General features: G+C 39.4%; 2 protein-coding genes across 8 annotated transcripts in view; one reads left to right on the top strand and one right to left on the bottom strand.

Annotated features, from left to right (window-relative positions):
• TECTB (tectorin beta) overlaps window positions 1–12,290 on the bottom strand; it is a 27,072-nt gene extending 14,782 nt beyond the window's left edge. Inside the window, exon 1 of the mRNA XM_021526024.3 lies at window positions 1–12,290. This exon is cut by the window's left edge and continues 8,164 nt beyond it. The gene's annotated coding sequence lies outside the window, so the exon portion shown is untranslated.
• An 11,306-nt stretch (window positions 12,291–23,596) lies between these two features.
• Window positions 23,597–54,053, top strand: GPAM (glycerol-3-phosphate acyltransferase, mitochondrial). 7 transcript variants are annotated; one of them, XM_021525998.4, is made up of 22 exons: window positions 23,597–23,817; window positions 24,504–24,650; window positions 26,046–26,176; window positions 28,121–28,243; window positions 31,143–31,216; window positions 34,091–34,204; window positions 35,427–35,576; window positions 36,261–36,357; window positions 37,365–37,501; window positions 38,764–38,863; window positions 39,570–39,782; window positions 40,151–40,264; window positions 42,187–42,272; window positions 43,165–43,280; window positions 44,039–44,109; window positions 45,268–45,532; window positions 46,042–46,184; window positions 47,493–47,570; window positions 48,338–48,478; window positions 49,220–49,409; window positions 49,519–49,577; window positions 50,750–54,053. In XM_021525998.4, the coding sequence occupies exons 3-22, from the start codon at window positions 26,075–26,077 to the stop codon at window positions 50,864–50,866; spliced, it is 2,490 nt and encodes an 829-aa protein (XP_021381673.1). In that variant the 5' UTR covers window positions 23,597–23,817; window positions 24,504–24,650; window positions 26,046–26,074; the 3' UTR covers window positions 50,867–54,053. The 7 variants fall into 7 exon arrangements, with proteins under 7 accessions (XP_021381673.1, XP_085439820.1, XP_021381672.1 ...); XM_085583694.1 differs by having other exon boundaries at window positions 24,501–24,650; window positions 26,046–26,153; XM_021525997.4 differs by having other exon boundaries at window positions 24,501–24,650.
• Window positions 54,054–72,089: the final 18,036 nt, after the last annotated feature.

Raw genomic sequence — 72,089 nt, 5'->3', positions numbered from 1 at the left:
CCTCCAAAAAGTCTCTTTCTGAGACTTCCCACCTATAAGAGACCAATTTTCAGATCAGTTAAAGGGTATTGTTTTCTTCAAATTGCACCAACATACTATTGATGGTAGTTCTTTCCATTCACCCGCTTCATAGTAGCAGAGAAATGTAACAGCCTCATGCAGTGGAATGGAGAAGAGCAATTATCTAAAGGTTTCAGGCATTCAGTTGGGTTTTAATTTCCTTGCTGCATTATGACTCAACCAATATCAAATAAAATGCAGATCTTACTTGTTTAATTGGCTGGATAATTAATTTTAATTATTGTTAAAAATTATATTATCTTTAATTTTAATTATTTATTGTAGAATTCACTTAAACACCAAATGCAAGAGGTGGCTGTGGTACTGCCCACATACAACTCTTCAGAGATTTTCATGGGCTCCCTGTGATAGTCAGGCTTGAGAAAGCTGACACCTTTGTGTTTTCTTCTGCTGAGCTGTAGCTGGTGTTGTATTGATCACTCAAAATCAATTAAACCATCCTGGGCAAAAGTACTATTTGCTAGCTTTTAAAATGACAGTTTCTCTCTTCTGATGTAGATTGTAATTGGAGGAAATAGTCTGCAGCAAACCATCATTTTGATCTAAGCTGGCTGAACAGAGCATTGTGGCCATCTAAAAAATGTTTGCAATTATGTTACCAATGGCATTCATGTAGTATTTCCTACAAGCTATTCCAGAAAGTATGACACTGTAGTTCCCTTTATGAAAATCCCTCAGGAATACAATAATGTGATTACCTTCCAAGGGATTCATAGAGTTGTTCTCCTCAGTAACCCACTACAGCTCCAAGTACTCAATCCTCCAGGACAGACTGTGCTCAAGACTCCAGACTGATTGTGCTGTTAATGATGCAGGAAGCTCTGCTGTTGTTTGTTTATTCTGAGAGTAGCTAAAATTAGAAGTTGACCTTATGTTCCTGAATTAATTTAAATATAAAAATTCAAGTTACTGATTCAAATTATTTCTTTTCTGGAAATATGATCTTGAAAGCCAAAGCCCCTTGAGCTGTGAATCAGTTCTTAAGTGATTTTGAAATGAAAGGTGTCTGGCTCAATTGATATATAGGAGCAATAAACCCTGAGTAATCTCCAAGGTAATGCCTTTACATGTATACTGGGCATCTACACGTGTGTAAGATTTTCAAAGATCAAGAAGATGTCAAATCCGTGTTTTAAATGCTTGAAAACAGCTGGATAAATTCAGTAAATAGACAGATCTTGAACTGCTGACTGCTTGGATATACCAAAAGCACATGAAGTTAGAGTTACTCTTTGCCTCTCTGTATGGTCTTGATATTAAAAAAAAAAAAAAAAAAAAACAGGGAATACTGAATCTTTTACAGCAATAGGTTGGTAAAATACATTACTGATGTTTCAGAAAGTGTGTATTAGGCTTAAAGTGCTGAACTTGAAATACTGGGAAAGGGTCTGTTTTCACAGCCTTTTTCTTAATATCAGTTTTGTTTTTTCTCAGTGGGATTCAAAAGAAAGTGTACCTAAATCAACAGTCAGTTATGAAAATGTAAACTGATTTGAGAGTATTCTGATACATCTTCCTGGAAACCCTTTTAGAAAAAAGAATGTAGTTGGAATGCTCACTCTCTAAATCTAATTCTGGGGGTGGGTATGGTATTATTTTGGCAAAGGTGAAATCAGTGGATATGAATGTAGAGAAGATATGGCAACAATGGTATTTTCTGTGTTTGAAATATCATTAATTTCAGGCCCTCTGAGACCTTCATAAAGATTTGAGTCCAGACACCAACTGGCCAGGAGATGGGGTTAGTGATGTACTATAAAGAGACACGTGGCACAGAAAGGCAAAGTGACTCATGAAATCTGGTAAAGACATCTCACCCTCCTCCAAATGGTGCTCCATCTTTTGGACCCTTCCTTGGCCTGCTCTGATTATTTTCATTGTCTATAATAATTATTATTTAGTGTTACTGTTTCAATATGGCAAGCAAGCAATGATATGAAGGCAAACATAATTTTCTTGTATCTTTGACAATGCATTCTTTAACTAATAATGTAGAATATTTGTTAACAGGTAAGTAAAAATAGAATAGATCAAAGCCTACATCACTCAGGACTAGCAGATGTGAATGAAATAGGTTCAGTCATTGAGACATTTTTAACTTCTCATGCAAGCCTTAATCTTGTGGCTAGTAACAAGTAGTTTGGAAAGCTATTCCTCTCTAGGATACCAAATGCTGTATATTTCTTTCCTTCTGCACCTCCTGTCAGGGACCAACTCAGCTGAGATCCCCAGCTGCAGGGTGACCTCAAGCCTTTCAGTCATCTTTGTGAATTCCTGTACCAGTTGATTTCTCCACTTTCCAGTCTTCATTTTCCTCATGTGGTTCCAGCCCTTTTGGTCTGTCCAATATGCCACTAAACCCACAATGTCTGAAGGTGTTACTATGAAATGTCACCTTCTGGTATTCTCAGCTTCCCACCTCCTTCCATGTTTCCTGTCCCACCACCTTCCCTGGGCACTTACCCCTTCCACTGAGCTCAGCAAACGCTGCTGCTCCATCACTCTCCTTCGTTTCATGACTTTGCCTATGCTACTTAAATATGCTTGTGTGTGAAATTTTCATTTTACATCTTTCCTTCCAACAGTCCTTTGCTTTGTGCAGGGTTTCCATGGTGGTTTCCTGCTGACTTTTCACCTCTGCTTCTCTCACCAGCAGTATGACACGGGCCAGAAATGGCTCTGCAGGGAGGAACTGGTGTTGGGCAGAGAGTGGTGGTCAGCTAACAGGATTCCTTGGCAGCAGGCTGTTGCTGTGATCTCAGGTTATACATGCATGGGTTTGCACTTTTTAAAGCTATTTTAATCATGACTATCCAAAGTCTTGGATATTAAGGAAATAAAGGCACTTGTGCTCCCTGTGTTACTGCACAGTCACAGCCAGCCTGGACCCTTTAGTCTCAGTCTAACCAGGCTCTCTTGAAGTGAATGAGGAGGCCAGGTACAGCCTGGCCCCAGGAGCTCAAAGCATGAAGAAGAAAACTGTACTTTGATATATCATGAAATTTCATTTCATAAAATTTCATTTTATGAAGCTCACTGTGCAAAGGGAACCTGCCCCTGCTTTCCCTGAGGTGTTTGTTGACTGCCCTTTCCTCTCATTTTGCACACAGAAGGGGCAGTCCCTCTGGTTCTCTTATCTCTTATTTGCCTGTCCATGCCAAAGTAGGGGGCATCATGACTAGTGGGCAGAGTAGCTCAGGTGAAGGGACAAGCCCTGGTATTTGTATCTAAATGCTGTATATAGCCATCTTATCTACAATGGCTATTATCTTTTTGATGTAACAAACTGGACAGAGTGTCCTGGATGGCTTGGAAAAAGAGCTACTGGGATTAAAGGTCACTGAGATCAATCATGCTGATGATTTATTTAAGTGCTTGACTATTGAGAATTTTCTGCTTGGCCAGTATGCTTTTTTTTTTTTTAATTGTGGGATATTCCCTGCAAAAGTTCCTGTTTATAAGCAAACATCTTAAGTCTAGGGGCCTTGTCAGTTAAATAGCTTTTAAAAATTGATCTGAGAGATTTAGATGCCTAACTCATATTTTTTAAAAGAAATTAGGACTCTAAATCTAGTTATTTTCAGGATTGCAAAACTGGTGGACTTTTCTCCACTATTATTAGCACTGGAAAAGCTTCTTCCTCTATATTTGCCAAATTCATCTATTGAATTTTGAGTTTCATGCACAAAAGCCTTTTAAAAATTAACTCCTATTTGTCACCAAGTACCTTTTCCAATGACACTACTTTGTCTGCAGTGACACTATTTTACCACGAGGCTGCTGAGCCCACCATGTGTTCTTCAGATTGGTCTTTATCCTGCAGGTACAGGAGCCTCCAGCACTACTGAGGGCAGCTTAGAGTTATTGTCCTAAGAATATTGGCAGATATTTGGAAAAGCAGTATTCACTCTGAAAAGTGAGTTCACTCTGTTGCCCTTAAGTTACTTAAAAATGAGAACTGGTAAGAAGATCCCATCAGGAAAGTGTCATTTTTGTGTCAATTTTTCAACCAACTTCTATAGAGAATGAATGTGGAAATGCTGCAGTGCTCTTCAGGTTTGAAAGTCTGGTATTAGATCAGTTGTGCTTACAAATCTGAAAGCACTTCTTGTTTGGGAAAGTTTGCTCTGTCACATAATTCTCTGAAGCAGAAGCCTTTTCTCCCAAGAGTAATATAGACTGAAATTTTTACTTAGGAAAAACACACTTATTGTGCTTCTTTTAAAGGATTGCTCTTTAAAAAATTGAAAATGCCTGAGTGTGTGCATAAAATTGTGTTTGAATTCAAAGGACTGGTTAATACAAAGTGAATACAAAACTGGAAATTTATGAGAATTTATTTGTGTATGAGAATGTAAAGAAGCAGAAAATAGGCAAATGTGGTCAGGGTACACACATATATGGAATCCTAAGGAAAACAGCAATAGAATTCAGGAAATATTTAATCAGTGGTTTGACCATACCTTTGGCTCAAGCTTGGTAAATATGTGACTACTCAAGGTAAGGATGCCAGAACAAGAACATTTTTAACAGGTCACTGACTGTTATTTTAAATGGACTCCTAGCTTGATGGGTCTCTTAGAAATAATGTCAAGAAATTCCTTGTGTGGAATGGCATCCTGTTCTGTTGAAATATTTTATTATTTTTACCAGGCTGACAAATATTTTGATTGCAATTTAATTTAATATAATTTAATTGCTACTAGTAGGGTACCCTTCAGGAGCTTCCTATCCTCACTCTTGCTGGAATTTCTGTTGCTGTAGTGATGATGTTTTCCAAACATTGTTTTGGAAAAAGAAATCTAGGGTTATCATTAATATGTAATTATGATAATGTATTATGATAGCTTAAGTTTGCCTTCCTGTAACATTGTGTGCATAGCTACAATAAGATAAGAGCCTTTAGGTAACATTTACATTAATTATATTAATTAGAGAGTTGTTAGGGTAGTATTACTACTTTATGGCCCTTGTACTGACTATTTTGATAGTCCATGTGCAAGGACACTTCCTCCTCTAATTTTGGCGAATAAGGACTGTCACAGTTACCCAGGAAGAGGACTGTGAGTGCACCTGTGGCTGTGCAGCAGAGGACCCCATGTCCAGTCATCCAAAACAACCAATTTCAGGGCATGGCAGCCTTTATTTCCTTCTGCAGACATGATCAATGTGAAATGCATTTCTGAGAAACTGGAAGAAATTCAATAAATAAAAAATAATTTGCATGTATTGGCCAGAGACATTAAACTGCATGATACCCAAAGTAAGACTGTGCTTGTGCTTTGCAATTGTAACTTTTCTCATTTTTCTTTTTCCAGTTTATCTTTTAGTGCTCATACTTACTGAACTTGAGAGTAACTGCATCCATTTAGACAGAAATTAAAGTGAAGAGTTATCTTCTTTTTCTATTATATTGGTAAGTTCTTTTTGTCACTGTGATAGAGGGTACATATCTACATGCAGGATACATTATAATTTTGGAAGATGGAATTAGTCAATTCTTTATTTATTCCCCTCTTAGTGATAGTGTTAAAAAGACTGCAGGATTAGGACCAACATTACAGTTGATTGAATGGCCTTGGTGGGACTTCAGTCACAGTTAAAACAGATTCTGTTGCATGAAAGGCCAAGGAAAGGAAATTACAGAGCCTGGTTTAGTGAAGGACTTAAGAGTGATACACATATGCATGAAGAACTAGGGTGCCAAAGCAAGCTGGAGAATTCTGGAGTAGTCTGGTAATCTCCAAGACAGAACTGAATTCAACAGTTGTGTGCAGATCCTGATAGCTCAAAAAATACCATTTTAATAATTATACATAAGAAGTGTGGTTTCCTTTAATCATTATAGAAGGCTCTGAGAGGCAGAGGTAAAGAAGAAAGGGGCAGACTGATCAGTTCAGGCATTAATTAGGGCCAAGGTCTCTTTTGGAAGTTAATGAGTTTCTAAATAGTTAACAAGCAGCTGATAGGGATCAGAAGAATACTCAGCCCCCGCATCCTGCTTTTATTTCTGCCCTAAAATGAGAGATACCTTCAGGAGATACAGACAGCATTTTGTGGTCAAAAGTCTTCTATAGAAATATCTGCTTCTCAGGTTAAAATCCTTTTCTTACACAATGCAAGGGAAAATTTAAATACATTTTTAGTCTCCTGAGATTCGGAATTATTTACATGAGTATTTCTTGAGCCTTACTGCAGTGCTCAGGATAGGATTTGAGTGATTTTCATTTTTCTGGTCTCTCTGACCCTGCCTTTGGCTATGCTTCTGAAAGTGTCTGACATAACTGCTCTTGTTTGCACTTCTCCCTCATCCTTGTATGCCACATAGCTTTTGCCATCTTCCTACTCTGCTGGGCAGATATTGCACTAACACAGCCTTTGCATAGCATTCATCTGATTTTGAAAAACATCAAAAGGCAAAAGAAATGCAACCAGAGAAGTGAATGAGCAAAAAGAAATAAGATGGGAAGCCAAGTGAGCACGAAGCAGGGGGGATCTGCTCTTAGGGCAGACCAAGAGGGGGTCCAGGCTCTTCTTCAGTGTGTGCCTGGCTGTGCAGACATGTCCTGAGCAGAGCCAGAGGGGCAGCCTGGTGTGTGTGTGTTGAACTGAGAGTGATACACCCTTCGCTAAGCCCCACCTGGGATACAGGATACAGGGATACAGGACTCAGCCATGCAGACACTGGGGATTTACCCACTCCAGTTCCCAGCTTAGAAGGGTCTGGTCTTTCTGAACCACTTACATGGCAGATCTGAATTCAGCAATTTTTCCCCACCACATGATTCTCTCCTACTCATGTCTTAATAGGTATTTAATAACATACATGTGTTAAATAGAATATTCTTTTATCTGCTCTAAGATTCCCTTTTATTTTCACCACCTTACCACTTGGTGGATCTGCATCAGGAAAGACCAGTGCGTTTCTTTGCAGTTTGAAGTACTTGTCATTCTTGTGGAGGCTCTTTTCTGAGTCACAGCTTTTCTAACCAATATAGAAGTAACATTATTATAGCAACAAGTAATTAAAAAATCCTGGAATCTGTTTGGCTCACGCTACAATTGAGTATAATTCCACAGCTGTAATTAACTAGGCAGTGTCTGGAAGTGTGTTCCATCCACCAGCTGCCTCTCCTGTGCTAAATTTCTACTCCCTGTGTTGTTCTTACAAAGAGTAATGAAAAGCAAAGCTTGGAATGGAGACATTTCTTGATTGAATGCCATGGAGGCCAGGAATCCTCCTGTGATGTGTTGGAATGTCTTGTGCTGTTCTTGAAACAACCCACGGATGTAGCTTAAGTCTTAGGTTCTTAACTCTGAGGGTATTCAGCCTTTCCAAAACAAATTGCCTGCTACCTTCTTTTTGGAAAAAATTAATTTTCTCCCACCTGTAAAACAGGTAGCTGCTAATTCACCTAAAGGTTATAGTCTACTTTTATATGATGACTGTTTTCCTTAGATGTAACGGCCTAAAGAAATGGTTTTACTTAAGCCATGCTCATCCTTCTCTGCTAACTGCTTTGGGTCCATAATCTTTGGCTCAGGACTCTGGTTAGTAGACAATACACATCACAGTAAACACCTGTATAAACTGGTTATCTGAACAAGATGTAGATGTCTGTATGGGCAGAATGTGAACTTCTATATAATTCCCTTTAAATTGGCATATGAAAGGGAATTGCCAATGAGTCACGTGCTATTTGCAGATTAGTACTATCCAGAACCTGGTGCCAAGGAAACTGACTTATTCTCTGTTATTACTTTGCTATTCATTACATTGTGCAATACATCAATTGCAAACATAAATACATTCTGTAGTCCATGGATAGGAATAAATCTTGTTATGTTCAAGTACGTAGATGCTAGGTGCTAGCCCTGCACAGGGAATCACATGCACTGTGCAGTTTCCTCGGATTTTTCATAATCTATTAGTAGTACTTTGATGTTTTAGGCTTTTTCGTTCTTTCTTTCTTTTTTTTTTTTTTGGTTTTTTTTTGTTTGTTTGTTTTTGTTTTTGTTTGTTTTTCATTTGTCTGCTTCAGTTTTGATCCAAACTTTGAAGAAGAAATGACTTGAACAAAATATTTTGGACTTTTTTCTGAAACTCACAGTGCTCACTGAGGGTCTTATGTATTTTTAGCCTCTGGGTATCTTTGACAATTCCAGAAACTTTTGGGAGGACGTAATTTCCCCACAACTTTCTCACCAAGGTTCTTCAGCTAAGGTATGTTTGTTTGTATTGTTTTTTTGTATTGGCTTTGTTAGGTGTGGAAGACAGAAAGACTTTGTCATATTATGTAGAACTTACTACTGTTTTTTACATCTCCTTGTGTTCAGACTGCAAGAACTTGGGGAACTTTGGGGTAGTACACAGCCCCTTTCCAGATCTGTGTGTCCAGTTCAGGAAGGACTGGTGCTTTCCCTTGGATATCCCCTAAGGCTCACTCCTGATTTGTGCAATGGTTTTTGTAAAACAGCTTTCTGATTCAACTTGAGACTGCTCCAAGTCCACTCCCACTGCTGGTTCCATCAGTCCTCGGTTGTTGCTGGTGGGATCAGTCATTTAGCAGCAGATTCTGCCAGCTGTGCCCTTGCACTGATGGTGAACTTTGGCTTCATGTTAACTTAGGACAGTGAAGGACATCATTCCATGCAACCCTTTTTTTCCCTACAACCTCTAGAGGCCCTGGGCACAGGCCAGTTGTGTGACCACAGACATGGAATAACACCTTGTGCCTTTGGCTGCCCTTCAGCCACTGCCTTATATTTTTAGCTTTCTCTCTTACCAGGAGAATTGTCTCTTCTTACAATATTTGTAGCACACTGGGTGGATTAGCAGTTTTGCTCACTCCTCCTCTGGTCTGTAGTAAAAAGCAAATATTGAAAAATTATTCTTTAATTTTGATTAAGAAAGAATTGTATTTCCTAACACTGCATGACAAAGCATCCTTGTTTAAAGGACTTTGTTTGAACTGGCATCTAAACTTGGATGTCTCTGTCACACAGCAGGTGCTTCGAATCACTAATCTCCTGCAGTACAAGCTGGTATTTATTCCTGTCCATCCCCAGATCCTTTTACTTGGCATAGCAAAGCATACCATGCAACCCACAAATTGTGCCGGTGTGCATATTTAGTTGTACATCAGCAGATTGCCTATAATTAGCTCCATCACAGTGAGATCCTTGGAGATCCTCATTGCAAGGATAAATGCCTTCTCCAAGGACAGAAGCAACCCTGCAGGGAAGATGGAGCTGCAAGGTTCTGCTGGCAGAGATTTGAGAGGGTTAAAGCCTTTGATGATTGATCTGAAGTTGTTTATATTTCAAAGTCCAGGCTTTGACTTCCTTGAGGTGTAGCACTGGGTAACTACAAATATCTCAGGGGTTTCTATCAGTCCTGTGCATCTAGATAAACTCTTCATTGATTTGCTTTAATACCAGACTGTCAAGGTTGTCAGCTGGGCTGGGGTTTGGCATGACTCGAAGTCAATGGTTTGTTTATGTTTGGAATAGTCAACATAAATTGTATATTCAGTGCAAAGAAACTGGGTCCTTCGAAGCCTATTATGAGTGATGCATCTGGATGCTTGAGGCATCTGGAATCAGAAGGCCTGTGCCCTAGAAATGAATGTTTCTTCCTAGTGTGAAAGACAGATATAAATATCTAGGCTTAGCTGGGTGAAGCTCACCCAGTGTGTTGGTCCTTCAGTCCAGTTCAGCTTTGCCTCTCAGTAATCCCTCAGTATTAGCAGGACTCAACAGGACTCAGGACAATTTTTCTAGGTTGTAGGAGGCACAGACAAAGCAGATGAAAGAGCAAGGTGTGGCAATTCTTTTATATAATTGAGACCTGTAAGTCCACTCCAGTTTTGTGCTAATAATGCTTTTTAAAAAAAAACCCTCCAAATTATCACTGTACTAGAGTACCACCTGCTACCTTGCAGAACTTGTAGGTCTCACAGATGCCCAGGGAGGCAGAATCACAGCTCCTCTCAGGCTAGAGCTGGGGCTACAATTGTGGTCACAACATATGCAATACTGCCCCAGATGGTTAACTCTTCTAGATGAAGAACCCACAGTGGTTTTCTGTGTTGCTATTTCAGACTTTCCCACCTGATTAGCACCGTCTCTGTTTTCACTCATCTGAGTAGCTACTAGATATATCAGCAACTGGTATAGTCCTAGGTAATAGTATATAATAATACCATTTTTTATAGGCATAGATTTAAGAAGAACAAATAATGAATCTTCTGAAGTGAGCTATGCCTATCCTTCTATCTTGTCTTTTATTGCCATTGCATTTTCAATTTAATTCTTTCCAAAATGAATATCCAAGGGCTGAAATGGAAATTTTGAAGATGTGTTATGAACACTAAGGCATGCTGATGTAAAAATGTGAGAACTCCTCATAGCTTTCATTCTGCCTTGTTTCCTCTCCATGGAAAGTGCTGGTTTGAAGTATGGCACAGCAGCAGCCACCAGCTCATCCCAGTTGATGTAGAGAGGTGTCTGCTGCAGTACATTGCTGTGACACTGGTGCTGAATGGCTGTAGGTTTTTGTACCCCCACTGCAGGATAGCTAAAATGTGTATATCTGTGTGAGCCTGCCATTAGGACAGCTGAAACCACACATGCATAATGAGCTGGAAGTGGATTTCCAGCCTCGCACTGTGGCTCCTGTGACTAATGCATATGTCACAGTCCTCTTCAGCATCACTGAAATTCCTCTCCTGACAGGGAACCATTCAGCTCAACAAGTGTTTGATGGTCAGGACTTTAATTTGTATTAATATAATAATCTATTAGTGCTTTTCTGCCTCAAACAGCCCTGCATATCCAAACTTAGTGGAAATATTGCTCTGTGTGTGTGCAATGGTGTCCATGTAAACAGAACAGAGAAGAGTTTGTCTGTGATCACAGACTCGTCCACGAATTTCAAACAGAGAAAACTGAAAAGCTTTTCTATGCAGGGACCTGGGCAGATGCATTTAGGTGCATGGACTCCTATCTCAGACAAAATCTCTCAAGGTGCATTATACCAGGGCAGATGTTGCAGAACATATTACCTTGACAAGGGTCCTGGCATAGAGAGGAGAATGAAGGCAGGATGCTGCCTTTGAACTGCATCTCTCCTGAAACACAATGATATTGTTGATATCAAGCTATCACTATTAAACTGTGAGCTCATCCTCTTTCTTCATAAGTGTTGCAGTATTTCTAAGCTGACATCTTCATTTTTCAGCCAGTGATTGGGACAAAATTGCTCTTATTTTTAGATTAAATGAGAGATGATTAACAACAAAAATTCCCCATAAAGATTAGCTTTATGTAATAATTCCATCCATTCTTTCATGCAAAAAATATCCAACCAACTCTACTGCAAGACACTACTAAAACCTGCTAAAAACATTTTTGATTTGCCTGCTACACTTCTGATTGTCTCCTATATCTGACTGCACTATATTAAGGTTAATGCATTAAATTAGTCTTAAAGCTCATATTGGTTACAGCTGAAATAGCCAAGATATTTCAGCATGAAGATATGAAAGGCTTTCCAAAGTCACCTGAACAGGTGCATTATGTGAAACTCTCCAGCATTGTTGAAATCAGTTTCAGTCCAACCCCTCTGATGTTCATTAACCTTGAACTGTCACCAGTAAAATTTAAAATCTATTAAATACATGCTGAAAACATCCTTCACTACATTGCTGCAATGTTGCTGCTGCAGAATGTGTCTTTGGAACATTTGGTGCTCTGGAACTTCATAACATTTGGTTTTTTATGCTTTTTCCTTGACTGCACGTCTTCTGTCATGAGGATTTTGTCTAGGTAGCTACAACATATCCTTGTGGCTTAAGAATCAAGAATTAAAAAAAAAAAATTGTAAGTTGTCTTAGTGAAATTATTTTATAAACGTTATCATGAGGTCTGAAGCAAATTAATGCTGCGTAAGCTTAGTGAGCATGAATTTGAATTAGCATCAGAGAATACTTCAGGTGGGAAGGGACCTTTAAAGGTCATCTAGTCCAGCTTCCAAAAGATGGGCAATATAGTAATCCATTGTGTTAGAAACATAGTACTGGATGAAAAATGTTTGGATGGGACTGTAAAATTAGGTGTTTTAATGGAAAATATGTTAACATATGGGATACATGACTTTTCATTGACAGGTGTCATCCAAACCTATTATAATTATTGCTCAATTATTATTAATTGAGCAATCCAGCCTTGCTTGTTTCTTGCTGTAAAGACTAGAGAGGTGATGACATAGGTGTGTGTTAATCAAGTGTCAGTGGATCACATAGTTCTCTCTCTTGCAGGATTTAACATTTATCAGTCTAAGAGCATCTCCAAATAACAATTATCCTACCCAACATCCTACCAGCTTGCTAAATATTCTGCCATTTTAAAGATAATTATAAAAATACTAAAAATTTCTGACTGGGAATCATAAACAATTGCATAAAGAGCATTATTCCATCACTTGTGGTAAAGCCCCTGTACAGAATTTATGGACTACTGTGTTACTCAGCCCAGCAGCAATGGGTACCTCTACAGGAGAAACTACCAGGTGACATCCAGTCATCAAACCCAATTTACATCACTCAGAGTAGATGGCAACATGCCAGTGTCCCATGCAGAAATGTCACTGCTACCTTCAGTAAATTAACAAGGCCTTATTATATTTGTAGTTTGGGGATGACTTCATGCATGTAAACAGGGATGTTTTGCTTCCAAATCAGTTTCAGATATAATGTTGCCTTAAAGCATAATCTAATAATCAAACTGTGAAAACCTAGAGGCATGAGTAGCTCAACAACATCTTCATCTAATTAGAAATTAGAATTTTATGATCACATGGACAATGGGGGAAATACAGTCTTACTCAGCACTCTGTGATAAAAATGATTGACTGAAATAGACATTTAGAAGCCTTGTTATGGAATATATTTATCTTGACAACCATAGCAGATGAGCAGTTGTTGTGCATTGAAAGAAATTGCTACAAGTCAATTCAGCCATTGGTTCATATCCAGTAACACTTTCAAGATGGGACTTCCTGACTATTTTAGCATGAATGCTTGAGAAACAATTGGATGCTTTGGGAATGAGGTTAGATGATGATTTATATAGGAATGGTCAATAAACACCTTCTACCCATCAAGAGCATGTGAAGCTTGTGCAATGATCTTCAAACTTCTGCCCCGGGATAACCCATGCTATCTGTCCATGTCATTTGAGTGTTGTAAGAGCAGCTGTATGTCCTTATATATTCTGGTGTCACAGTAATGGGAGCTGTAACTGCCTCAGCAAGATGATAAAATAGCAGGGGACAGAGATCATCCCTGGCACCTCTCCTGAGTACCTCCTCTCCATGGATGAATCATTCTTTATCCAGGTAGATTTTATTTATGTCCTTTCTCATGACCACATATGTGGCTGGATTGGCAGGCCATGGTTATGCACTGGTTATTTTGCTATATTTTTTCCATAAAAGAAAATACAATTAAAGGTTCCATAAAGTGTTCAGGAAACTTGCAGGCTGGAAAATAAATGTTTCTCAGGTATCATAGAATGGAGCAATATGTGAACAACAGCAACCTAATTTCTTTCTGAATCACTACCTGTTTCACAGTTATCTTTTCATGTGTTCCTTCTTTGCTATTTTTTAATTAAGCACAAGAAATCCCTGATTAAAAATAAGTCTGTGGAATGATGTTTGTATGTACCTGTTAGTTAAAACAAAACAATTAGGATGTTGTAGATGACAGTTCTGGAATAACCAGTACAAAGAAACACTTTAAAATTAAGATATGAAGGTCAGAAGATGATACATAAGTACTTCATCACATTTCCCAGATTCTTTCTGTACTCATAGATCCTTTAGTTTGTAAGTATATGTTTAACTGAGCATATAGACATAAAATGACAGTTTGCCATTAGTAAGCAAGGAAAGAAGCTATCCTATATGGCAGCACGCTGGTTTCCAAACTGTATGTGGTAGAAACCACTTTGGAAACCTATTTCATTACAGAAAGAAAGATGTTCCTGTCAAACACAATTACAATGTTCTCAAGCAAGCTGAATTGGATGTACCTCGTAGCAATACTTCAGGAAAACACCTCGATCAAGAAAAGAATGCTTTGGTGATTAATCTCATTGACATTACTGTGGCCTAAAGGGCTCTGACAAAGGCAATGTAGTTTTAATTGGTGAATTAATACAAATGTATTCTGGTAAATGGGATTGTTTAAAAAAACCTGATTTTATTTATTTTTTTTTTAAACTGGGAATTTAAATGAGAGAAATGAGGGTGGATCTTTATCAGGCTGTGAAAAAGGTAAACCCCAAACTTATATCAGCACTCCAATCCCCCTTAATGTAGTCCAACCCTCTGCCTTAGTTATTCAGTAGTATTATTTTATTGCTCTTTAAATATATTTGATTCAGAAACATCTCCTCTTTATCCACTATGAACACATCTGTCAAGGAAGCAAGCAATGCCATAGATAAAAAACATCACCTGTGTCTTATCTGAGGCCTGATGGTGTTTTAAATACTTGAGTGTTTTCTAAAGATGTCACCTAGTTAAACTGTGATAAAATACTCATCTTTCCAGTAGAATTTCTGACCACATAGTTATGTCTTGCCATCTCTGTTCCTCTTTGCTGAGGAAAAAAATCTGCTTTGTTATACTAGTAGAAATCTGGAGCCATCCCAATCAATCTCTATTGATGAAAAAGGGACAAGAGTCTGTCCCATATAATACTGTGTTACAGCACTTCAACTTCTGCACTATGAAGTATCTAAAGTGGGGCTTGGAATGATCCTTTCATTAAAAATGAAACATATTTATCAATCAATTGCATCAACTTTAGAAAATATTCTGAAGGAAGTGCAAAGATAACAGATACCACTTCTTCGGTTTAGAACAGAGTTGTGAGTAGCCATAACTGCCTGAATTTAGGCCTGTAACCTAAATTAACCTCTGAGATTAAACTATTATCTGAATTAACAATTTTAATTGACGAACACTAATAAACTTTGTACACTAAAAAATGGCATATATTCTACCCCTGTACTGAATTTGAGAAAGTTGCAGTGCCCTGGCATCATGAAGACATACTCAGACATCAAACTCTAAGTGTCGGAACAGTGAGTGAAAAATGGGATGATAGGAGGAGAGGGGCCCAAGTAACCTCAGTGCACAAAAGTATCTGTTTGCTAATGAACTGTTTGTTTTAGACCAAAAGTTTATTATTGCAGTCAGTAAAGATATGGGTTGAATTGCACACACATTCTCTGGCAGCATTGGTCAAAGTTTGTATTAACAGGTTTTGAAGGATAAAAACTTGACAATGAAAATCCACTTTGTGGCAGACTATTAAGGCTACCAAGAGAACTATAGGCAAGAGAACTATAGAGCATAGAGCATCCCAGGAAATGGATTTAACATAAAAAACTGTGTTCTGCATGTTGGATTTAATTTCTGGCACTGCTTTGATGATTACTCAAGATCCTGTGTGTGCCATGGATTTTCATCTACCGGTGGTGTTTGCATTAAGTTGTGTAATCACTTCTTAATGCCTGTTACGTAAGGATGCATAGATTGCAGCTCTGCGAGGTGTCCTGCACAAAGCACAGCTGATAGTAGGAGTGTGCTTTCAAAGGTTACTCTCAGATGAATTAACTTTACATTAATTAAGTGCTCCCTGCCTAAGTTATGTCCTTGGTTAAATACAGAAGTGTGGAGTCTAAGTTCAAGTAGAGCTCAGAAAGTGCCTGTGGTTGTTCTATAATAGAGTATATAAGTTTTGTGATATTTGTACCATACACCACTGTGATGCAGCTTTCCTGGTCTGGGGGAGATTTACTATTGGCTTTTGCCATGCTATGATTTTACCCCACAGTGCTCAGGCTATGCGAGCTGAAATACAAATAACATGTAGATAGATATCACAACACATACAACATTCATAAAACACTCAAAAGAGGGAGTTTTAAATTTGTATTACACTAAGTTCACTGTTTTAGCCCTTTTTCTTGTATTTAATTTTAATTAGGCTAAGTGAGGATCTGTACTGAGGAAAAAGACTAAAGATATCTTGGACACTGCACTAAATACAGAACATAGTGTAAAATAGAAGAAATTTAAGAGAATGAAGATGAGAAAAGGAGTCTCAGTTTAGCAAAAATGAAAGTTTAAATCAGAAGGATTGTAGACACAGTTGAAATTTAAAATGTTTTAGTTATAACATTATCTCCTTTCCTTCTCTATCCTTAATTTAACACCTTTCTATATTATTAATTTGAATTCCCATAGCAAACACAAGTTACATTTAAGGCACTTCTTCACTGGAGAGCTCCACCACAGTGTATTTTCTAGTGTGTTCCTCTGAAAATGCAAACCTTACTTTGTATGCAGCCTCTTAAAATCCTGAATATTAACTGACCACAGGGATATCACATATATCTATGGTCAAGAAACATCTACATAGAGTCCCCAGAGGAATAGAAAAAGTAGAGAAGCAAAGACACAGTGGATCATGCTACTGACCACAAAGTTGCAAAATGGCACACAGACTCTTTTAATTGTGCATTGTTCTGCTTCCAAATATTCTAAGTACAGACATGGATGAATTTTCTCCACATCTGCCTTTTTACAAGATTGAAAAATGCCTAGATTAGAAAATGAATAATATTTCAAAATATATTGGTTGATATTTTGAGGGCTGATCAGAAGCAGATATGATATCTATGCCAGTCCTTGAAATATTAGTTAAAATATAGTAACCAAGTTATTTTTAGTAACAGGTATTGCTTGGGTAAACAAGCTATGAAATTTTGCTTCATGTTTCATCATACTGGGTGGGATTACTGATGGTACCTCCTGGTCCATACTAATGATCTACCAGAAGAGCTAAAACTGAATGAAGAATGGTCAAAAATATCAGATGATGCCATAATGTAGGTTGGACCTGGGGCTGATATTTGCAAAATACTTCTTTTGAAAGACTCTTCCAGAAATAACTTGTTAAGTGCACAGGAGCCTTCTCCAGTTTCCGATCTGGCTGGTGCTTCCCAAGTATTTTTTATGCATTAGCTTATTTAGCACGTTCTAAGCACATGTCATGTAAGAAATACTAAACACTAACTATTCACAAAAATGTATCTGAGCCATGTCACAGGTGAAAATGCACAGAAAGTTCTTTTATGAAAAAAGCTGGTGGGGAAGCACAACTGAGCTTTACTGGGGAAGCTCAGTTTAATATCAGAGACACTGCAGTAGCTCAGGATGAGAAGAAAAGTTTTTGCAAGGAAGAGCCATAGGCAAATGCATGCCCAGTATATTTTGACCACTAATGCAGATTTCTGAATGCACATTCAAAGTGCACTGGTCTGCTCATTACTTTTTGTATTTCATAATATAAATATAACATTTTTCACTTATTATTATTGTTATTATCATCATTGTCATATTTACAAACTGAAACTTAGAGGAAACTTTGGCTAGATATTAGGAAAAAGTTCTTCACTGGGAGGGTGGTGGGATACTGGAACAGGATGCTAAGGGATGTTTTGGATGCCCCAATCCTGGAAGTGTTCAAGGCCAGGTTCAATAAGGCCTTGAGCAATTTAGTCTACTGGGACATGTCCCTGCCCATGGTAGGGGGGCTTGGGACTAGATAACCTTTAAGGTTCCTTCCTAACCCTTAAGATTCTATGATTCTATTATACCAGTATAGTCAATCCATAACATTAATTAAAAAGTTCAGTCACAAAATGCAGAGGTGGTTATCTGCAGTTTGCTAATGTTTGTCCTCAGAAGAAATAAGACACTGTGGCTTCAGGAGGCTTCTCTTCTTGTCTTTCAGCCTGAGTTTTATTGCCTGTTAACACCAATTCTAGTTTACCTGAACTACTGTGAGGCTTTCAGTAAATTATGCTGATAAACAGGTGCTCAAATTTGCTCAATTTTTTTACGCTGGATTAAATGTTTTTTTCTTTGTAACTTCGTGTCTCTGAAAAACAGGGCTTTTCAAGCCAAAATCTGATACAATCTTCGCTTGTACCTCAGGTTAAGTTGGTGACATTAAGCTGATGACAAAGGCACCAGTCACTTCTTCCCTCAAAAGACCTGGCTCAAAACATCCCTGTCCTACAGCCTGGGGTACTTTGCTTCTGGAAATATTTAGTCTGTCTTTGTTGGCAAAGGTAAAATAAACCAGAACCCTCCAGAAACCACTCTTGCTTTATTCATCCTGTGGAAGTAATGAAAGTAGTAAGAAAGTCGGCATGTATGACACTTCATTATCCCAAATCTGAAAGAGCTGTGGGGTGACTGAGCCCACAAGCAGCTTTATGCATCCAGCCTGTCATGCTGTGACCCATGTAATTTTCCTGAAGCATTGGCTGGTCATGTGTGCAATACCAAATTAGCAATATGTTATGTTGTTTTATAAAGGGGAAATATAGGACCGATGAAAACATCATCTTCTAGAAAGAGTTTATACCCTTTTCAAGTCCTTTGCCACTTCAGGTGAATATCCTGCAATAACTAGGCAATTTAAGAGTTTAGGGTATACAAATAAAAAGATTTCTGTTCTCATGAGGGCATAAGGCAATTAGGAAAGTATTAGATTATGCTTCAAACAGTGAAAAAAAAAAAACCTGTGTAAGATTTTATCATTATATGAGTTGAATATCTGTAATTTAGTAACTGAAAAAGTATACTTTTACTGGGTCAGTTGGTATAATTTTGGTCAAATGATCACCCACAGTTTTTGAAATTTATCATTGTAATACAAGTTCAATGGTTGGCTGGATTTTAGGACTTAAGGACATTTTTCTGCGGTTCCCAGATGCAAGAGACACATAAGTGGGAGTGGGAAAAATGCATTTGTTTGGGAAACATACTGTGGGAAAATTGCTCAACATGATTTGAGTGTCAGAATTGGAATGTAACAACTGGTGTAGGCAGATTAGTGCAGAGAGAGGGCCAAAAGCAAAAAACTGATTTTTGTCAGGGTTCTCAGTTAATTTTGTTGCACTGAGACAACATTTATAGTTTACTTTTTGTTGATTGTGTTCATAGATAGAATATCAGTTACATAAAATTAGTTATGTATATCTATGGTAAACTAAAGCCTGGAGACCTATGTTTTAGTGAGACTGACTTACACAAAGGAAGTATATCTAGACATATATGGGGATTTTTTAGTTCCTTTGTGCTTTTTGCAAAGCCAAAACCAGCAAATCTACTTTGTTTGCTTGGATAAACTCGGGAGCAGGGAGTGACACCCTTTGTAGGTGTCTCTCTGTTCATCTATATGAGATAATCACATAAGGGATTGGGAGTGTAAAGCTTTCATTGGAATATATGGCAGACTGCATCAGGACCATTGCATCAGAGCAGAATTGATGTCCAGACACTTTCATAACTCTCCCAACTTGTTTCAGATGTCTCCAAAATTCTGTGGAAACTTCCCATCAGGTCTTATGTCTTTCACTGCAAAGGTATTAAGACTCTTCCAGTGTCCCCCCAGCAGTACCTTGATTATGGTCCCAAATACCTGAAAATGAGGGGAGGGGTGGGATATCATGTGATTCAACACCTGGGTCACACAATCTGTTGCAAAGCCTCCTGTGCACTGTTGCTGAAAGAGCTGTGATCCCAACTTCCAATATCTACAGTACTTTACAAGATGTGACAAGTCCTTCTAAAGCCAACAGCTGCACAATAGAGCAAACCTGAGCAGTGAAAAGTGCTTCCTTTTGAGATACTGATGAAACACTTGCCTAGAACCTCATGTTAATTAGGGGTTGTGCTATTCTAGAAAAATGTACAGTTCTTGATAAGATCGTGATTTTGTGATTTTTCTATGAGATGCCATTTTTTTTCAAAATGGCCCATACTGCCCTTAGCTATTAGATTTCTCTATTTTTTATTATATTCCTTGTTTTCTTTTTTGGAAGGGTAGAAAACAGTTTTGGATTCCTGGAGAGGGAACTAGATGTCTTTGCTTTTTGCAGAGAAATTGACAACAAGTACAAGTTTATTTGGCTTAACAATAAAGTTATTAGTGAAACTTGAAGTACCTGCAAATGCAATATATCCTTTAAACACCAGAGTCCCCCACACATAGCAATTTTTAATGATTTACAAGTGGATAATAATTTGGAATATCCAACAGTATTTAGGGCCTATATGCAGTAAATTAGTTGCTTCATCTGTTGTTTTTTACATAAAATCAGGCCTTTAAAATGTCAGCTTTGCAAATACCCTCAAGAAACAAAAGTGGAATAGTGTAACCACCGTTATAACACATCCCTCTTGCTCACAGCAGGCAGGGGGAAGCATGCATTGTTATGGCAGATAATTGCTCAAGGCACAAGTATGGGAGAATCTTGTTCCAAATGCTGCCATTCCACATTGCTACATTTAAAATGCTGGCAAATCCCTTTGGATAGTTAGGATTTTCTGATTTGTACAAAATGCAAGTATGTGTGTAATTTCTTGATAGAAAAATGGTGCTATGTTTGGAAGTGTAAAATTTAGTTATACTGGTTTTAACCCAGTTAGTTATATTGGATCTTTCTGTTAGAACAAAAGCCTTTTTTGTAATGCGAGTAACAAGTTCAAGGGAAAAGCTAGGAGCAGCTTGGGCTAAAATGCCCTTATCTTTTCAAAATTACAGAAACACAATATATTTCATAGGAGAGAGTCACTGTACTTCTAATGAATTTTGTATTTGTTCTCAAGATAAGGGAGATGAAATAAAAAAGAAAAAAAATTGTCTTGAAAGGAGATATAAAGTATACTCAAACGATTTTTACATACAATCTTATCAGCTTATTTTATGGCCACTTGCCACTCTCAGATGCTCTTAACATATTGTATACCAAAGGCAATACTGCTGACACTGAGTTCTGCCACTGCCAAACTGCATATTCATTATTGTTCATAGTCATGTGAGGTCAAGTTCGGTCACTGCAAACAAAGAACCTTTGTCTGGATCTTTACTCCCTCCTCACACAGTTTTTAGTTTCCTAACTTTTGTAATGCTCCCCAAGTTGAAAGTTTCTTTTTAAAGAGGATGCTGTGTACTCCTTTGTAAACATGTCTCCATTACTAAAAGTGACATCATGGGAATCGCTGGAAATGAGCTCAGAGAACAGACCCAGGGTAGAGCCGATGTAAAATAAGTCCCCTTGTCCCTGCTCCCTCCTCCTCTGCACAGAATTGTCCAGTAAACAGGTACTTTGTTGAACTCTGCTGGAAGCTTCATGAGGAATTTAAACATAGGAAGGACTAATCATTATTTTAGAAAAAAAAGAGTCCTGCCAGCTCTTTCTCCTCTGCAGGCTGCTATGCACGAATGTGGTCAGCAGCTTATTCACACAAAGCCAGGGTTCTGCTCATTTGCCATCATATGCAAATCACCTCCCTGGACTTATTGGCACGGCAAACACTTTAGTTTAAGGACTTTAAAAAGATGGATTGCAAAACTCAGGCATGCTCCCGCTCCTACTGAGATCAGTGGCAAGCCTCCCAGTGGCTTCAATGGAAGCAGGATAGAATCTCCCTTTTCTGGAAGAGAAAACCCATCAGTATTTGGGCTTTTTGGAGCACATGCAGCTCTCAAAGTCTGTTCCTTCGGGACATTCCAAAATTTTTCCCATTTGCTTGATTCCATGGCAACACAACATCACCATCAAGCTTTCAATACTGAAATGAGATTTTACTACTAAGCCTGAGGATTTATACAAGTGTAAAAAGATCTTGCTAAGCTACAATTCCCATTAGACTAATTCAGGATCCTTTTCAAATGAGTGATGAAATTATCTCTGGATTTATTTTACAATAAGCCAATAATTTTTTTAAGGTTAGAAAAATGGGAAAATTGCTCTACAATCAAAGAAGCATTCTTTCATTTTTACACAGAATCACTATGTTTAAGTAAAACACCATATCTATTTACTACCCTTTTCAAATGTCTAAAGAATAGCCTAAACAGTTTTCTCAAAAATGATACTAAAATCATACTCTAGAGACTGCACAAAATTACGACAAAGCCATTGAGGCTTTTGATTTTTGTGTTACTTATATCACAGAAATAACTCTTTTGCAACTAAAAAAAAATATATCAGTGTAAAAGTGTACAATGAAAAAAACATGCCAAAAGCTCCATGTTACGTTTTAAATGTACTATAGTTCTTCTTTTATAGAGGGAAGCAAAGCAGACATTCTGGCTTTACACTCAGTGGTTGAGAGTTTGCTCTGAGTTACACCATAGCACAATGAAAACAAGTCCCGTCTTTGATCCCCTATTTTTATGAGTAGAAGAGGAAAAGAATCAGTGTGCTCCCACAGCTAGAGAAGGTTGTGTGTAAGCAGTATTGAGGGTCTTTTATGAAGTACCTACTAAGAAGCTGCCAAATAACAACACAAATGCAGTGAAACAATTAAATTATTCAACATTAGTAAGAATTTTAAGGGCTTTATGTTTCCTGCATTTTCTTAGACGCAATACATGTATTCATTGCCATCTCTGTTATATTCAGTTTTCATGTAATCCTGAATAATTTCCTCCAGTGCAATTTCTAAGATGATTCAAACTCTGACTCCCCTCATTGCACATAGACTGATGCTGGAAACAATGATTAGAATGTGGGCTGCAGCATTTTATTGGGACTTTGCTTCTGTGATCTGGTCCTTATACAAAGAAAAACACAGGATGTAACACTGGATTTCACTTTTCTGAGTGCAGTTCAGAGCTTCCCATTTCGATGCTTCCAACACCCCTGGGTCAAACACCATGCAACCCTGAATGTGGGATGAGGCACTGCTGCTGGTCACCAGATCAAAGACACAAATACTGGATGGCTTATTGCCCAGAAATACAAACTTTATATGAGTTGTACATTTCATAATTGTACATTTCATAGTTATACATTTCTAGCTCATATCTTACTGTATTGTTTAATTTGAAAAGTAGGTGTCTTTTACTCCAACATCCACATTGCAACAAAAAAAAAAAAAGTATTTTTCCCTGCTAAAGCAGGAAAATTCCAGCTCAAAATCCTTTCTGACCCACAAACTGCAGAAAGATATTCGTAAACTATCAGCTCTAATACTCCAGTGGTATTCCCTGGAGGCACTCAGCTGTGGGAACTAGGGCAGTTCTCCTGTGCATGCAGCAGTTAGGTTTCTGTCTCACATCTTAAGCATTTTCTTTTACATGTGAAAGGCAGTTTGAATTCTTACAATTCTCATTTGTAATAATTTCAAAACAACAACTTAAGGAGAAAACTAACACCCTGTACTACTTAAATCTCTAAGCGGAGTATCTGCATTAGTATAAACTGTATCTTTTGACACTTCATTCCCGTATTGTACTGCTGCTATTTGGACATTCAGAGAAGAAATGCAGGCACGAGCCTTCCTGCTGGGCTGTAACTCAAGCCACAGAAAAACTCTCTTTAAATAGCCCAGGAATGCCAAAGCCAAAAAATACTCTCGCCCTTGTCTGGTTACATGCAGCAATCTCAATCAACATTTACTTTTGCGCTCAGTAAAAGGCAAACTGGCACTGCTGCAAGGCCGGGCAGGCAGATCGATACCAGTCCCGAAATTTCCACGGCAACTCTGAATCGCTGCAAACCCATTTAAACACCACTTCACTTTTCCAGCGTTTTGCTGCTCAGCAGCTCAGATTTGAGAGCCAAACAGCCGTGAGTCGCCGCTGTCTCTGGGCTCGGGGAGAGGGGCGGAGGAAGCGGCTGCTGAGCCGCGCAGCAGGGCCGTGCCGCGGGGCTGTGAGGGCGGCAGGGCAGCGGCAGCGCCCGGGGCCGGGCAGGGCCGCGCTGCGGGCCGGGCGCTCAGGAAGTCGCGTCAGGCGCGGCGCCGGCGGCAGGGCTGGGGCAGCCGCGGAGCCGGCGGGGAGCGCGGGCCCGGGGCCGGCGGAGCGGTGCGGTGCGGGGCGGTGCGGTGCGGTGCGGTGCGGGGCGGTGCGGGGCGGAGCGGAGCGGGGCGGTGCGGTGCGGAGCGGGGCGGAGCGGTGCGGGCGGCGCGCAGGGGCCAGGCGCAGCCGGAGGCGGCGCCGCGCGGGCGGTGCTGCCCCCGGCGGCGGGGCGGGGCAGCGCAGCGGCTGCCGCGTGGCGGGAGGGGCGGCGCGGAGCGGCGGAGCGGAGCGGCGGTGCGGGCCGGGGGTGCGGGCCGGCTGAGGGGCGGCGGGCGCGGGGCCAGGTGGGCGAGGGGAGCCTGGCCGACCCCGCGGGGCTCCGCGGCCGGCGGCTGCCCGCGGCCGGCGCCCGCCCCTCGCGGCGGCCGGGAGGCGCGGGGCGGCCCCTTGGCAGCGGCGCTGGCCGGGGCGCTGCGCACCCTTGCGCGCTCAGCGCCGCGGTTTTATTTATAGCAGTGTGGTGAGCGGCGGGGCTGGAGCAGGAGCGCTGCTGAGGGAGCCCTGGTGAGCCCGGAGCGCTGCGGGACCCGCGGGGATGGCGGTGGCCGGCAGGTGAACAGCGCCAGCGCCGCAGCGGGCGCTCGGGGCTGGCTTGGCTCACAGGTAGGTATGCGGCGGCTGCTGCTCCAACGTGCTTTTCACTGCGCATTTTTAAAAGTTCATCTTTTGTACATGCCGCTGCAGCCAAGGTCACCTTGAGCGGGATGCATTTCGGTTCCAGCATTTTTTTTTTTTTTTTTTGTATTTATTGGGAGGGTTAGATAGTAATTTTCCTGAGGATTGATTTAAATAAAAGGCGGATTGACTATAACAGCCGGCAAAGATAAAGGGATGACTTCGGTACTTAGGCTGTGCAAGGATATGCATGGTCTGCATGGTTGTGCTGGCTGGGACTCCCAGGTTGTAGTGGGAGCTCTGTGCGCACGTATTGTGAGGTGGGTTTGTGGCAACTTGGGGAGGCCACTAGGGAAGGCAAAAAGGTCGGGCTGAAGTTTTAGATCTTGCTGTTGCAGGTGTTAGTTTAGCAATCTGGGTGGGAACAATCTTATTCGTGGTGGCCCACAGCTTGGCCATGGTATGTTTCTTTGCTGTGACACATGGAAGAGGAGCTATTGCCTCTTGACAGTTTCTGTTGGTGAAAATGCTAGGATTCCTATTTCAGTGGCTCTCAATAACAAAGCAGTTTAATTTGTAGTTTTTTTCAAAATACACTGTACAACGCTAAGTTATTTCAGTATGTTTGCCTTTCCTTTTTTTTTTTTTGGCCAAGGCAGAATTATTTACTGTGCTCATTATTTGAGCTAGAAAACTTCGTTTTCAAAATAATTATTCAGGTTGAGATTTCTTTACTGCTTTTTAATCCCACAAGACTGAAATGTCTCTGGTCAGCAGTGTGTTTACATTTAGAAGTGTGCTTTTTTGTAGAGCACTCCTTCTTCCCAAGGAATTTGCAAACTGGTTTGACTACAGCTAGACCAGACACATAAAATATATTGTGAGATAGGATTAGGTGAGAACATTAATGACAGTTTTGGTAGATCACAAGTGTCCTTGAGAAGCAAATTATGAAAGAGCAAGGTCAGAGTGCAAGAGAATAGTAAACTTATGAAAGTGTCTGACATGCGTATCCGTATGGCTGCAGGGTTTCAGCCATGCAGTAAAGAACTGGAAAATTACAAGGGGACTATAGTGACCTGTTATGGGAAAAGAGCAGGGAGAGAAAAGCATGCAGGAAGCTGGTTGGTGTGCCGTGTTTTTGCAAGTCCGATGTGCTGGGGTTTTTAGCATATTAAAATAATGCCAATTTCTAGCTGGTCTTTGGAACTGAACTTTTCCTGAAGGGTGAAAAAATACCAGTTTGCTAATGTATTGCTAGATGCCCATCACTGAAATTTAGGTGTGTGTTTCTGTGCATGCATATAAATATATGAATATACAGATAAAAAGAATATATATATGCACATATTATATATATATGCACATGTTATTATTTTGTAGTTTGTGATCTTCAGTTCAATTCCTGTGTCATGGATGAAACTGCTTTGTCCCTTGGAACAATAGATGTTTCCTATTTGTCCACCTCAGCAGACTGCAGCATCAGTAGATGTAAGCATTCCACTGAAGAGTGGGTAAGTAAAAATTGGAAATGTTAAAAATTGCAAATACCCTATTTATCTTACTATTTCTTCAAGTTGAAGGTGGGCTTTTTATTGTTATGAGGAGTGAAGTTAAAGAATTATATCTGTCATGCGTGATACAGTTTGGTTTTAATTTAACTTGAAACGTGAGGAGTAACCAACAGTTAAATTCTGTGCCAAATAATAATGTTGCTAAAAAAGAAAATTCCTGGCAAAGTCTATTGATAGTCTTACAGTCGTCTGGTGTGATGTTGCTAATCAATTTATATAGCAGTAAATGTACAGAATCCCATTCTGGAGTGGCCAAAATCAAATAGGAAGCTTGTTGCTCTTCTGGGTTATGTAGCTTGAAGTGTACAGGTGAAAAGGAACTTGATGCTGAAGTTGCAGTCATACAGGCATTGAAGCTGGAGCAGGAGTGCAGTCCAGGAGGCAGAAAAAAAAGGTGGATATAAATAAGGAGCCTATTAAAAGCCTGTGTCCTCCATTGAGTGAGTCTTGGGATTTGGAGGGGACAAAGGAGGCGGTGAGCAGAGTGGTCTGGGTGGAGCTGAAAGAGCCACATGGGGACTTGGGTGGTGGTAAATAGTTTAGCAGTATAGGTCAGGAGGACCTGTGGAGAGGAGGAGCTTGAACTTGATACTGAAGAAGAATTGGAAACATGGTCAGAGTTGAGGGAAAGGGCAGATGTCTTGGCAGCTGGGATTTCTATCTAGCTAGATCTAAGTTCCATGGAACAACAAGCTGCAGTAACCAAGAGATTTGTGAGAAAGTGGAATAAGGGCAGGCAAGTCAGAAGATATAGAAAGGAGGTTTTGTAAGAAAATGCTGGAGAGGTGTGTCAGGGGTTGGAGGCAAGCAGAAGGAAGATGGCTTACAAAGTTTGTTTGTTTGCTTTGGAGGTAGCATTAAAGGAGGTGGTAGAGGAGGGATTATGGCAGGCTTAGCATCTTGATACTTGTTTATTTCAGATGGAAGAGTTAGCCTTGGAATATTTGCCAGTTTGTGCTACTTGCTAAATGTGATACATGCACTATTTAGTTTTAAGCATCTTCAGCATGGCTTTTGACTTTCTGGGAGTTTCTCACTGGGCTGAGTATGTGATGATCTGTATTTGTGTCTTCCAGTCTTGGTTCTACCTGCTGCTCTGCCACTTAAAAGTTCTATTTTAAACAACATTTTGGGTTTGATTTGTTTCTGTAACTTCTCTTTTAATACTGGAAGTAAGTCTCTTCTCAATAAAATATGTGGTTTAAAAATGGCAACCCAGTTCTCATTCTCAGGCAAGCAATAATTCAGGAGACTTTAATGAAAATAATAAACTTAAGTACTTAATTGTAGTTAAGTTATACTTAACTACAATTTTTGCATTATATCCTAAGATGGAGAATGAGTTCTGTGAATGCAGTCACTCTGGATTTTTTTGTTCTGTAATCTTCAGATAGACAGTGTAACTTTGGAGAAGGCACAGGGGTTCTTTTTTCATATCACTCTGCATGAAACTGCTGAAAGTGCCTACAGAGTTCCTGGAGTTAATATTTTGGATACATTGAGTCTTCTTGCAGTTTTACAGGGTGATATTCAGTTGAACTTTAAAATACATTGTTCATATTGCAAGCACCTTTACCTTGTTGAGAATGTAGTGTACTGTTAATCTCTTTCAGTTTTCTCAGCAGGCAGTTTCTTTGGTGTTTTTCTAATTACAGTTATCATTCCTTTTAAAATTTTGTGTGTCCCATGCAGCAGTGCGTACATAAGTACAACACTGAGATTTTGCTTTTATTTCTTTGAAATTTAGAAAAATATTGTGGAAAAATTGTGCTTTAATTGAGAAGTAATTTTTTGTGTGTATCTGGCAGCTTCTCTTCCTCCAAGCTTTCCCATACACAGAACACATATTTCTGCATATTTACACAGTGGTGTTTTGTTCTGCAGGGAGAGTGTAACTCTCGTCCCACTCTATTCCGATCTGCCACTTTAAGATGGAAGGAGGCTCTGCTGAGCAGGAAAAGGCCGTTTGTGGGACGATGTTGCTATGTATGCACTCCCCAGAGCCGGGTAAGAAGATTATGGAATGGATTATGTTTGACAATAATGCATAGTTGCAGCATAATGGAGTTGCAGTAGTTTCCTTACTTTCAGAATTAAGGCCACAATGTTTTTTATTTCATGAAGTGCTATAGTTTTTCACTGTTGTTTGTGCTTGCATTTAATTTGTCATGGAATTTGATGTTTTGATGCTTAGTGTCCCACCTCTCAGGGCAGACTTCTTGCACAAAACTCTCCAGCTCCTCAGAATTACTACTATAAAATGGGATAGCAAAATTATCTGGTGTGTTAGGTTAATAATGGGAATTTGGAGCATATAAAAGTGTGAAAGTTTGCTTTTAGGACACTTTAATTCTCTATCCACAGAATAACACAGTTTGGAGGCTAAGCAATATGCTTCCTTTCCAACTTGCTTAGTCCTGTACTTGGAAGAGCAAGTTAATTTTCTACACCTGCCGATTCCTTGCCTCTCTGCCCAGCCTGGATACAAGGACTGCCAGTTGTGATAGTGGGGATATTTGTCTGCTGGGAACAGTGTCAGGCTCTGGTTGTGCAAGCTGATTTAAAATGTGAACTTTATTGAACGGCATTGGGCACGCTTTCTGTAAGCTCAGCATGCAAAATGCTGATAAATGGCACAATACAGTGTGCAACCAATTCATAGTTTAATTTGGCTGTGTGTACACCCTGGGCTTTAGCTTGCACTCACTCACACCTTCATTAGCTGGGCTAGAGGGATTTTCTTCCCTCTTTGACCAGAGAGAAGTTATTTCACTCTGTTTCTCTGCCAGAACAGAAAACTGCAACAATGACATACAAATGTGGTATAGAAATCCAAACGTACTGTGAAGGCTGTGTATGATATGGGCAACAAGACAAACAATTAGATAAACTGAGACTACTTCAAACAGACAAGTCAAGTGTTTTGACTTTGAAAAAGGTGTGTGTGAATCCTCAGCTTAGGGCTTTATACATTTAGTAATTAATCTGTTAGTAATTAGACTGTTAGTAATTAGACTGTTCCTCTCAAACTGGGAATTATGCTTTAAAAATGAAAATCTTGTATTTTGTCCATTTAATAAGAGACTCATTAACTAACCTGAGATCCCACTTAAGAAAGGAGCGTGACCTTTTAAGCCCTTTGTTACCTTCTATAAGGAAATATATCTAGACATATTTCAGACAGTAACAAAGATAATAATCTCATTAGATTCCAAATACTTTTTTGGAGCTTTTTTCTTATTAGTTTTCTTAAGAAAAATAAATGAATGAGGTAAATTTCCTTAAGTGTGCTGACCATACTAGCAACTTGCCAATGCTGAGTGGAAAGTCTTGCTTCTCCCTCTTGTTTTCCTTCCTGCTCTCCTGAGGGTTGCTCAAGTTCACTAACCAAGCAGAAAACTACCTGCTTTATTCATTTAGTCTATCTTAGTTTTTTGTCTTGTCTGCATGAAGTTGGGACATTAAAGGGTGTAATGAATGCTAGAGGTGCTCTAAGTTAAGAGGTGAAGTGTAGAGATGAGTAGGAAAAGCCAGGATGTGGTGGTGGAAGCTGGGCTTCTTCTGTGTGCCAGCAGGGAGATCCTTTATTGGCTCAGGTGGTTTCACTGAACCACATGCTCTGCCTGACACAGGATTGGAGAGGAGTTAAATAAAGAAAAGGTAAAGTATGACAGTACTGCTGGAGGATGAGTTTCGTAGTGAGGTTTAACCTGACACTTAGAGCACTGGTATAGGCAGGTACAGACTGGCATTCAGTGGTACTTAACTTTGTTGCTGATTGCTCGGGAGACCAAGTAAAAGTCATTTTGCTTCTCTTTATCAGAACATGTCATCAGCTTATAAGATCCACAAAAAATCACCAGTGTATACTCAAAGATATTAGCATAACATTGAAATTTTCTCTTAAGGCCTTAGAGCAACAATTGGTTGATTGTACAGCACAGTTGGGCTTTAGCAGGGAGCAGAGGACTCTGCTCTCACTGTAGTATGTAATTTCTACCTGATTTGCATATAATACAGGACAGTCAAATATTTTAATTTTGTGGCAAATGGCGTGTCCTAAACAAAACACAAACAAATTGCTGGTGAGGTTATTTTGGAGTTTTGCTGTTGCTGGTGACCATCTTTCTCCTTTGCTGTCCTTTATTTATCTTCTTTGACATGTGCAGTTCCAGTAGTTGTAGCTGTAATTCACTGCTGGCAAGGTACCAGTTTTATAATTATATATAATTTGGAATAAAGAAATCAGCCTCTTGGTCAAGGTATTCAGTTGGATTATGGAAGAGTAAAATTTAGGTCTTCCTGCTAAGAAATATTTGTTGTAGAACTGCTCCTAAACTCATCCCAGTTAATACCTTGGCATGTGGTAACAGGGCTCTACAAGGCTGGACTGAGTTTGTTGTTCAGGCAGAGCAGGAATGTGGAGATTTGCCACCTAACCATGGATGGATATCCTGACCCTTGGGCTGTTGTTACATGATGCTTATTCTGCTGGCAAATTGGATGCTACAGACTGAGCATCAAATGCTCGTGGTTACACTAATGCCCAGTGTGGCTTAATAAAGTTCTTTCTCAAAGATGAGTTCTGAATTATGACGAGTTCTGGTTTATATTACATGAGAATCTGCTGAAATGCTGTGCTTGAAGAGCATAACCAGTGCAACCACACAGTAAAGCCTAGAGAATGCTTTGAAAGTATTTGACTTGGGAATAGTGATTAGAATTTGTGTTTTCATTTTAAAAGTTTCTGTACTGTATAGGCAGGCTCAGTACTTCTCTGGTTTTGGCTTTGATTATAGTACAAATGAAAAGCATTGCATTATCTTTAATAGTATGATGAATGTTACAGACAAAACTATTTTTATGTAATTAAATAGTTCATCAATTTTTTTTGGTTGTTTTACAGGATAACTTCTTCAATTCTAGTATTCCTTCTCTGGGTCTACGTAATGTCATATATATCAATGAAACACATACCAGGTATTGTAGCAAGTGTTTCTTTTGCTTTTAAAATGAAACATGCTCTGACTTTATGACAGAGAAATCTTTATTATGATCTACTGAGTTGGTATATATTGTGGTCCTAAAATGCAGAGATTTGGTGCCGACTTCAGTAACATGCTTGTTAAATCTGGCTGTGTGTATTTGGGAACTGGGCAAAGTCCTTTGGGGTTATAGGCAAGGAGTTTAGGGGTCAAACCTGTTTCACAAAAAACCTGGCATTTTTTCCCAAAATAATTTCTTTCTCTTTTCATGCAAATGGCAGTGACTGCAGCATAATATTGAGGGCACCCGATTTATTCCCTTACGCAGAATGACTTCAGGCTGGCCTTTAATTTACTGAGCAGATCTGGCTCACAATTTAGGTGTTGACTATTACCACTTGGGACAATTAACCTGAATATGTCTTATGAATCTGTCTCTTCTCTGCCTCAGTGGCAGAGTGCAGCTTCTGAAAAGTGTGGTATAAATGAAAAAAAAAAAATGTAAAAAATGAAGATGCGTCTTTGCATTATCAGAATCATATCTTGTGTTCAGGATGAAGATACTGGGATTGCATAAATATATTCTGTTCTTTGGAAAGTTAATAATGCTTGCTAAGTTTTTATTACAGTAATCATTAGCATAAGTAGGTCCCGCAGTGTTTGTTGTAGAGTCAGAGCAAACAAAGAGAGGCCAGCAGCCTGAAAGAAATGAGCCAAAGTGTCTGAGTGAAAGAAAGGCAGCATTGTGTGTGCTTGAGAGGGAGAAAGCCAATGTTAGAAGCTGTTCTTTATTAAATTTGTATTAATTATGGGTTTTTTAAGAGTTGAGCTTGTAGTTTGGAATACAGAAAAATAACAGAAATACTGTTTTAACTTTTTAAAAATCAGTTTCGAAAGTCTAATGCTTGAATTATTTTGAATGGTCAAAGTTACTTGCATTGGAAATAGGAGGAGAAAAAAAATATGGGTTAATGAGTTATTCTGAAATAAACACAGCTCAGAACAGTGAGAAATACAGTGTCATTATAGTGTGAAAATGGACAATTTTAATGAAGTTCTGATGTTTCATGGGGCTACATAGTCATAGTTTCCTGGCTTTGGAAAGCAAGAGGGGTTCTCTTTAACTGCCAGTATGGTGTAACTGTATTGACAGCCTTTATCTGAGGCACAACTGCCAGTTTTAAATGTTTCTTGACTGGTCCATTCTGTATAATTTTTGTCTTCTCTTATTTCTTCATGATCAGAAAAAAGGTTTTTCCAATTAAACTACATTGTCTTAGATGTAAAATGAATGTAGATGCCTTCATACCTTGACAGATCTCTGCAATAGCTGTGTGCTGTTCTGATATGTTCATAGTTACCAAAAAATATTGATGTCACAAAGCATATCCTTGTTTTTGCTTTCTAGAAAAATCAGTAAGGCTCTCAAATTCCAAAGAGAAGGGAGATAAAGGAAAAAAGCAATTAAAACAGCATCACCAGTCTTCTCTGACAGCATGAATAGCTGATGTGAAAATTGGTGTGATCATTCCATGCTACTCTGTGCCCATGGCTCATGCATGTGCACCCATCTTAATTACAGTGCACTCTAGGGCTTTGGCCTTTTGCAGTATAAAAGTTCTGTCTCATCTTTCCTCGCTGTTTTTAACACATGCATAAATCTACTGAAGTGTGGTAGGGAGGTATGACAGCCAAGATCAGTAACTCGAGTGATGACAACGGGTGAGACGTTGGCGAGACTCCAGCATGGAAACCACCATGAGCTTTGTCACCCACAGTTCAGTTTGGGACACTCACTGGAGCAGCAGCCAGCCATTGCACCAGCAGAACTCGAGACAGGGGTTTTGCATAATACTTACTGCTCTGGGCTTAGAAATTGCCAGAATTTAATTTTTCATCCAGTTGTTAATTCTGCCCCATCACATCAGCTCTGCTGTTTGGGGGTCCCAGGTTTTTGGTTTGTATAAGTGGTGGCTTGTTCACTCTGACCCGGTAAATGAGGGAGGTGAGGAGAGGAATAATGATGAATATCCACTGTGGGGGATGGAGTGCAAGCCATTTCTGTGTCACAGGCATCTTCTGTGATGTTTGATATTCCAAATAACATTTTCTCAAGTGATTTCTGTTTGTATGACTGAGAGAGTAGAAGACAGGGTTAGTTAAAAAAGAAGATAGTGTCTTCATAAGTTGCACTAAACACTTGAATCTGTAGTGAGATTTACTGATTATTTTGTGGTTATACTCTTGCTAAAACTTTGCTAGGAGAAGGTATGGAGAAGACACATAGGACTGGGTGTTTGAAAACACTGTAAAGAAAGAGAAGCTAACTAAAAAAGTGAGTTTAGTTTTGATGGCTAATGCAAACATATTTTCAGAAGTGTTTGTGAGAGTTTACCCTGCGCTTACGTGAGCAGCTTTTCCAAGAGGGCTTGGTGTTCCTTGAAGAAGTTGGCAAACCTCTTAGCTGGGCATTTACTTTCCTTGGTGGAAAGGGGCACCAAATTGGAAATCAACACTATCACTTCTTTTGGCCTCACCGAGCTGGCGAGTTGGTCCCAGGGGACAGACAAAATGTATATGCTGGTTTGTTTGCTATGTTCCTGTGATTCTGTGCGTGTTTTAAGGCCAGTGTCACACTGAGTTGAAGGGGTGCAGATGTTGGCTCAGATGTTTTGTGCTATGCATCAGTTGTTTCATCTAGAATGTGAAGATATCGGCAATTTACTAGAAGATATAGAAGCTTTTAGACAGCCATTTATAAAATCTTAATTTTGCTTCTTAATTGTGTTTTTACTTGTATTTAAAGGTACTGTTTTTGGAAGCAAAACATTTTGAGGATCACACTGAAATGCCCTTCATATTTTTGTAGGTACAGAGGGTGGCTTGCGAGACGCTTTTGCTACATCCTTTTTGTGCAAGAGAGGGATGTTCATAAGGGTATGTTTGCCAAGAATCTGACAGAAAATGTGCTGAATAGCAGCAGGTAAGATGACACAAAATAAACTATTTTAAAAATTTCTAGTACATTAAAATATGCCTTAATTTAGAAACTGCAAATTTTGAAAATCAGACTGTTTAAGATACTAGAAGATGCATTATCTTTAGCACAGCCTTTCAGGAATGTAGTTTGCAATTTCTGTTGGAATAGTAAAAGAGGGGATTTAAGGATTACAAGTCTCTGAATGAATGGTGTGTAGTGGGAGAACGGCAGACAGTACACAGAAAAATAAATAGCTACATGAGAGCTCTTCAAACTTCTGTTTATCTAATTCATGTAAGTCATTACCACTGAAGTCATAATGCAGTCATCAGAAATTGTCAGTATTTCAGAAATAATAGGAAAGCAGCATTTTGGAGTACCCTGAGTGTACACTTGGAGATGGCAGCAAAAAATGGAAAAAGACTGTAGTATGGAGTACCCAGCCTTAACTTTGTGGAGCTTGTTTTCTGTTTCATATGCTTCATTTTAAATGGCATCTTGAGCTCCTGATCAGCTGCTCAGGTATCAGTTTTCCTTGGACACAAAGAAATTCAACCGCATGCTCACTCCTTGAGGCTACTTTTGTCAGAGGGCACACATTGCCTACATTAACATTCCTAATTCTCCTGAATTTTTAAAGCTTGAGTCACATCTGAAGATGATAGTGCTGCTTTTGAAAAGTAAAGCAGACTGCGTTGTGTTACAGTCAGGGTGTGTTAAAGCCACTTGCTGTGTCTTGGATATGTTTTGAAAATAGCCCTTATAAAATTTTGTTAGACTTGGTAAAACTGAGAATTCAAGGACAAAAATAATCTAGAAGTTCAAAATAGCGACTGCATAAATCTGTCTAATGAGGTATGTGAAATTGCTGTGGCAGGAAAAAGAAGACATTAACAAAAATGAGACTGCATCTGTTCCCTCTGAATTTTTAACTTTACTGACCATTTCAGAAAATTGGCAATCACTGAATATTACTATCTGTGAATTGTGTATGTACTGATTCATGTAGTCACCTTTGAGCCTATTCAATCATCACCTGCCTCTTAAATTGGAGCTTATAAAACTGAATCAGGTTTAGTGCATTTGGAGTACACAATAGTTCAGTGTGGATGCTTTTTATGTTTGCAAGTTACTCCTGTAGTAATACATAGCTCATTCTGAGTTGTTTGTGTTTTGGACTCTTCTGTTGTGGGGCTGTCTCATAGACTTTACTTTTTAATGTTAGAGTCCAGAAGGCCATCGTAGATGAAGCTTCTGAACCAAGTACTCCAGGCAGTTTTGTTCAGACAGATCCTAAAGCTATCAACAAAGTGAAGAAAAAAGCTAGGAAAATTCTCCAGGAAATGGTAGCAAATGTGTCACCTACTTTAATCAGGTAAGAAAAATGTCTCATTAATATTGTCAGTGAGTGGAAGAGTGGACAAGCTCTTTCAGCATATTACCAACAAAAATAGTAGTTATTCTACATTTTCAGATGCAGCAGAAATCCTCTTCCTTTCCAAGGAATGTATCTTATGATAAATACAAACTTCTCTTTTTCTCCCAGAATTAGTTTTGGTGCTAATGCTTAGATCAGTATTGGCATAATTTGTTGTTTCAGGCTCATATGGGCAAGAACAGCTGTCTGCAGCATCATAGACTGAAAGATAATTTTTCCATTAGCTTATTCAGTATTATAATTTGTAGATATAAGTATCTTAGAGAGAGTCTTATTTTAGATAAAAATCTTCTGTGGTGTGTACATTTACTACTAAGGATGGTCTTGTATCTGTCATGTTCCTAGTTGACAGCCTTCACTGAGGTTGATACAAGATTTGTGTCATAACTGCAGGAGGCTGAAATGGGCCTACTAACCATAGGCAAAACCTTGTTTAGCAATTGGATTTTATAGTAATTTGTAGTTTATAAGTTTTTAATAAATGAATTGTTTATTTTATAGTATTTTTTGTGTGAATATAACTTATCAGATCAACTGGCTTTGCCTTTAGTCATACAGAAGCAATACAAAACAGAGGCAGAAATAAATGAAGCTTTTTGAGTTGTGTTTGTTTTCCCTTAGGTTGACTGGCTGGGTGTTACTGAAGTTGTTTAACAGCTTCTTCTGGAATATCCAGATCCACAGAGGTCAAATAGAAATGGTCAAAGCAGCAACAGAGGTAAGGGAGGGTGGGAGAATCCAGTGAGGTAGATTTCTGAAGTAATTTCTAATAATATTTACAAGACTTCTCTTTTTGTGAGAGTTCTGCTAAGTCTGTATGAAATGCAATTGTAGATAGAACTGTATTGTATCTGAACTACAATAAGAACAGTCTGAAATAGTGTTCATAATTAAATATATGCTCCTAGAGTTGTGTGACCTAAAATACTGTGTGAACTCTGGGTTTACCTTTGATTCAGGATCAAATTTTAACTATTAGGCTGAATGATTATCTCAGATAACCTTGCTGCTAGCATCATTTCTGCTTCTTGAGCTGAGGCAGCCAGCAATAAATTAGAAGATCAAGTCGGGATTATTCACTTCTACTTTGATTTGTCATAAAAACTTTAAGAAAAAAACTTTCTCCATTTCTTACTAGCAATCTGTTTCCAGTTTTTCAGTATTTATTGAAATTGGTCCAACAAACTCCTGAATGCTACCATTTTCTTTGCACTCAGTAAATTAACTACTCTTGTAGGATTTACCTAAGCAATATTAATTAGATAAATAAAACAAATAAAAAAGTTCCTGTTCTTTTCTGGGTTTTTTTGAATATTGTGTTTGGGAAACCCACTATTCATAACTCCTTGCTAATATCTATCTAGATATAGAAATACCAGTACTTTGGTGACAGTGAGGGTTTTCCACATTCCTTTAATTGTTCGATTGGTGTCTCAACACTGAGTCTGAAGAAAATGGGAGTATTAATCATTGTTAATGTAGTGGACACAATTGAAAACTACAGTTCTTGAAAATTAAGACTAAAGACAAGTTGACTAAAATGTTTTCATTGTCCCAGCTGAAGGAAAACCAGGAGTAAGGAAACTCAATTATGGCAACTGGAAAATACCATCAGTTGAGATAAGATGATGCTAGCAATCTCAACAGTGGATTTAAGAGAAGGAATAGTATTCCATGTTTCTTACCAACTGACTTGTTTCTTTTTTCCTTCTCTCCCCACCATAGATGAATTTGCCTCTTATCTTTTTGCCTGTTCACAAATCCCACATTGACTATCTGCTTCTTACATTCATTCTCTTCTGCCATAACATCAAAGCACCCTACATAGCTGCAGGGAACAATCTCAACATCCCCATCTTCAGGTAATAACCTCTCCTTATTTGAATAAAGACTGAGGTGGTGGGATCTGACCAACTGCACAAAGTGTGCAAGTGTAAAATTATCAGACTGTTATTGGGCCATCATGTAGAACTTTGATTCCTATGACATGTTCAGAGAGGGAGCATCACAACATCCTTTTGAGAAGCTTTGTTACAACCTCAGTAGGGTAAGGGGAAAGGATATTCCTTTTTTGGAATCTCAAAAGTGGTTAGATGACTAAGGAGAGATGATATGGGAGAAAGAGTTGTGAATGTACAGCTCTTGATGGAATTTAGTGAGCTGGCTAACGAGCAGCAACAGTACTTTGAATAATACTTTGTGGGAAAGTATTCCACTTGAGTCTGTGTTTCAATTATATTTCTGGTGGCTGAAGAGCCTGAGGTATTTTAGGTAATATTTTGCCACTGAGACAGAATTTGGGCATATTTGGTATCTAAAGAATGACTGGATATTATAGGAAATTATGAGGAAAGAAGGGGAATGCCTTGACTTCAAGGGTGTTTTACACCAGTAGGTGCTGGTCTGTAATAATCCCAGTGAAAAAGGCATTAATATCAATTACCAATTAAAATGTTAGTTCTTAGTGCCAGCAAAATAAAAAAAGTTTAGCATAGATAATCTAACATTACTTTAGGCACTGGGCACCCTGAGTTCTGTGGCATTCAGCAGGCCCATGATCCCTACATAGCATCTTGTCTGCAGAACGGGGTACTCCTGGTTGGTCTTTCGTGGCAGTAAAGGATTTTTTTTCAAGAAAACAGCCCTATTCATCATTCTCACTATGAGATAAAGGCAGGACCATGCAGGTGGTGTGATTGCTGGTGCCAAGGGGGAGCTGCCTGCAGATTGCTGTGTTAAAATCAGCTGGCTGAGCTGATTCTGCAGCTGGGAGGAGTGTGCAGCACACCATGGGCATGCAGGCCCTGCAGTCTGTGCAGCACAGCACAGACTGGAGCTAGCTCAGGTGAACTCATACATGGGTCACCAGCATCTCAGTGTGCAAGAATCTCCTGGTCAGTGGCCTGTCAAGGCAGTGAAATGGAGCAAGGCAGTGCAAAGAAGCCATTTCCTAAGTGAAATAAATATGTGTGTAGTCCCATCATGTGCAAATAGTGTAATACAGTTTAGTCTTTAAGAATTTTAGTTATTTGAATCCCTGTTGTGTGCAAGGAATTATTTGTTGGAGATGTAGCAGTTTCTTGCAAATTGAAATCAATGAGTATAATCCTTCTTTGGTGTGTAGCACTTTGATCCGCAAGCTGGGAGGATTTTTCATCCGTCGGAAGTTGGATCAGAACCCTGATGGTCGTAAGGATTTCCTGTACAGAGCTTTGCTCTATGTGGTGTGTATTTCTTGTCTTTCTTTCTGTAGGCAGCATTTCACTTGGGTGGCAAGTGGGAAAAGTGGGTTCCATTGCTCTTTGAATTCGTCTTAAGTTTTATACTGCAAAAAGGGATTAATTTTTGTATGTTTTGAATTTGTAAAAAAAAAGAAAACTGCATGTTCAGCTGTTTTGAGGATGAGCATATCTCCACCTTGCATAATCCTTATTAATGAATGTGGAATTAATACTCTCTGAGTTAACTTATGCTTGTTTCACTGATGTCTTGTTGTGGGGCATCTCTACACTGATTCACTTAACACAATGGAAGTCTCTGTTCATGATGAGTTGATGTAATCCTTTGTGCCATTCAGTGTAGTAGCTGTATTTGCATCTTGGAAGATAGGATATGCTGGGGAACCAGAAGGAAATGAATGTGAATCAACTGCATCAACCATTGCTAGAGATGCTTTTTGAACAAATGTCATTATACTGCTTGTATATTCATGCAAATTCAGTTGCACATAGGTCTGGGCTTGTGTCAGGCATTAATTAATTAATTACTGGGTTTTTTTCCCACAAGTACTCATGCCAAGTCATGATCTTCCAATGCTTTTAAAAGGAAATGGTTGCCGACAATGTATCTGAAATATAATTGTATGTTATTATGCATGCCAATATCATTAGATACTTATTTTTTTCTCTTTTCCAATCTTTTTGTATTCAGCACATAGAAGAATTGTTGAGACAGCAGCAGTTTCTAGAAATATTCTTGGAAGGCACACGGTCTCGAAGTGGAAAGACATCTGGAGCTAGAGCAGGTCTTCTGTCTGTGGTGGTAGATGCTCTCTTCTCAAATGCTACTCCCGATGTCCTAATTATACCTGTGGGAATCTCCTATGATCGCATAATTGAAGGTCACTATAACAGTGAACAGCTGGTAAGAGCAATCAAACAACTTGTTTTGCCTGGGGAATTTTCTGCTTATGTGCAGGAAAATGTGTTACATAGTTAAAGGTCGTGCTAGTCCTCTGTTCCATGGACTCAGAGTTCCTGCTGAGCCATGAATCACAAAATGTCTCTGATGAGGAGTGCGGAGGTACAGTTGACACACTTCTAATGACAATGACAAGTAATATGTTCAAGGGGATATCTACAGAGAAAAATAGTTCTCTAGAGGTACTTGAAGTTATAAGGTGTGTCAAAAGCTTTGGGCTTGCTTTGTCTGCTGTTGCATGCATTTTAATTTTAAACAACATTTTAATTGCAAAGTGGAAGAAAAGCAAAATAACTACCTATGTTTTCTAGGGCAAACCCAAGAAGAATGAAAGTCTTTGGAGTATAGCTAGAGGAGTCTTCAGAATGCTGCGGAAGAATTATGGGTGTGTCAGAGTAGATTTTGCACAACCATTTTCCTTAAAAGTAAGTTTGATATCTTGAATGTCTTTTTGAAGGTTTGACATTTTTGGTGTTTCAATAGTGGGACACATTTATTTTGATTTTCTCATTGTTGGTTATCATCACTACCATTATCTGCTGCAGTCCATTCTAACATGACAAAAGTATCCCTGTTTTTGATGAGTGTTTGAGTCTTTGGGCACCTGTGTATTAAGCTGAAATAGTCTCAGAGTTGATATATTAGTTTTGAAATGGTGTAAGTATTCTTACTGGTGGGATTCTTTGTTTAACAAGCAATCTTTAAAATGATCCTTATACTATCTTGTAATTCTTTACATTGTAGAGACATTTGGAGTTGAAGGAAGCCGAATACTGTTTTCCAGTTTAATTTAATGACATCTGCAATAGTTGAGGAAGGGCATTTATCTCGCTGGATTTTTAAAATTGCTAAGCAAATTAGTAGCTATAAAAGTGTCATGGGTAATATATAATGAAAGTCTGTATATTCTTTGAAAGTCATCATTATTCCAGAACTGTTACCTACAGTACTTCACTCTGCTGTTCTGTAGTTTCTCAGAGAATGGGGTGGTGTGGCAGTATCTATCTTTAAATTTTCTCAGATCTCTTTGCAGAATCTGCTGATACTAATCTACATTTCACTAATCTGTATTCTGCCACAGTATACCTTATTTTTAGTGTGACTTTAATAAGATTAAGCACTGTAACAGCAGCTTACTAGAACATTATTCAAATTAATTAGGTGTTCTTCTTTCTGCCCTACTTCTCTCAGAAAAAGCAGTAGGGTTGGAGAGCTTTGGAGAGTTCAGTTACCACAGCATGAAATTATTGTGACCCGCTGCACTGAATTATAATTAGTGTAGTAGGGAAAGATACTAATTTACTTCCAAAGGAGAAGGCTTGGGCTATTCTTGGTAGGGAGTTAACAACTCTTCTTGGATCAGTGTAAGGAAAAGAGGGTTATCTGCCCTCTTAATCTAGTGAAATGCTAATCACTCTGTTCCTTCCCAGCAGCCTCTGTCATGTGTCATTTGTACCTGTGTTCCTTATTGTGCTCTAGAATAGTAACAAATGACATAAATCGTTAAAGTGTGCCTTAGCTCACATTTGCAGAAGTGTAACTGTAGATGTGTCACTGCAGGTTTTTCTAAAGCAGATGAGCTTTGGGGGTTAATTTTGGGCATTTGCAGTTCTATGAGCAGAAGAGAGTGTGAAAGAGGCTGTGGAAGTCTTTTAAGCAGCTTTCCTGGGAGGGAGCTGTTTTCCTGACCAGCAGGTTAAGTGGCTCTTTAGTTTCCCATTCTTTACAGAAACGGAGGGAACACAGCGTCCTGAAAACAGTAGTGTAAATTTTAACCTATAACGAGAAGAGTTTGGCTTTTGAGAAATTTAGGATTCAGGAATTCCAAGCATGCAGTACCCTGCCTGCTTCCTGGGAGCTTTAGTTTGTGTCTTGCAACTGAAGTTTTGTACAGCAGTGTTTCCCCTTAGAAGTTCTCTCTCCTGGCATCTGAGGAAGGCAGGAGTAAGCAATAATTACAGTCTCCATGCTGGTTCTGAATGGGTGCTAGGTTATGCTCTCATTCATGTTAATGAGGCAGTTCTCATTCATTTAATCGTAGAACTCATCTCAAAGGAGTTGTTCACAGCAGGATGCTGACAGAGGTTATGTGTTGTTTTCATTGCAAGTTTTTTTATGAAGTATAGATTGCTTGCTGTGGGAAGTCTACTTTTTCATAAAGTAAGTCAAAAGTGAATAAGCTGTTGAAAACTTTTAATATCTCTGACCTTATTACTGCTTCTTTAGTGAGAGCTATTTTTAATCAGTTGCATTTTTGAATAATTGCCAATTTCCTATAATAGCATTTTCAGTTGAATGCAAGAATAAGGTAGAAAAAGTACAAAATTAATGAGCCTTTTTTTAACAGGAATATGTAAACAGCCAAAGCCAAAAACCTGTGCCTGCTCCTTTTTCTTTGGAACAAGCTTTGTTACCAGCTATACTTCCATCAAGGTAGAGAATTTTTTTTGGGGTGCTGTTGAAAAGGGAGGACAGGTTGGGATTTGTTTATCTTTTTAGTGTTCTGCATTACATTCCAAGCAGTGCTTGAACTCCCCAACTGTTTATAGAAAAGTGCTAAACTCAGGCAATTCTAACTGCAATTTATTACAAGAGTTACATTCTTCCTGATGAGCTCTGTTGAAATAAATTCAAGTAGACTTTTTCCTTTTTAGTAACCTCTGTTGGTTTGTTTATAAATGCTATGGAATAATTTAGGGGGGAAAATGACATGGTTAGGGAAAAGTAAAGGATTTGTTTTTAAACCTCGCAAATATTTCACAAGGTTTTTGGAATAGTTTCAAAGCAAATAGGACCTGTGAGTGACTACTCCTTTTTTTCAAAGAGGTGACTGTCAGAGCCGCCAAACTGCTCAAGGGTTAGTTTTGCATTTGTTACATAGATACACATTTTAGCAGTTTTTTTCAGGAGTTAAACAAACCTGTGTGGTCCTGGTGGGGGCAAAGTCAGTCCTGTACCTTTAGAAAGTTGTGTGTCCGTACAAAAGACTGTTTCTAGTTTGTAGAGAAGCTGGGCTCTGTCTTTTAGGCAAATTTGTTTTTTCTACTGTTGTCCATATTCATTGAAGAAAAAAGAGCAATTGGTGTTACAGCAAAGTTGTGAGTAGCCATAGAAAAAGCTTTTCTTCTGGTACTCTTACTGTTGTGCAGTGCAAAGAAATAATCAGGAAAAGTTGGTAGAGCTTTTTGCTGATAACATTTTCTGCCCTTACCAGACTGTAATGGTATTTTGTTCAGTTAAGTGTACATAAAAAAATCAGTTTATATTATTTTACATTTTGATCAGAATCTAAATGTAATCATGTTAATTTTTATTCTGTATTCAGACCTAATGATACTGTGGATGAAGGTGCAGAAGCCTCGCTGCCCAACTCCAGGGATATCAGCAGTGAACCCTTCAGAAGAGAGCTGATATCCAACTTGGCTGAGCACGTTATGTTCAGTAAGTCTTGAAGACTGTCAATACCACAGAATCATAGAGTGGTGTGGATAGGAAGGGACCTTGGAGATCATCTCATTTCAACCTCCCTGCCATGGGCAGTGACACCTTCCACTGGAGCCTGTTGCTGTCAGCTGCCTGTTTGGTTTTGCTGACAGCATGAATTTTCTGTGTGGTAATGTCACACTTCCTAATTATTTCCATTCAGATGATCATTTCGTGACTTACATAATCTTGACAATTCTCCATCTTTTGTCTCATTCTGTTCTCTTCAAAATTTAATAAACTCTTTTTCTGATCAAGTAGAAAATTTTTATTCTGTTTGTAGGGCTAGTACACTAAACTTTCTGTACTTTGAAGTGCTTGATTGTCATATTGATACGCATTGATTGTCTCCTCATGTAAAAAGCTATTGGAGTGTCTTAATGGCATTATTTAAGATGATACATGAACTCATCTAGCTGCATGGACCAGTGTTGCCAGGTTTTACAGGTTATGTGCTGTATGCTTCAGTCAGTAGATCTGTGGTTTGTGGTACCTGATATACACAGGAAACAGTACTTAGCTTAGTAAATATTTAAGCTTTATTCAGCCTTCTTAGTCCCAGTTACTTTGATTGCTTTAATATTATTTCTGGACAGACATAATACACTTCTTATTTCATTCAGTGGGTACAGTTCTGTGCCCACATCAATGTTACTATTTTTAATGGTGTTTGGAATGTCTCAGATGCTCAGCAAATTTATCTTGTTCACCTCTAGCTGCTGACAAGTCCTGTGCTGTGATGTCCACCCACATTGTTGCCTGTTTGTTGCTGTACAGACACAGGCAGGTAAGGCTTCTGTGTTGCTTAAATAGCCAAACATTGCTTTGGCCTTGTTAAGTTATTTAAGAAAAAAAGTATGGATTTTACTATTGCATGATACTGATAAAAAAAAAAGATGCATTTAAATTAAAGTGGATTTCAGGTAGTCTGAGTGCTGATATTTTAGTTAGGAGTGGGTGCTTGAGCACAAGCCATTACTGATGGGATGATAATAAATGCTCATGTGGAAATAGATCTTTGTAATTCAAAATGTTATGCTTTTTTTAAAGATTGCATGGGTTTCATGTATTGTATTAGGGTTGTTTTTTAGATCTCAAAACACATTCACTACTGAATACTCTAGAAACTGTTCCATTAATTTCCAAATTGATTTTACTGTTCCTCAGTACTAAAATCTATATCACAATGGCAGAATGATACTAATGTTTACCTGAAGTCTTGTGCATGAAAGTTGGAAGAACTTTTTTTTCTCCTACAAGTTAGCTTTGCATTTTTTCTAAATATCCTTCAAATCTGAAGCTTTTATTGCACATAAATCGAGAACAAATGGAAAAATATTAGTCACTTTTATAGTCCTGCTTGTGAAGGAAGTGTTACCATTCTCATCAGTCCAGTCTTTCCAATTTCCTAAAATAGTGGAATCAAAGAAGCATTTTACAATGTGCTCTGACTCCATTTTGGCAGAAAATGGGAAAAGGAGGTGCCTGAGGAAGGACTTTTCCTTATGTTCCACACCAATTTTTCCCTTCTATTAAGTGTGATATTTCCAGCTAATTGATCATTCACTTTATATCATAGGTAATGGAAATATGATACTTCTGACATAGTCTTGAGGTATTCAGGTGTCTTCGGAAATATGATACTTCTGACATAGTCTTGAGGTATTCAGGTGTCTTCAGGCTGTGAAATAAACCAAGAAGCAAAGAAAAACCTTGCATTCCCAAGTAGTTCCATGGCTGTACAATATAATTCCATGTAGTTCAAAACATGTGGAGCTACTTCGTTGAAACCTCAGTGAAAATCAGTTTTTCTGTTAAGACTGTTGTGCTTTGGATTATTGGCAGTTAGTGTATTGTGTTTGATATATACCCAATTACGTGGTTTACTGATAGATTCCTGTGCATAAAAATTGTTTTAACTGTGTGGTTCTGTGTTTATTTGTAGGGAACTGATCTTTCCAGACTGGTAGAAGATTTCTTCTCTATGAAGGAGGAGGTCCTAGCCCGTGACTTTGACTTGGGATTTTCAGGGAACTCGGATGATGTTGTCATGCATGCCATCCACTTGTTGGGGAACTGTGTAAATATCACAAACACGAGCAGAAACAACGAGTTCTTTGTCACTCCCAGCATCACAATTCCTGCTGTCTTTGAGCTCAACTTCTACAGCAATGGAATACTTCATGTATTCATTAAAGAGGCTGTTATTGGTATGTTTTGGGGGTTATCAGGGAAAGGGAAAGATTTTCTTGTAATCCTTGAAGTCAAAGTATCTGCACAAAAATCCCCATCAGTTTCTCATGTTACTTACTTTAATACAATTTTCCACTTCCTGTTTCAACTCATGTTTACCTTAACAAACAGTTTTAAAGCAAACTTATATTTTGTTTGAGGAATGTTCACATTCTTTTTTCCCCTTATCCTTTATCTTTCTTGGACGTATTTGTGTACTGGTCACTGCCATAGGCAACGCACTATCAGAGTTCTGAGCCAACATGGCAGAACCTGTGTTTTGGTGAGCAGAATTTTTATGAGATTTTGTTTTGATCTGACATTACTGGACACAAAGGAGTGGTTAAGTCTGTCTTTATTCTTGAATAGCATGTGTAATATTTGACTGCTTTTAGCCCCAGAAGTGGACAAAACAGAAGTTTGATGTTTCCTTTGCCATAAAGCTCTTAGGAAAATTCAACTTTGCCTGTGTTTGTTTCTGCTCCAGCCTGCAGTCTTCACGCGATTCAGAGCAGGAGGTACAGAAACGGCACCAGTGGTGCTTCTCCCAGTTTAATCAGTCAAGAACACCTGGTCCGAAAAGCTGCCAGCTTGTGCTACTTGCTTTCTAATGAATTCACTGTGTCTTTGGTAAGTAATTGCATTAATTTTCCAGTTTTTGTTCTGCTAGTTTCTTTAAAATTACAGGATGCTTTCTGGAAGTGTCACAGCTCTGGTCTGTTCCCTGTCAGTGCAGTGTGATGGTGATGGGTATCAATGGCTGTCACACACTGCTGCTCCTGCAAGTGCTGGGTGGCTGATGCTGGGCTGGGCCTGGGACATTTCTGCTGTGCTTTAGGCCTTTCCTGAGAAAGGCAGCATTAAGAAGCCCATCTCGAGTTGTGGGAAGCTTAGAGAGCAGCTTTGTAACATATATTGTATCATTCCTGTCATTAAATTGTCACAGCTGTATTTGCATTCTGCCCAAACTATTTTTATATTTTTTCTACCTAAAGAAACAAAAGTCATTGTGAGTACCCAGCTCCTATGAGTTTGCGCAGATAATTGAAATTGTGTTGGGAAATAAGAGTCCATATTCTAAAAATATCCCTTATTTGCATAGGAGTGCAGTACTCAGTATGTTGTGCCACACCCAGTACTTAGTGGAAATTTTAAACATGGCCTGACTTCAGTTTTTGTTGTTACAAAACAGTGACAAGAGCTGATGTTATCTCACTTTTCAGACACTGAGTGCTAAATGTTATTTTTTCTTATATGTAGAAGTTACTTAAAATTCTAGAGATTCTTCAATTAGTTCTTACATTTGTACTCATATTTGACTTGTGTGATTTTACAGAAGCATAAGCCAAATTTAATATTTTTGCCTGGGTAGTAATGCTAGCTTATATACTGTAGTCCTTTAGTAATGTTATTCTTCTGCTTTCAGAGTTAATAGTTGATTATAATTTTTAAATAAGAAAATATTTCCTGAATTAATATGAATAATGTAAAAGAAGTTGGATTTTTTAATTCAGTTTCAAAACATGTAAGAGAATTTCTTGGAAGTGTAGTTTCCTTTAAATTCCAAATAGATCACTGTTATGAGTTTCAATAATTTTAATTTTATGATGATTTTATTCTAGAACTGTTAACAAACTAAAATTTGGTTAGAGGTTATTAAAAAGGGAGAATATTTAAAGTGGCTTTCTACCAGTGGTAATGCATTTTGGAAAAATCTTGGACATGTTTTAAATATTCTATTTCACTATAACTTTTTTAATATCTGCCAGCATAAACACAAGAGTGGTGCAGTGGGATTATGCTGATAAAAGTTTAACAGCTTGCATAAGAGAAATAATATTGCTATATCTAAAACATTCATACTGAACAGGGAAGGATGTTGCTGTGATGGTTGTAATGGATGTGACTTTTTCACTGCATTCATTTTATGTTGTGCAGCCTTGCCAGGTGATCTATCAAGTTTGCCACGAGTCTGTGGAGAGGCTGATCCAGTATGGCATTCTCCTGGTGGCTGAGGTAAAGTGGCAGAGATGCTGTAGGAGTGGTGTACTGTACTGTGGGTGGTTTATGCTCCTTAGTTGTGAGGTTCTAAGTATATGTTGTTACTGAAAGCTTGTAACAATGTGCCCAGGACTGGGACTGCTTAATTCTTCTGTTCCTAAGCATCAGAGAGTTGGGTATGGTCAACTTGTGATGCTTCATGACTCTGTGTGTAATTTCATTTTTCCAGTAAGGCTACTAAGGAAAACATGTATTTTTGTACTGTCTTAAAACTTGGGATTTATTTTATTGTTGAAGCCATTTCAAATGTAGCATAGTTACATGGATTTTTTTAATTTCTACTCTACAGGAGTCAGGAGTCTAGACCTTTAGCCATTCTTTAATTCCTTTGTATTTATCTCAGAATTACTGTAAGACTCCTCAGCTTGCACTTTCAGGGCTGTAGGGGAGTTGCTGTATGGTGCAGTTTGCCAGAGGTGCACAGTGCAAAGAAAACCTTAGGAGTGGAGGCAGCTGATTCAGCATATCTTTGCTTCAGAAACTTCTTTTTGTGCACAGTAAACAAAACTGGGCACCCAAGAGGAAGCAAGAAAAAAACCCAGTCTTTTTCACCAAATGTCTCTTCTCTCTCCTTTTCTCAGTGGTGCCTACAATTGGGTCTCACTTGCATCCATTAATATTGGTTGATAAATGCATTAAGTCAGATGAAATTATAAAATAAACCTATTGCTTGCCTGGATTTGGAATTTTACCTATTTACCACCTTGTTTTTGAAATTTAAGCAGGATGATCAGGAGGATGTTAGCCCCAGTCTTACAGAACAGCAGTGGAATAAAAAGCTCCCTGAGCCATTATCTTGGAGAAGTGATGAGGAAGACGAAGACAGTGATTTTGGAGAGGAGCAGAGAGATTGCTACCTGAAGGTAATATTTTCCTTAGGCTACTAATGTTGAACCCTCTTGTGAGAGATATAAATTACTTGGTTTATTCAGGACAGGTACTGATAATTTTTTTTGGGGGGAGAGGGGGTGGGGCAGGGTTTTCCTGGTATGCAATGTTAGTATTTTTGTACAGTCCGTTTGTCTCCTTCACATTAGGAAAATAGCTGAAGAAACATAAACAGTCTTTCCAGGGAGGGGGAAGAGCAATGGTTAGAGTCCTGAAAACTGATAAAGACTCAAGTACCTTGGTTTTATTCTTTACATGCAGTCTAAAAGGGGCACATCCAGCTGGTGTTTATATTCAGCCTGTGTTTCACATCATTGATTGGTTATGTTGACTTTAGATATATTACTAGTTTTCTCAGAGCCAACACAAACACGCTTTAGGATATCTTGTTAATGCTTGAAAATTTCTGTCTGTATTTGTGAATGTAGGGCATCCCTTCTGTTGGCTGCAGAACAGCATGATGTCTTTAATTTTATCTTGAGAAAATAGTAATACTCTGGAGGAGGAAAAAATAGCATTGGTCTGTGATGTTCAGTGCTTGTTTGTCCCTCATGATAAACCTCCTTTTTTGCTACGCTCCCATATTGTGCTGTGCCCCAACACTTTTTTGTATAGGTTTTTGTGCTTTTTATTTTGGTTGCTGTTTGGACATGTTATGCTTTGCAGGTCGTTCTGGTTTCCACTCTGTCACTGAACTTTTTATTACCTTTTCTTAGGTGAGCCAGTCTCAAGAGCACCAGCAGTACATCACCTTCTTGCAGAGATTGCTGGGACCATTACTGGAGGCATACAGCTCTGCTGTCATCTTTGTGCACAATTTTAGTGGTCCTGTTTTAGAGTCTGAATATATTCAGAAGCTGCACAAGCACTTAATAAGTAGGACAGAGAGGAATGTTGCTGTGTATGGTATGTTAAACCGGTTTTGGAACTGGGCTTGATTCATTCTGTTCTTTCTACCACAAGGTAGCCCAAATTGATTTTCAGTTTATTTATCTCTGGGTTTTCTCTCTTGCAGCTGAGAGTGCTACGTACAGTCACGTGAAAAATGCAGTGAAAGTCTTCAAGGAAATTGGAGTAAGTGTTTGGTGCTCAGAGCTGGCGACTGTTAAGTTTCATTTCAATAATGAGCACAATTTGGACATTTCAAAGAATCTGTTCAGTGTCATTTTAAAATCAGTGATTGTATCTGTTCAAGTGTATTGTGGGTTTGGAGCATTTTGGTTTCCTTTAGGCTGAGGGCTGTAACAGAGACCACAAGCTGCAGAACAGGCCATTTCTTGCCCTTGGGAAGAAGGCCTGTCTGGATGGAGGTGTGACTAGACATTTTTATTCACAGTAAATGAAGTTCCTCTGTTCTACTCCGTGTCCCTGTTGAACCATATTGAAAGGCTGAGAGCATGATCTGTGCTCAGTAACAGCTAAATTTAATTTTGAAGTCTACTTAAATCTTTAAAAAAGCATTAGTTATTGAATTTTGGCTTAGGGGTGGTTGATGTTCCAGAAGAACCATCCTTATACACCTTCAGTGTTCACCATGAGGATACAGGTCTTCTTTAAGATAAATATTCAATTTTGTATTTTACCACTAGTATTTTAAATCATAAATCACCCATCTAGATTTTGCAAGTGAAGTGCTTGTCCTTTCATCAGACTGGCATGGCTTCCTGAATGCCAGATAAGATGCAGCATTATAATTTGAAAGTATTAGGAAAAATGTTGCTGGGTGTGGGTTTTGAAGTCTTTGCCTTTAAATTCTGATACATTGAATAATCAAACAATAGTTGGTCCAGGAAAGATATCTTACTGTAGACTCTGAATAGCTGTGAGGAAAGCACAAACTGAATCCATCATTTTCCAACAGCAGGATAAACTGGAATGAAAAGTGGAACTAGATAATGTTTGCTGATCATCTTTTATAGCATAGCATCTGAGTTCTTGTTTCTAAAGTGCTTACACTTTCAATTGGATGCTTTTGATTGGTTATTTTGTCCCTCACTGTTAAGATTTGGCCGTTTGTCATGAACTGTACTTACTTCTCAGTTTCTGTTCTTCCATAACCCCTGAAGGGCTTCAACATTCAGTGAATTCTAATAATACCTAATGGCATTGCCATCTAAGCCTTCAAGAAATGAAAACAAGTCTTGTAAATGAGGGAAAACTTAGTATAGACCATAACATTTTAATCTCAGAAGGAAGGAGATTCCTTTAACGAGGTGATGCTTACACGTGTTCATGCTGTGCTTCAGGTTTTCAAGCAGACTAAGCAAAGGAAGGACACGATTTTGGAACTCGGCACTACGTTCCTACCTCAAAGCAACAGGCAGAAACTACTGGAATTTGTCATGAGCTTCATGGTGTTATAGACCACACACAGCACCTTTGTCCAGGGACACGAGGACAGGTTTTGAGACTGTGGCAAAGCCTGGGGACATTTGCTAATCCTTCAAAGTGTAAGGTGCCACTGTCTGGGTAAGGCCTTCTCTGACTTGAACTACTGGAAGACAAGTGCCTTCTTACGTGTGCATTTATGGGTTTCTTACAGTCCCAGTTCTGTTGTAATACAGTGATACTCAGATGACACTTTCGATACAAGTAATTTAACATGTTGCAAAAAATAAGATAAATTATCAGACTTAGATGTAAAAAAAAGTTTTATCAGTGTTACATTTTAAATGAACTTCTCAAGACTGTAACAGATGCACAAGTACACATATTGGTATTCTGTAGCTAACCCTGAGATCTTGAGTTTAGTGGCAACACAGCTTATGGCTTGACCGAGTAACTTTCATTCCAATTCTGTTTTATTGTTTTAATAATGGTTCAAAAATTTTGCTTAGGTAGGCTATATACTTCATGGATAAAGCCATAGTTTTTCATAAGTGTTAACATAAATGCCAAAATTCTAATGAAAATTACAGGTACAGACATCTGAGAATAACTATCATGTAGCAGGTGATTGTGAGAAGTGTCAGCAGGCACACCTTGCACTATTAAAACTGTGTAGTGCAGTGGTAAACTGCACTAATCACTGCTGTCAGGAAGAATGTGAGAGTAGTGTTCTTGCTTTTATTATGGCATCTGTCATCCAGCCAGATGAGTCAGGAGACAGTTGCCTGAATGTGAATATCTTGTAAAATCTTAGATTATTATTTAATTGAAAAAAACTCTAATAAGTTCAGGGTTTGTTGTTTTTTTTTTTTTTGTTTCTGTTTGGTTTTTTTTTTTTTTTAATTAGTAGGATGTCAAAATTTTTTAAACGGAGTAAAGATTTGGTGAAGTAAGTTTTAATTTTGACCCTAAAAATATCAGCAATAATTCTGTCAATTCTTTGGAAACAAGTGTTCATATTATATTCTGTTGTTGAGCAGACCTGATTTGGCATGAAGTAGTACCTCTAGAAACACAGAAATATAAACAATGTACTTTAGACTGTGATCTAACTGATTTACAAATAAAATTAATTCACAGGCAAAGCTGAATGATGAATAAATTCTGTCCTATGAAGCAGGACTCTGGTGTTGCAATTTGATCCTTTTTCATGGAGGTCTTGCACTGTAGATTTCATCTTCTCTTCATGTGAGGGCAGATTAGATTGCAGCTTCTAGTCCTGTATTTTAGTACAGCTGATTTAGCTGAAGCAATAACTTGGTGGTATGTGAAGCTGGTTTGCTTGTGAAATGTGTTTTCCCTCCTTTATGCCTTCTAGATGAGGGAAATTAAATATTTTTCTTTGCTGCATTGCTTTGCTTGATTCTCACATCCTGGCCTTGTGAGCAGAAAATCCCCCAAACTTCATCATGTAATCTCTGTTGCTTAACATAGACACGGAAGATCATACTTGAATCCTAGCACTTGCACTGTTACGCCAGCACAAAACTGATGCACACAATTGGAGTTTGTGGCCAAGGAGCTTACATTTGTACTGCACATTTGTCAACAAGAATATTTCTGTAAATTTTTTTATTAAATGCTATTAATATTTGAAAGCTGCGGTTTATAGTTTATTAGCATTATACTGTTAGCACTGTGAGATGCATATGTGTCTTGTCACTAAACCAGGTGCTCTACAACACTTAAAGAATTTCTGAACCAAAGCTACATTAATATGGATAAACACTGACCCTTGAGTCACTTATGTTCTTATGTCCTTCTGCTATCTCAGCAGGACTGACTACATCACACATAATTTGTTTTGTGAAGGCTACCAGCTGTTTAGAAAACAGTTTCATCTCATACTCACTGATGTGCACTGTTCATCCACCTGATGAATTCTCCATACAATGTTTGTTGCTGATGGCTTCCATTTAATATCAAAAAAAGTCTAGGTGCTTCTGAATAACAAGCTCTCATAGTTTACTGCACTTCAGCAAATCTGAAGTGTACTAACAGCAGAGTTTGTACATCATTTTTTTAAAAGAAATGAAGCAATATGAAGCAAACAAAACTTGAGTAATTTTATTAAGAATGTTTTGCCAACTGAGGTATTAGTTACCATAAAACCCAGGAGTACTGTGGTCACTGGAGTGTTCTGGCTAGGTGTTGCAACTAAAATAATTTATAGCTTACATTGAAAAAAAAATCAGAAATAAATCTGGTTAACATAAATCAATGAGTGGGTAATAATGCATGTGAATACACATTAATGGATACTTATATATGCAGGGAGAGGGGCACCTCTAAAACTGTTTTGGTTTTGTATGAAAAAAAACCCCTGCATGTGATAGATTGGTACTATGAATCATATGCTACTGGAAGCCCTGCATTCTGCAGCAAGTGTGTATGATGTATACATGTATATATGCTAGTATGTATGTTCTGACACACAACATCTATGCTTTTCCCTGAAATTAAAGCACAGAATGTAAAATTATCAGGCTGTAACAGTCAAAAAGACTAAAACCAACACTTGCACTGTATTTACACCTTCAGTGTCTTCTGATTTTATTAACTTTTCATGTTTGCTTTGCTGTTAGAATTCCAGGTCGAGTTGATTTCAGTAAAGTTAAGCAGGAAAAGAGAAAGGACTGGCCCTGAACTACCACAACTGTATTTTAAGACTTTATAAGGACTTACGTGAGTCTCGTAATTCTTATGAGCATAATACTCAGGTGTGCAAATCTTTTTGGGCCAGTGTCTTTTCATGCTGTGAGAAATTTAACCTCTCCACACCCATCCTGTAGATGTCCCGTTTTTAGAGAGATGGAAATGTGGGATTGCACTCCCCGTGTTCCATGAGTTCACCGCCTGTGCTCTGGGCAGTGCAGGGCTGCACTCACCACCTCTGATCAGGAAGCACAGACACTTGCATTCAGCTGCCTGCCTGCTCCTCTGAGAAGTGCCCCAAGCACCATGTGGAAGAAGGTTGAGCTGGGAGGTGATGTAAGATACTGTTGTTTTTGTGTTTCTGTGCTGATGGGCCGGGAACTGCTGACTGGAGAATGTCACTGTGTTTTACCTGTTATGTGTAATGCGTGTTTGTTGTAGAAGCACAGAGGTGTACTGGAGTCATTTTAATAAATTAAACTGTTTGCTAATATCACATTTAACAAACTCTTCTAGTGTTCTTTTCATTTTTTGTTGTTGTGGGTTTTTTTTAAATAACTTGATGAAATAATTCATTCAAATAACTTTGTCCCGCTGCAGGTAGCTTCTGAAATTAAACCATTAAAGTATCTCATTATATATGAGATAATAAAATTATCTCTACCAGTGTATGAGCTGGTGCAGAGACACTTAAGCAGGTTGAAGTGATATCCCAACTCCAAAACCACTGTTTGTTGCAAAGTGGAGGTGCTATTTTGTCTCTCTGTTCCCCCATCCCCACAAGGTTGTTTCACTTGGAGTTCTTTCACATTTCCTTTCTCCTCATGGAGGTGTTTGTGTGTCATTCAGGAGGATGGGATGGCTCTGATGCTGCAGACTTCTATTCTTATGGTGATTTTGAGCTGACCTGGAGTGTAATAAGCATTTGTCAGCAATTGTGACAGCATCTGGCAAATGTGAATTAATTGGAATGGGGTTTTAATGTAATAAAACCTGCGTAGATGATCATTACCTAAATTGAGAAGGAGGGATGCTGCTTCACTTTTCAGGAAAAAAAAGTTATAATCAGCTGATTCTGTAAGAGGCCTCTAGCAGTGTTCACATGCAAGCAAGCAAGGCTCAATTAATTGACAACTCTAGGCTGAACCAGGAAACTTAGAATTCAATTATTGTCAGTATCTTGAATTAAACCCAACTCTTGTTGGGGATGACCTATATGTTATTTCTGTAAATGTCTTTCTATTTCTCAGTCTTTTGAAATCCCAAGTGTCAGATAAAGCACTAGTTTTTGCTTAATTCAGTTTTTCTGTAATAAAAGCTTGTTAGGCTTATTTAGAAGGGTTATTGCTTTGAGCTCTCTGTTCTCTTATGGTACACCATGTTTTCAGTAGCCCTCTGTTTTCAAGGTAAGATCCACATTGATCAAGTTGCTGCTTGAAACATTTTCTTTTCAGTCTTTATAGATGTTTCCTGTGTTTTGCGCTGCTGGGTGAGAATTATTGTCCTTATTTATTCTCCTGTAAGTTGGCCAACCTGTTAATGTAATTATCCAAAAGGTATTATCATAGTTGATGCTGTCTTTAGAATAAGTGACTTTCTGTCTTTTCTAAAGAAACATATAAGAAATGTTCATTACTGTGTGTTGTGCCAGACTTTAGGCCTGAGAGATCATAAACCCCAAAAATATTTTCAGCTTTCATCTGTCATAAAGCATTGGCAGTTAGGGAAACAAAAGCTATGTAATTAATTGCTGAGTTACTATTAGTTATATAAATCTATGTGCATGTAATTACACAGTGCAAAATTTCAGTAAGAGACACATAGCATAATTGCAGTGAGTAATTTGCATGAAAAGGTTCTCCAGCGCAGTAATTACGTTGGTTGTTAAATTATAGTATTTGCAATATCTTGGGTCTCAAATGTTTTCCAGAGTGACAGTCCCTGAGCTGTGAGGAAACCCAGATATGAAGGTCAGATGATGTAAATTAGGCTCAAAGATTCACTGAACCCATGCATGGCCTTAGACACGTCACTTCTGATGCTGTTTTCTATTTTCATTAGGAAGTAATTTGAGGAACTGCATGTGTACAGGTATGAAGTGGATTTTTTCCTTTCCTTGAAACAGAAGTCACAGCCAGAATGGAAGAATTTTGGAGTTGAAGGATTTTTATTAGGAGTGGACATGATTTTACATCTGTTCTGAGTCTTGTCTGTTCAGTATCTTCATTAATGACCTTGGGAATGGAAGAGAATTTGCTCTTTACGTTTGTAGGCAATAAGATCTGGGAGAGCCAGGTAGTCCAGTGGAGGATATCATGATCCCAGGGGTAAAGTTTTGGAAAGATCTGAACGCAAAAAGAAGAAAGCCATTCCAGCCAGCGAAGTACAGTGCCTTACATCTGAGAGAGGACTGGCTGATGTACAGCCACAGGAGAGAAAAGAAACCAGCTGTGTAGCAATTCTTTAGAGAAAATTCCAACTTACTGGTAGACCACAAGCAGTAAGTTACTTAGAAGGGTCCTGCTGCCATGAAAAGGGCAGGTGTCATGTAATGATACCCTTACTCCTGCATATGAATGACAGATACAGGAAAAAACTTTGCTGTCCATAAGTTCTCAGCTGGGATATCATGTTCTGTTTGAAGGATGCTGCAAGATGGAAGGGAAAAAAAAGGTTTTCTCTTCAGCCCCCTGCACAGAGAAAAAAAGAATCTGGATTATACCCTGGTTATGAGAGTACCCAGACTGCTTAAAAGTAGTGAATTTAGTCTTCAGTTGCACCGAAAAGAACTGGGGTAGATAATGTAAAAACTTTTTACTGTGAGCAAAGAGAAGTGCTGAGATGGCCTGGGAGGGCTGACGTTTCCTTTTCCTGGGAAACACTGGGTCCCTGTGCCTGTAGGTTGGACCTTGCTGTGTGGTGGTGAGCAGTACAGACAGGTGAAGCTCTGCCTTCCTGGTCTGGCCATCTTTCCTGGGCAAAGTAGAAATGGGTTTGTACAGAAGCAGTTTGGTCTTGCTGCTTTGGCTGGTGGTCTGGCTGATTTTTGTGTTTGAGATCAGGAGTAGCTGTAGTATGAATTATACTTCTTGTCCCTGTAATCATTGAGGAGTAAAATATATGAGGGTTTTATTAAGGTTGTTTCTGTAAAAATGTTTTCTTAGTGTTTCTGCTGGTCAAAAAAGAGATGGAGTGCCAGCAGGGAGCAGGAAAGGACTGGAGAAGAAATCACACATCACATTATCTTACTGTGCTGTGTGAGCCTTTTCATAGAGAGAGGTGTAGGAGTCTCCTACCTCAGCCAGTAGTAAAATCACTGGTGACTGGAAAAGTGGCAAGGAATCCTGCCCCTGGCATTTTCATCTTCCAGAGTGTTCCTGGCAGATAACAATAATAAATTAAAAATTAACTCTGTAATCTGCTCCTGGCAGATAACAATAATAAATTAAAAATTAACCCTGTAATCTGTTAACAGTTTACAGTTTAACTCTGGCACTGCTTTGGAAATGCTGAAAGCCAAGTGATATTTCCTAAGCTTTGGGTTTACTGCTGGCTTGACTATTGCATTATCTCAGGAGTTCAGGCCCTAGTGATTGTATCTACACAAAGAAAACAACATGTATAAATGCCACAGAATTGACAGTGGCACTCTTTTAATTCATTTTCATTGGAAGAGTTTCCAGGATCCCCCCAAAAGTACTTAAGCAGCCTCTTTGAGAGAGCTCTGTGCTGTGCAATTGTTAACTGCTCGCTGTGGCATGTCTGTACACCCAGTGTCACGCCTTTGACTTGGTGTCCCTCTTCTGATGAGGCTGAGGAAGGTCTGAGGTTTTGTTCCCAGTTAAACATTTTGCACATCTGTGGACAGTTTCAGGGGTTCACCTTACAGCTGTGTTATTGTACTTTTTTTAAAATTTAGCTGAAGTCTAATTTTAAGCATGGTGTTCAGCTCTTTTGAAATCAGACTTCCTCTTGTCTCTGCAGGATGGAGAAGGCAAATTAAGCTACTACCTGTCAGAAGACAGCAAAAGCCTTTTTCTGTGTTTATATTTCCCCTTCATTTAACTAAATTACCATAGTTCAACACCTTTGCCTGCAAATCTCTCACTTTGTCTTGCTGGCTGGATGGCCATTTATAGCCTCCGGTTTCCTTAGTGTATCCTTGGAAAAATGTTTTTTAATCCCCTAAATTGAATCATTGTGTGTAATAAAAAGAATGTTCCCTTTTCTAGGAGATTAGGAAGTTTAAACAAGTTTTGTGTTTACATTTTTGTAGTCGTTAGATATAATGTGAGTTAATTCTGGTACTGGGTTTTAAAACTCCTGCATTCTTCCCTCAGACCTGCAGATTCTGTCCTTTTTACCCCAAAATATTTCTTTTTGTCCAAGAGTCTAGGAAAACTGGTTTAGATATTAGGAGAATTCCATCCCTTTACCAGCTGTAATCATTAACCCGAGTTCTAGTTTACAGAAGTCTGAAGCAAAGAAGCGTGGAAATATTAGAAGCTGGTATTTGTGGATACACTCCCGAGAACTGGGAGAGCAAACCAGGGCAGGAGATTGTGTATGCATGTCTTTGTCTTTTAGTTGCTTTTTGTGAAGTTATCCCTTTGTTGATGCAGATGACAGTAAAAATGAAAAATGTTGGAATTAGTGACACATGTAGTTAAACTGAACTAAGTAAATTAAGTACAAATTGGTTATTAATAATTCAAAGGAAAATGCCAGATAAGAAATTGAAGCAGATTTTCTATCACTTTCAACTAAAAATATTAGTTTGAGCACAGCAGTCCAAAGCTCCCTTATCTACTATTAAAGCCCCAATTCTTCATCTATTAAAGAATTATATATAAATGATGCAGCAGGCCCAAGATGTTGCTGCTGCAGTTGCCTGGTGTTGAGCCGGGCTGCAGATTCAACTAAGCTGGAAGGTGGGTTTGTGCAGGAAATTTTGGGTATGCAGGACCTCCTGGAGGTAACTGTGACACAGTGGGGCTCCTGATCCAACGAGCTCAGGGTTATTTTCTTCTTCAATACAGCCTCTCTCTTCAGTTCTCCGTGTTGCTCCTGTGACTACAGCAATGTCCTCTGTCCTCCCTGGTACACTGATTTCTTTCTCCCAGCTCATTCTCACAGTAGGGGTTAACCCAGAGTCTGGCTGCTCACTGCTGTGTAAACAACATAAGGGGGTTCTCTTTAAAGTGCCTAAGAAAATACTCTTTCCCCACTTTCCCCACTGTTTTCCTGCTTTAACATTCAGGCTGTACTTTTACAAGTTGTGTCTCAGAACTATCACAGCTACCATAAAATTAAATAAAACCAGACTTTCCAAATGAGATACGTAGCTGCCACTTATTTCCATGGGTAGGAAAAATTCCCGATGGCTGTAAAACGGGATTAAGGATTTTGCATTAACAGGTTGGCCAACTTTATCTTTAGAGAATTATTGATATTTTGCTCGTAGCAAAACACGGATGAGCCCAGCTCCATTCCCAGCGTGTCCAGCAGATGGTGGTGGAGTTTCATCCACAGCGGCTGTTCCCTCAGAGAGACCAGGCATCACCATTCCCAAACCTCAGTCCCAGACTGTCCTTTAGAAACAAAACATAATTTCCTTGGCAGCCAGCTGCAGTATTTGCTAGACATAGGGAGCATTTCATTTGGAGCTGGTTTTATCTGTTGCTTGATTGATTTTTATAGTTTCAGGAGTCAGGCTGTGTTTGACACCTGACACAAACACCACCTTGAAAGACCATGTGGAGTTTACTCGTCTTCAAGTGAAAATGTGCATTGGGAGGGAAGCTCTTCACCCATCTTCCTGCACTCTTTGGTGCAGACAGGCATTTTAAAGAAATGAAACAATCACTCCAAGACCAGACCTGAGCACAGCTCAAGTTTGGAAGTATCCCAAATGCAAGGTCAGAGTTCTGGGTTGAAGATCTGTATCAGACCCCCTCCCCTTGCACCATGTAAACCAGTGCTCCTTATGGCTGTGGAGCAGTGAACTGGATCTTCTGCAAGGTAGGTGGAAAGGAGAGAGACTGGCAGGGCTGCCAGCTCAGCTTATCCCCCTATAGATATAAACCTTCCTCTGAGCAGCTTCAAGACTTTGAGTATGGTACAAGGTGTTATCACAGTATCACATCATCTTCATAATTATTCTGCAAAACATTACAAGCACTAATTTAATTTTAAAGTATTCAGTAGGATTTCCTTGTGAAGATAACCTTCTTGATCTCAAGTATCCCAGAAAGAAGTCATTAAAACACCAGTGAGCATGCTAATTCATCAGCACATAGAGGTTTTTTATTAAAAGAAACCTCCTGATGGCCCCTCTGATTCAAAGCAGATTTGAATCTGCCCTCAGTAGAAGTGCCCACTGAGTTTAAGAAATCCTTTAGGTAGTGGGGACAGTGCTGCACAGCTCAAGGATGTGGGGCTGGGCAGGGAGATGGCTGAGGGCATGCTGAGCACCTTTGTCCTGGTGTCCGGGTGGCTTTGTGCATCTAAGGGATTGTCACTGGTGTAGACAGGACTGTTGATCCCAACAAATCCTGCTCTTTCCTCTTCCCTCTCCCTGCTTAGTTCCTCCCCAGTGCTGTGTTGTGTTCCCTGTTCCTAGGCAGCTGGCTTGAGGCTTCACTGAACGAAATTCTGCACCTTTACACCCTCCATCACTTTTTCTTATGGATTATTTCTCAGGCACATCAGAGTCCCAGCTCAGCTCCCTGCAAAGCACCACTGGTCCCTGTCAGTGTGTTTCTGGACCAGAAACATGCTGGAGCTGCCAAGAGGGGAGGAAAGTGAAGGCAAGGTAGGCCCGTATGTATCCCACACTTCAATCAGAGCATGCTGCCAAGGCACTGTGGTTTGGGAGCTTGGTCCAGCAATCCCTTGACTTGATACAGAGCAGGGACAAGATCAGTCAAATGTCTGCAGGAAGCAGCTGTGGGCACTGTAAGTCAAGAAATAAACCAACTTCCACCATTCCATCTTAGAAGAATCTCATGCCACCCCTTGTCTCCTTGTCTACGAGGGGTGGGAGCAGCACTTGGATCAAACAACAGCAGGTGGCTGTGGGGACAGGCAGCCACATCCCAAGGAGCCCTGAGGAGCCTCAGGAAGCCTTTCTTGGGCTGGAGGATGTCGGCACAGGCTGCCTATGGGGGCACATAGCCCCAGGTTACTTGCTGAATTATGCTAAATGCCATTAAATCATCCCACCTTAGACAAATCCATGGGCTGGATGATTTCCCTTTTTCAGCACAGTTGAGTGGAGATGCAAACACACACACAATGCACTCTATAATTTTTCTCTGTGTGGTAGATGTGACCTGAAAAATGAACACATGTTTCCCTGTGGGCTGTGATGTTTCTCTGACTGGTGCTTGTGTTTGCCAGCTGTAGCACATCCCTTCCAGTCTGGTGTCTTTGCTGCTGTCACTGTGATCCCCACTGCAACTCTTTGGTAGTGCCCTGCAGCAGGGTGGGACCATTTCCACTCTGCTCCAGCCCCAGTTAAACAATGCTTTATTTCTCTGCTGGCACCAAGAGCTGTTTGCAAGTGAGGCAGAGGTAGAAGCCTGACATCACTGAGAAGCCTCAAGAGCCCCAGTCTGATCTGATCTGCTTGTGGCTGTGCTTGGCAATTTTAAGAAATGAGGTTCTTCAGACAGCTGGGATGTCTGTCTTCTTTTCCAGACAATTTCCAACCAACTTAGAAGCCTAGGTGCTTGCAGCTGTTCCAAGGAGCTCTCCTGCCATCACGGTGCAGTTCAGCTCGCTGCCCTCTCTGGATGCAGCAGCAGAGGCTGAGCAGCCCCTCAGTGCCCTTGGATCAGCTCCTGCCTGAAGCTCCCTGTGCCTGTGGCAGACATCAAAGGGCTGGGGAAGGTGTCTGGTGAGGTGGTGGTTAGAGGAGACAACACGGATTCACAGGAAACAACATTTCATTGGTTTTGCTGTTTGTGCCCTGCCATCCTTTCCAAGTATAAATAGGTTATCCACTTTTTAAAAATTCCCTGTGTTACTGGCTTCTGGGCATTGACTGTTTCCACACAACCCATAGGGGACACAATTGCTGCTGGAAAATGAAGGGGAAAAATGAGTCTTTAATTTGACCTGCAACATCAGAGAACTTGAAAAATTGTGAGTGTTTTTATAGAGCTTTTATATCATCACCCTTCTCAACTGAGCATCCTGACTGCTTTATAAATATTAATTAAGTCTCATGTGGTTCCTCTGAATTACGTAAAGATAGAATTGCCTCATCCATCAGAAGAGAGGATTCAGAAACTGCTTAACAATTTGAGACACCATTAAATGACACCAGTTCAATGAATAAGAACCTAACACCCACCTGAAACTTCTGGGTAGAAGAGAAAATGAGGCAACTGAACTATATCTTTCCACTCTTGCAAAAAATTAGTATTGGAGCATGAAGGGCGACCTGAAAACCTCTCTTCTTTCTCTTCTCTTCTCTTCTCTTCTCTTCTCTTCTCTTCTCTTCTCTTCTCTTCTCTTCTCTTCTCTTCTCTTCTCTTCTCTCTTCTCTTCTCTTCTCTTCTCTTCTCTTCTCTTCTCTTCTCTTCTCTTCTCTTCTCTTCTCTTCTCTTCTCTTCTCTTCTCTTCTCTTCTCTTCTTCCTCTTCTTTTCTTCTGTCTCTCCCCTTGCTTTGTGGGAAAACCTTGTCTCCTTGGGTAAAATTCATCTAAGGGTAGGGTTTTAGAAAAGAAGGAACCCAAAGGGAAAATGCTCATAAAATGTTCATCCCTTCTCTCCTGGGATGTTATTGATGGCTGACAGCAGGAGCTGCTGGAAGAGAGGGCTGGTCCAGGAGGGTGGAGGTGCTGGGGTAGTGCAGGGGTTAAGGGAACTCCATGGAGCAGTGTGGAGCTGGGAGCAGGATGGTGAAGCCAGGCAAGATGTATGAACCTGCTTAGCAGAACAGAGGGGTTTAAAGGACTGCCAACCTTGGTATCAGTGTGCTCCTTTGGGAAGGAATTTCAATATTATTCCTCAGAATCACAGAGGTTCATCCAAAGAGATGAGCTAAGAGCAAACTGCAGGCCAATTACATACCATGTGTTAGATAAATCACTTAGCACAGCCAGCTGAAGAACTTGGGATTGTACTCTGGGTAATTAAAACACTTAACTCATAGTACAAACTGGCATTTAATGAATTCAGAGAGGCATCAGATTTTTACTCAAATTTCTTATATCCTACTGTATTTATTCTCATTTTCTTTCTCAAATGCCTGAGAAAGGTAGTGGGTTGTTTCCTCAGCTGGACTTCTCCAGCTGTGACTTCTAAAGCTACTCTGGATAAATGGTTACTAAGAAGACAACAACAGACCAGGACAAAAGTGAAGTACAGAGTAAAATACTGTATTGGGACATCCAGGAATTTTTTTTTTTTTTTGTAGTATACCAGATACTCCAAGGCAATCTTGAAGTGTTCTAAAATTTCAGTGAGCACAGTGGCAAACAAACACAAGCTGCAACAAGGGAAATTTCTATCAGATTTTCTACCAAGGAAAGCCATCCCCAGTGAGGGCAGTGAAATCCTGCAGCAAGGTCCCAGAGAGGTTGGTGAATCTCTGCTGTGGAGGGTCAAACACCAGACTGGACAAGCTCTGAGCAGCCTGTCCTAGGCTGGCCCTCTCTCGAGGCAGGTGGGGAATGCTGAACCATCTGACTTCCAGTGGTCCCTCTCAACAGAAATGATTCCATTATTTTGCTCCTGTTGGGAACTGGAATAGACCTGTGGGATCTCTGTTTTAGATCTCCAGGCCATCCTTAGACAAATTAAGTGACATGGGCAGCCTTTGAGACACTTAATTTTGTGTTGCTGTGTGAATTATGATCACTGTAAGGTTGTGATTGCTCTGTGTTTTTAAAAATGTAAAAGTGAAACCAGTTTTCTTATTGTATTTAATTTTTTCACCACATGAATTCACCCCTGCTGAGTTTTAATCTACTGTGAATTTTCTGGCTTTATTTCCTAGAGAATTTCTTTTGAAGAGGCCTTGTAAAGAATTTCATGGACTTTGAATGGAAATGAGAAGTAATTCAAGGCATAGATCTGTTAATCCTGAAAGCCTCAGTGCTACTTCTTCATACACATCAGGAAAATATGCAAATTTACAGCAATCAGTTACAGCATGGCTGCAATGAATCTGGTATTAGCTCAGGCAAGGCACAATACATGAAGACTGATGCAGGAGGAAGATCGTGAAAGTGATTTTTTTTATTTAAATGGTCCCAGTTCAATCAATTCTGTCTTCTCAGCACAGTAACCCAATCATGATTGTCTCTGTGAAACAGAGGATTGACACCACTTTCATGTACTTCATTTTACAGCAGTTGTTTTCCTACACATAATATTTGTGAAGGAAAATTAACAAAACCTATGTAAGTGAAAATAAAGTTCATTATAAAGTAGATGTCTCAGTCTTCTTCCTCTATAGAATTTGTATGCCTTTTTTGGTTTTTTACTTAAAAAAAACTTTTTATAGAAATGCTTCATAAATATATCTAATAAGCATCAATATTTTGCCTTTCCAATGAGGAAAAAAAGGAGGATGTCAGTACATTGCAAAGAAACAAATGGTAACAAAAGAGTGCTGGGAGCAGCTCAGTCAGGTTATAACTTTGCCCTCATCCAAAGGAGTTCTGGAAGAGCACTATAAATTTCCAGTGACATGAAGGAGGATTTCAACAGTGGCTTATAATTTGTCTTTGTTTTAATAATTTGGCTGCCATGTAAAATAACAGAAAACATAGACGTACTCAGAAATTCTTTCATTTATTTTACCCTCTTTGTTTTTCATATCTTGAGCATCATGTACAGTTAACAATGTGTCAACACTGACATTAAAAACCTCTGGTTCTGGTTTCATATATGTGAACTGTAAAAACATTTGCTTCAGGCTCCAAATTTGCAGGGTCTTGCTAATGAGATCCTATAAAACATTCTATGAATTCATAAAAATGTGTTAGATACTGCTCCAGCTCTGGGATTCAGTCTCTTGAACCTCTACCACAAAACTTTAATAATGTGTTTTCAATACACTTTTATTAGTGACTTTCTTAGAAAGCCTATTATAAAATTGTGATCAGAGTTTCCTTATAGCTTTGTTTCTTCTTATCACAAATTAAAAAGCAAGCTTGCTGCTCCTGCTGGGCTAGAAATTGATTCTTGACTCAGGTAATCACCACACCCTTTTTCTCTCAGAAAGGTTATCACATGCACACTTGCATAACTCTCACATTTCCCTCACTTCAACCTCTCCACTCTGCTTATTTTAAATAGTTCCAGAAGGATTTTGGATGGCATGGGCAGCCTGGCAGTGATTTTTAGAGTGTTACTGTACCTACAAAATCTCCCTGGGGAGGATTTTAATTCAGCAAAGTACCTCTCCAAAGTGGTTGAGGGAATTAGGTTTCCAGAAAGGAAGAACTCAGAATTTTGATTTCCTCAGCAGAGCTGAAATAAAGAAATTATCCATGACATTCTAGAGTTAATAAACACAACCCTCAACATGACTCTTTAGTTTCTGTGGTTAAAATGCAGGATTTGTCCTGCTGTGAAAAAACCATGTCTGTGTCATCCTGCCCCTGACAGCAGCTTGGGGCATGGGCTAAGACATAAGTCAAAAAACCTCAAAGTTAAATAACTTATCTTAAAAATTAATTTCCAGATCTCCTGAGAACCCAGGCTGAAATGCAGGATAGCTTTTACTGTGTCATGTCTGTCCCTCAGTGGTGCAGCATCAATGAGTTTCAAAGGCTCATTAGTGTTTACATTAATTGCTCCTGCACACGAACAGGTATTTCTCTGACCAGCTTGCAAAGGGTTCCCAATTCACATTCACTAGATTATCTCTTTCCTTTCACAAGGCTATGTGCAGGAGAGTTCTATTTCTATATCCCACTTGATATTTTACAACTGTATCTCCCCCTCTTCTCTTAAAACTGCTATTCCTGCTCTGCAGCTGGTCATTTGGATTAGATGTTGGGGTGTCCCCGAGTGTATGTGAAAGAGATATTTAGTATGGAATAGGCCTTTTGGTGGTCTAGATAAATGTGAAATTTACTGTTTATTGTTTCTGATACCAAATTATGTTGTAAAATTTATTTTTTTCTGGTGGTCAGTTCTGCTCACAGGCTGCCTTTTAGCTGGGGGGCAGTGCATCACATTCTGTGTCAGGATAATTTTCCTGCTGTGGGATAATTTTTAGGCAAATGTCAGTATTATCCCTCACTTCTACAACAGAGAAGGATATAAGTAGTGGTATGGAGTGAGACTCAGCCAGTCAAAGAAAACACAACAGGAATCAGCTCCTGCTCCGTGGTGAGATTGGATGTGCCCTGACTGTGGTATCTGTGTGTGTGCAGGAATGGAGAGTCCCTCCTGACCCCTGCTTGGCAGGCTGTACTCTGACCCCTTGAACTTGGGCTGTGTTACACTTTTGATTTCATAAAGCTGCTGTCAGATTTGGGGAAGAAGTTAGGACTTTCAAAATCAGAAGTTTTCCTTCAAAGATTAAAATTCAGAAACAGGTTGTTGTTTCATCATTTTATTTCCCTCTGTCTTACAGGCTGTCTTCCTTCCTGAGAGCAGATTGTCAGTGTGGGTTGCAGGGTCCCATCTCTGCCTGGTGCCAGGCCACAGCTCTGTGAGTGCATCCCCCCTGCTGATCATAACACTGTCCTAAAAGCCTAGAAGAGATTTTTCTCCCTACTCATTCAGGAATTAGGCTCTTGGGTTACTTCATGGCTTTACAACTGAGCTGACATGTTCAATGGCTGTAATTTTCCATATAGAGAGCTCTGAAAACCCCCAGGACACTTAAGGTACCTTGAACCCTTTTTCCTGAAAAGAGCTTGTGTGGTAGAAAGATGAGTTTTCTTGTTACTTTGTTCTGTAGTAAACCCCTGTTTAGATGTTCTCAGACAGGAGTTTTACATTTTTTTTTTTTCTTTTAATATTGCCCATGCATGAAGCTGTCTGAAAGCAGCAAGGGAAATGACTCTGAAAGGGAAGACATGAAGCAGATTTCTCATCACCTGGATAAGGAAGGTGACAGGAGGAGGTTACTGCCCTTGCAATACCTCTCTGCTAAGGTTAGCAAATGCTTCAAACCACATCCCAAGTTTGGTCTCCTGTAGAAAATTAAAAAACACTAAGTGAATCCTGTGGAAACTATGTTCTTTAGCAAGCTCCTGTGATTGCTGGCACCAAAAATGTGCTCTATCCCTGCAGGCAGAGGGAAGATTACAGGGTTGGAGGGGAGGCACAGCACTGCTGAACAGAGCTTTGTACTTCAGACTTCTTTGTGCAGAGCTGTAGTGCAGGAGCCCTCCAGTGAGTTCTTGTAGTGTACCAGACTACACAGCAATTCAGAAAGACCTCCTTTGTGTAGGAGTCATATCTCTGCATCTGCACTGGGATAGACAAAATTATCACAGTCTAACTAAACTCCTGTGAAATCTTCTATGACTGACCCAGCAGAGGATGCTTACCTGGCTAATGCCCATCTTTAGAACCAGCTGAAATAAATCTGAGGCTTGAATGTCTGTGTTCCTTGAATGATCAGGATAAACATCTGAAGGCTGTGGTAGTGCCTTGGGTCCATCAGTAATAAAACAAGTGTGTGAGCCTGTGCTGTCATTTGTTTTATTTCTAGTAGCACTTTACCTGGTAGAAGCAAGCAGAGAGACTGAATGGCCAGGAGTGATAAACTGCTGTGTCAGAGAGTCAGTAAACCTTAGCCACAGAGTCCTTCTGCTTGTCATAGGCAAGTGATTTAAAACTTTTATGTGTTAGCTTCTGCCAGAACATTTTGCACAGATCGTCTTTCTTCATCCCACCTTGCAGCTGTCACCTCCAACAGAAAGCTTAGGAGTGATAAAAGAATCACCTCTACAAACAGGACGAAGAAACCACAAAGAAAACTCATTAACTCATTGCTTGTTGTAATCAGTTCAGCAAGAGCTGCAAATGAGTGCTTTCCCCATGGCATCTCTTACCAAAAGCTTTCCTTTAAAGGAAAGCTTAGGCATGAAAATGAGGGTAAAATGCTTGATGGTCCCTAAGGTTTTGAAGCATTCAGTTCCTTCTACAATTAATGGAATTTGGGCCTGTAAATGCCTTATGTGGCTTTGAACATCCTGCTTGACTGATATTGAAACTGCCAGAGCTCATTTCAAGCTCCCGGGGCTGAGCACTGGCTGGGCCTCCTGGGAGCAGAGAATTCCAGCAGCCAGAAAGGAGGAGGATGTGCTCCTCCATGTGGGTGTGAAATGCTTTGCTTTCATAGCTGCAAAGCCACAGTGCTTACAGGTCTTCAGTGGGCACCTTCAAATCTTCAATTCCATGTCTTCATATGTTCCAGAAATCTTCAGTTAATTAATTAAGAAATTATCTTTTAATAGTTCTTTTCAGCTGCTCTGGGGTCCACATGTCCCTTTGGCTGGCTGCTATGTGACTTTATGCAAGGACCAAACATTCTATTTCTAACTTTAGCAGTTTCTCCTTCTGCCCGAGACCACCTGGTCTGCATTGCTGGCTGTGTCCACACTGAGCAAAAAGTGGTGTTTGTTTGTGGTGTTTGGTGTTTGTGGTGTTTGTTTGGTGTTTGTGGTGTTTGGTGTTTGTGGTAGCAACTGTGATCTGCAAGGTCTGGCCCCAGCTGGGGGAATCAGCGGGTACCACTGCCATGCCAAGCAATGGGGCATTTCTCAGGGTCCCATTTCACATCAGTTTTGGAATGAGAACTCATATTGGGGGTATTTAGGTACCTGTTGGCAACTCTCTTGTAGCTTTTGTGAAATCCACTTGCATGCCCACAACAGTGGTTAATATAAATGCTCCAGCTCGTTCCGTGCGAAGTGGGAATATTGCACGTTTCCTGTGACTCCAGCTTTTAAGGTGTGACTAAATGGATTTTGTCTTGTCTGGTTCCCACTGCTGCAGGCTGCTGCAATGAGGAATGGGATGCTCAGAATCACTCCTTGCACAATGCAAACTGCAGAATAAATCCTGGGAAAACTTGGCAGAAATCATAGACTTTAATCTCCAAGCTGAAATGTGTTTGTTTTAATAGCTGGTCCAGGAGGCACACTTTGAACTCCTTCTTAAAAAAGTCTTGTTTTAAAATTGTACTTCTGCAGATTTCATATTGATCTTCTGTCATTTGAGGGTTTTAAAATAGAATTGTTTATTCTTGCTAGTTCTAAAAAATAAAGATTTTCTACTTCCAGAAAATCCAGGAGCAGAAAAATTCAATAGACCTAGGATAGATCATGCCACCAATGGCAGCCTCAAAACAGGACATTTAAAAAAGTGAGTTGTTTGAATGAAATTTATCTGCTCATACCAGAGAGAATTTTCTTTGCTGCAGCTCTCTTTTAGGAAATCTTACAATATTAATCCCTCAGTGATAGCCAGAAATTTTCTCCATCCAAATACTGATGAATAATTTGGAAAAAGTGAACAGACTGTGATGAACTGTACAAAATCGTCCCTGTAGCTGACAATTTTGTGTTCTGCAGAACAATAGGACAATTAGAACAGAATAATAATATTTCTCCTTTCATTTTTATATCTCATGTTAGGTTTGAAAAATGTTCTATAGGATTGTCATGTCCTTGCAAAATGTTGATAAATATCTTTTTCCCATGTGATGGGAAATTAATGTGAATGGGAAATGGTAGCCCATGTGACTGGCAAATAAAACAGTGATTTGAGAGATGGTAGAGAGGCCTGAGGATACCTGGACAGTCAGAGGCAAAGAATGAGATCCAGCTTCTAACCCCTGGCTCAAACAGGTCTGCCAGCTCTCAGGAAATATTTGTATATCTTAAATACGTTTCTGGCTAGGAACCCTGATGCAGGAAAGGGGAAAAGAAAATCAGCATAGTTTGGATGGACCTTCCAGTTCTGAAAGAAAACTTTAAAAGTGTCAGGGCCTTAATTACCTGTGTAATGGGACAGAGTTACTTTAGAATGTGCATTTCAGTCCAGCTAGGGGTTGGAAGAAGCCATGTAAATTATGCAAACTGTATCAAATAGGGTAGAATATAGCATTTCTGAGGGTCCAACTCTCTTATGTTTTACAATTTAAGATCAAGAAACGAATGTACAATGATTGAAACAGCTTAAAATACTGCACAAGAGATAATTTATCCAAAAGTAATAATTCAGTCAACTGGTGAACTGAGTGCTAATGATGAGCAAGGAAGACTTCCAGCATTTGAGAACTGTTAGCTGGATCACCTAATCTGCTTCTGAAGATAATTGCCTAGCAATATCTTTGAAAAAAACAAACTGAAAAGAAGTTTAATCCTAGCAAGTGTTCATGTAGTTGAAGGAGAACCCAGAAAGCTGCTGAGATCATAAAATTGAAATTTATTTTTTGTTGGCTTTTATACTGGAATTAACATTTGCAAATGTAATCCTTCAAATGCAGGATAGGTCCCACTGGCAGCCCTGGAGGGCATTAATGGCCCTTTGTGTCCCTGCCCATGGTCCAGGAGACCCACCCCAGCCAGGCAGGGCTGGCACTGTGACCCTGGCTCCTGGCTGGACCTGGACCTGCTCTGTAGGAGCCCTTGGCCCAAGTTCATCCCTTGGAAATATCTCATAGCTTTGTCTCCAGCCCAGTCCTTCTGAAATGCCCTTTGCTGCCATATCCCCGATGTAGAAGTCATCCACTAAACAGTTTCTCCAGTGTTTTCTTGGATGGTTGACTGCTTCTGCCAATTTTTCACTTTTGGGGCTAAAATGCTGTGGAGCAAATGCTCCTGAGTTCTGTGGAAGGAAAGGCAGCAACCAACACTCAGACCACAAATCCGTGTTTGTTATGGATTCCCTGGAATGGGAAACAGTGGATCAGCTGAGAATCAGGATTAAAGAAAGGTTTCCATTTCCTCAAGGTTTCCAAACTCTGGGGAAATAAATCAGTGCTGAACAGTTCTTAGCCAAGGAAGAACCCCCCTGGTCACCTCCTGCACCCCTCAGGGGAAATCCTGACAGCCACAGCAGGGAGCTGCCCTGACCAAGTGATTTGTGTTCTCCTGTTCTTCCTTTGAGGTGAAATGTGGGTGCTCTGATGAAGCCACTTCTGGATGGGATCTTAGCAAATGTTTGGCAGTGCTTGAATTTCCAGCTGGGCTCTGAGAAGCTGATTTGGGCCAGTGGAGCACTCTTCAATTACAGTGACTGGAAAGTCAAGCATATGCTTCTTTACTGGAGACACCTATAGTACCTGGGAAGAATAGAAAGTTCCTGAAGTATCTTAGGTAAAGAAAAAGAAATAATCCACTAAGCATTTTTCTCATGAAGCAGAAGAGTAGCAAGCTAGTTAAAAAGTGACAGTTCCACACCACAAAAAGAAAAAGAAAAAAAAAAGAAAAAAAAAAGCTGGACAAAAGACTGAGAGGACGTTGGAGAACTTCACTTTGGTTAGTCTAAGTGCAAATGATAACATCTGTGTTAGCAGGGTGAAGAAATACAAGTATTTTTTTTTGCCTGCAGCTGTTGAAACTATCTCTGAGCTTCCTCTTATTTTCTAGAGAGAAAACTACAGGTGCAGGAGATTTAGACTGCAGCTTTGTGACCACAGGCTATTTATTATCATTGCAAAGCAAAGAAAGATAGTCTACTTTTTATTTAATTACAGTATATTCCCACAATACTTTAATGGGAGCTCACACTAAATCTCTGTGGTAATTTTCCCTGCCACTTCAGGCTCAAGACCTTATGAGGATTTAGGTGATGTGTTTCAAAATTCATTCTCTTGTGGACTTCTAAGGGTTTTTTGATGACAATTGCTACACTAACTCTTACTCGCTGCACAATGTGCTAGTCAGTTTTGAAAATAATTTCACACTTTACTGGGAAAATAAAGAAACAATTATTTTAGTTGCCAATAGAAAATACTGTAGACAGGAATGGTGACTGAAGATTTGTCCGTGAAACTTAAAGCAACATGTGGACAACCTGTTGCATTTCTGTTATGTGGTCAAAACAGTGCACCCTGTTTTAATTCAACAGCAGTAACAAAAAAAAACAAAACAAAAAAAGCCAAATTCCTTGGGTAATGCCTAGTGTGTCATGACTTTCCTAACTGATAGCGCTGGTGTAGTATTGCTACAATACTAACAAGTTTATATTTATTATCAATTCTGTTTTGTGGTTCTGCTCATTTGTCAGACAATATTCAGAACACAAACTGCTATTCAGTTGAAAACAGCAATAAAATTACTGTATAGCTTCCTCCTTACTTTTAATTAATCAAAGAAAAGGCTCTGGGTGGCACAGAGCTAATTCTGGCTAAGGGACAAAGACTAAACATTTAACTACCCCATTAGATAACCTCAACCAAAAGGCACATGAAGCTGAGTGAAAGAAGTAAGGGGAAGCTTCTCTGTAAGCACAGGGAAAACTTAAAGTGAAATTAGCTGAAAAAGAGAGTTGTGTGGGCTGAGTCTAAAGGAGCAAAATTGGTAACTATAATTTGGGGGGAGTGGGGTC

Source organism: Lonchura striata, chromosome 6 (assembly GCF_050655825.1).
Source record: "Lonchura striata isolate lonStrDom1 chromosome 6, ASM5065582v1, whole genome shotgun sequence".
NCBI classification, from domain to species: domain Eukaryota; kingdom Metazoa; phylum Chordata; class Aves; order Passeriformes; family Estrildidae; genus Lonchura; species Lonchura striata.
This window is presented reverse-complemented; position numbering and strand designations above follow the sequence as displayed.

Coding starts and splice junctions, on each gene's coding strand:
- GPAM (XM_021525998.4), top strand. CDS start 26,075: ATGGATGAAACTGCTTTGTCCCTTGGAACAATAGATGTTTCCTATTTG. Junction 31,217..34,090: donor ATCAATGAAACACATACCAG/GTATTGTAGCAA, acceptor ATATTTTTGTAG/GTACAGAGGGTGGCTTGCGA. Junction 36,358..37,364: donor TGGTCAAAGCAGCAACAGAG/GTAAGGGAGGGT, acceptor TCCCCACCATAG/ATGAATTTGCCTCTTATCTT.